Genomic DNA, 72,089 nt, shown 5'->3' with positions numbered 1-72,089 from the left:
AAAATATAAGAGCAAAGCAAATAACCAAAAAACAAAAGAAGCAGGACTTAGCTTAATTTTGCACGAACCGGACCAGGAGACAGGAGCAACCAGAAAGGATCTGATTACAACGATGCCAGGCACTGGACTAAGGATCCAGGAAGTTTATATAGCAACACCCCTGGACTAACGACCCAGGTGAGTGCCAAACTGAGGAAAGACAATCCCAGAGTCATATCACAAGTAACCACAAGAGGGAGCCAAAAAGTCTAATTCACAACAGTGGGGAACCCCAAGGACAGTGCGCTCTCTCGTGGGTGGAAGAAGCCCTGTCTCAAGCAGCCTCAAGGAGCCTCTTCCAGGCCCATTCATTCCTCAAAAAGGGTTCATCCCACTCCCTTCCTTCTGGGATCACACCCACTGAATACCAGTGATGTTGAGTCTCCATTTTGAGGAACGTGACCCTGGTTCCAGCCATCAGCTCTTGCAGCCTGTAAGACAAGTGTTCTATCTCTACTGCCCAATGGCTGAACGAGATGTGATGATGGGTCCCAAACTCTTCAATAGACCCCCTTCTCTGCAGACAGTCATAAGTAACGACCATCCCATGGAATGCCATCTCTCGGTACATTGCAGCTAGAGGGCCCGTTAACATTTCTCCAGACCAGGTCTTGGCTCACCTCCTCATCTCTTCCAACTAGCCTAGGCCCCGCAGTCTGCTCACCAGTTCCTGGATCCTGGCTCTCCCATGTGCAGTCCGCAAGTACCGCAGCGGTAAAGGATGCGGCCTGTGTTCAGGCCTTGGTCTTGGATATCGGCTGATCCTGGGCCACAGGTTCCTGACACTTCAGCTGTTGCGCCAGCTTCCTCTGGCTCCAGGCAGGCATGGCTGATATACAAACATGTATACTGGGATATGAGCACTCTGACTTGAAAACTAGCAAGCGTGTTATACAAACTATAATGTTGCACAAGCACCTCCATGCAGGTGAAGGTACCTTAAATAGTACTTGTCTCCCAACCAGACATTGAACCCAGAAAAATATGTAAACTTTTTCAATGTCATATATCACATAAATGTACCCCAGACCATAGAATCCTGTATGGGTGAGAAATTTAACCCAACAAAATTTGTAAACATTTTTTTTGAGTGTTATAGATCACAAAAATGGACCCAATACCACATAATACTGTATGGCTGAGAAATGTAACCCAGTAACATTTTTGAACACCTTTTCTTGAATGATAGATATCACAAAAATGTACCCCAGACTACGGAATACTCTATGGGTGACTAATTTAACACAAAAAAGAATTTCAACACTTTTTTGGAGAGTTACACAACACCAAAATGTACCACAAAGCACCTAATACTCGACGGATCACACAATATGTTCAATTTTTCCACACAAAAAGATGCTGCAGCTATATATGCACAGCCCCAATCCCTGTCTACAGACTGTATTCTGCCACTATCCCTGCTCCTACAACTCTCCCTTCCTAGACTAAATGCAGAATATATGTGATACAAGCAGCAAAGCAAATGATTAGACCTTAGAAGGGCTGTTAGTATGATGGTTTAGCTTCAGCATCAATATCAATAATATAGGTCTCTGATTTGTTAAACTGTGCACACATACGCCTGGCAAGCACTCTCTCCCTCCAACACGAACTGACACAGAGCTGTGCAATAGCATCAGTGTGCCGAGCTGAGCAGCACCTGTTCTTTTATAACCCCTGATTATGTCACACGGCCAGCCAATCACAGTAATGCCACAACCAAGATGGCTACCCTACAGTGACATTCAGGCAATCCACGCATGCTTTTTGGCTTTGTAACGCCAAACATGCGGGGTGAACATGTGAGTTTTAAATCGCATATCGCTCAATGATTGCTGAGTAACGAGCTTATCCGAGCACCCAGATACTCGAATGATATCCGAGTATCATCGAGCATGTTCGCTTGTCCTACTACTGAGACATTTTGGAGACCTTCATGCGGAAACGTCCTACTCCTGGGATCACAGTGTTGATTGGCATAATCTAAAGTAGCCAGACCACTCTTGCCTTCATTCTAGCTTTACCAAGAGCTCGGTGTTATATTGCTTTGGTGGTGGTATAACCAGTGGTACGGCTATTTCTCCAAAATATCTCAGCTTTTTTCAACACAACAGTGTCATGCCGCACATTGCTCGTGCTACTATGAGTAGCTAGTATGGTCTAAACGTGCTACCATGGCCTGCAGTGTCTCCGGACTTGTCTCCCTTTGAGCACATCTGGTACATCATTGGTCGACAATTACATAAGTAGCTACCAGCAGCGGATCTTGATGATTTATGTGCCCAAGTGCATTCAGCATGGCAGAAAATTCCTCAGAAAACCATTAATAACCTCATGGATAGCAGCCAATGAGAGTCAATCGATGCATTTCGGCGTGTGGCGATCATATTTGATAAATCGGAATGCTTTGAAAATGTAGTTTCCATTTTTTCATCATTTTTACATATCATCAACATTTCTATAAATTCTGTGATTTCCATAATTCCTCGACTTTTCCCTCCTGTGGCAATTTCAATGTACATAGGTGATATGGAAACAGTGGTGCTCCCCCACTGTGCTATTTCTATACCCACATAGTGATTGATGAGGGGTTCCTACACACACTATGGGTGGGCAGTAGAGTTGAACAAATATGTTCGGAATCGGTCACCAAATCTGAATATGTCATATTCATGTCATATTGGTACCCTATTCGTGTCGAATTTATGCTTGATGATCGATTCCGGACATATTCGGTCATTTCTACTCCCATTGACTACAATCATATTCGGCTGTGTTCGGTGAAAATTGCAAATACAATATTTGTCACTAGGGTTGAGCGACCTTAACTTTTATAGGATCGGGTCGGGTTTCACGAAACCCGACTTTCTCAAAAGTCTGGTCGAGTGAAATCGGCCGATCCTATAAAAAAGTCGGGGTCGGGGTCGGCCGAAACCCGAAACCCAATGCACTGCAATGGGATACTATGGTTCCCAGGGTCTGAAGGAGAGGAAACTCTCCTTCAGGCCCTGGGATCCATATTTAAGTGTAAAATAAAGAATTAAAATAAAAAATATTGATATACTCACCTGTCCGGCGGCCCCTGCAACTTACCGAGGGAACTGGCGGCCTGCTTTGGTTAAAATGAGCGCGTCCAGGGCCTTCCGTGACGTCACGGCTTTGTGATTGGTCGCGACGGCCCATGTGACTGCCACGCGACCAATCACAAGCCGCGGACGTCATTCTCAGGTCCTAAATTCCTAGAATTCTAAATTCTAGGAATTTAGGACCTGAGAATGACGTCCGCGGCTTGTGATTGGTCGCGTGGCTGTCACATGGGCCGTCGCGACCAATCACAAAGCCGTGATTAGAATTCTAGGAATTTAGGACCTGAGAATGACGTCCGCGGCTTGTGATTGGTCGCGTGGCGGTCACATGGGCCGTCGCGACCAATCACAAAGCCGTGACATCATCTTAAGGTCCTTCACGCGCTGATTCTTAGGAAGGAAGGCTGCGGGAAAGAAGCAGGGCGCGTCCGAGGGTGAGTATATTCCTATTAGGTATATACTCACCCTCGGCTTCTTTCCGGCAGCCTTCCTTCCTAAGAATCAGCGCATGAAGGACCTTAAGATGACGTCACGGCTTTGTGATTGGTCGCGACAAGCCGTGACGTCACCGCAGGCCATTCACGCGCTGATTCTTAGGAAGGAAGGCTGCCGGTTAGTACCAGGGCGCGTCAGTGGGTGAGTATATCAATATTTTTTATTTTGATTCTTTATTTTACACTTAAATATGGATTCCGATACTGATTCCCGATATCGCAAACATATCGGAACTCGGTATCGGAATTCCGATCCCAGATTCAGAAGATCGCCGACCTCATGGCCGACCCCACACAGGGGTCGGGTCGGGTTTCATGAAACCCGACTTTGCCAAAAGTCGGCGACTTCTGAAAATGGCCGACCCATTTCGCTCAACCCTATTTGTCACTGATAGTAATTGGAAACCACATTTTTAAAAATGTGATCAACTCTAGTGGGCAACTATCCATGGGAACGGGAAAACCTAATGTTCACATCCAGTGGGAATTCATTGGTTAGACCACCACTGATCAGACATGGCATATCCAAATAATATTGCTGATCAATGTCTGAAAAATGTTCTTTGTCATTTATATACTGTGGGCCATACACAAAATATAAGGAAAAGTTCATCAGCTGACCCTTGAATTGTCCACAGCAGGTGCAGTTATCCACGAAGGTGCATGGAATAGCACCAGGTCGAAACGCGTTAAGTTTTATTCTCAGGTGGGATTAGCTATCCCTTTCTATCTTGATCTCCAACAATATTTTTAAGAGGATTTGAATAAAGAAAAAGTTTTTTTATTATAATCAAGAAGATGTGCTGGATAACTATGGATTAATTATGTATGCCATACACAGTATGTTGGAAGCGGGAAGATTCCTCTTATAAATTGCTAGTGTAAAGACATGGAGAACAATATGAAACACAGATCACTATATGAATTGTACTGTTGAATCAACAACAGATTAGATAAGACTTTTATTAAAAAGACAGATCACAACATTGCTGGACCCATTTGTGTACATCATGTCAATATTATTTCATGTTGGTCTGTTGATTCGTCCATACAAAAAATATTTTGAAGCAGGTAAATCTAAAATAGGATTTCCAGTTAATAAGGAAGGAAACATGTACGCATTAATTATTTTATTACATAAGCCATAATGAGATACAGCAATATTTTTATTTAGATTTCTATTTTTTTTTAATCTTTGTAGGTAACTTTTGTTCCATAGTCTTTACACTGGTCAATCACATCAAATACAAGAGTGACATCTAGAGGAAAGAAGAAGATGCCACACTTTTTCCTTTATGCTTTGTAGAAGTTTGAGAATTTACTGTTTTCCTAAGGGGTTACGAACATGTTAGACACTTACCACCTATCCATAAGATAGGTAATAATAAATTACCGACTGCTGGGCATCCGATTGCTGAGACCCCTGGAAATTTATTTGACTTTCAGGTTCCATATCTCATCATCCACTACTGCTTCGAATGTGAGACTGCCATCACTTTATAGACAATTATCTCAGCTATCTCATATATCAATTTGACTTGAAACTATTTGGCATATGATTAGTTATGCAGATTCTTGTCATGTCACTGCATTGTTACGGTTTTGCTCCTGGTGGTGGAAAAATCTTTTTCTTCCTGTATACTACAAATTACCTGTTCTCACACACCGTAACGGCTCAGTGTGTAAATAGGTTGATACCTGAGTGAAAACTCACTGGTTCGAATCGAGGAGCAGACATGAAGACAGTTTCCCAAGTAAAGAGTAACAGCATCATCCAGCTCATCGATAGCGGTCTCTCTGCCAAGAAAATTGCTAAACTGCATCATGTGAGTGCCATGACAGGTGGAAAAATACTAAATGAAGTCCATCATCCATTCAAAAGGCAAGAGGTGGACATCCAGGCAAAATATCAGTCTCAACAAGTCGGCTTATCACATATATCAGTTCTGGCGCGACAAACACGGCAGTGGAGGCGGCTGCATCGTGGCTTCATAATAGTGAGATCACATACGTCCATACATGCATTGTACGACACACGTTACACAAATCTGAAATGGTGGCCCGAAAAAAGGATAAGAAGCATCAAATTCAATATCATAATAAGAAGCATTGGCTCAAGTTTGCAAAACCTAAGAAAAGTGGACAGTAGAAGATTGGAAACAGGTGATTTGGAGCGATGAGATGAAAGTCAATAGACTAGGCTCAGATGGGTGCAAATGGGTCTGGAAGAAACAAGGGAAAAGGGACTAACTGATCCTGAAATTGAAGGAACTGTCAAGTTCGGTGGAGGAAGCTTGATGATATGGGGTTGTTTTACAGCCAAGGGCATTGGGTACCTGATAAGGATCGATGATGGTCTCAATGCTGACCTATATGTGATTATTCTACAAGACGAGTTACTTTGTACACTTGAGTGCTATGGTTATGAAAAGGAAGACATAGTGTTCGATCAGGACAATGAGCCAAGCATACATAGAGATTTGCAAAGAAATGGTTGAATGACAATGATGCCTAGGTGCTGGATTGACCCCCACAGTCCCTAGACTTCAACCCAACTAAACACTTACGGGTAGAGTTGAAGAAAAAAACTGCATACATACCCAAGTGAGTTGACCAGTATGCACCAACTTTGGGAATGTGTAGAAAAGGCAAGGGATAATATTTTGGTGGAGACATGCTTGAATCTAATTAAGAGCATCTTCAGAAGTATTCAGGCAGTTAACCCCTTCGCAACATGCACCGTACTAGTATTGCGCATGTCGTGTCACCCCCTTTGATGTGGGCTCCGGCACTGAGCCCACATTTTTCTTGGCACATGACAGCTGCTTTGAACAGCAGACATGTACCCGCAACAGTTATGGGTGCAATCGCAAAACACCCTCAGCTGTTAACCCGTCCAAACTCTGACAGCGGCATTTAACGCACAGTTCCAGAAAGCACGCTGAAAATCCCACCCATCGGTGACCCTGTCACGTGATTACGGGTCACCGATGGGTCGTCATGACAACCAGAGGTCTTCAGCAGACCTCTACGGTTGTCACCTATGGTTGTCACTACTGGATTGCTATGATCGCCGCCCGACGCTCATAGCAAGTCAGCAATTCTGCTACATACACGTGATCTGATCATCGTCTGTATGTACCAGAGCCAATCGAGTTATGACAGTTTCTAGTCTCCCATGGAGAATATTGAAGCATGCCCAAACTAAAAATTAAACAAATGTTTTTAAAAATAATTTAAACATTTCAAAAATATAAAAGATCAAATCATGACCCTTTGGCCACTTTCAAAATAAAAAAAATAAAAAATCAAACATACACAAACTTGGTATCGCCGTGCTCAGAATTGCCCAATCTATCAATATAAAAAATGAATTAACCTAATCAGTAAATGGCTTCATGAGAAAAAAAGTCAAAACACCAGAATTACTTTTTTTTGGTTGCCGCAACATTGCATTAAAATGCAATAACGGCGATCAAAAGATTGCATCAGCTCGGCACGCAAAAAATAAGCCCTCTAAATGTATCATCTATCCCATAAATAGGTGAAAAATACATTTAAAAATGTAACTCTTTTAACCTCATCCCCTTTTTCTCAGTAATGGTTTAGTTTCTTATTGTTTATAATTATTCCACATTTTATCTAAATGAAAATTCTTCCAAGGCTCTGACATTCAGGTGAAATTATACAGTAATGAGTGCCCGGATTTGTTATAGCCAATCCGAAACAGCAGAGCTACAGTGTAAAACATGGGGATAGACAAGGTTACAATATAAGACACATTTCAGACTTCCTTAGGAATCAGGAAACAATGCAGCTAAGCTGGAGGCTGTAAAGTAATGCATCATATTACTTATTTACACCTCCAATTCCAACACTGTTTTCGATACAGTTGGTCACAGATTGGTGAATCTCTGACTGTCTTTGCTTCTGAGAGACTCTGCCTCTCTAACATGCTCTTTTTTTACAGCCATGTGTCTTACTTGAAAACGGACCCTCCAGTTTTTTTTTTAATCTTCCCCTTACTTTTGTAGCCTTTTATTAACCTGGTCCCAACTTTTGGAGATTGGTTGCTGCCATTCATTTTGAAAATAGACATTTTATTTGAAAAAATTTACTACCTTTCAATTTAAAAGAGATTTCCAAATCATTGCATTCCTGTTTCCTTTCCATTTGATACAGCGTCCCAACTGTTTGGGAATTTGGGGTTGTATGACAAAACCATTAGTGATACAATATTGCTGACATCAGTTACAATTTGCTGCTGTCATTCGTGTCATGCCAATAAACTGTATACGATGATGGGAAATACAAACTGCTCAGATTGGGCACTGCCTCCCTTTTTCCCAGGACATTTCTATTTGACTTTGATATTTTTGTGGGTTTCCTGTCCTTCCTGTAAAAGGTACAGCCGTGTGGTCACAAGGGAACCTTATTGCCGACATCAGTTGTTGTGACTGAAGACTATTGTTTCCTCTGTCTTTTCTCAGCCTCCTGTAAAAATCCATTTCCCTTTTTCTCATGAATAATGGGAATACGTGAGGTCTAAAATATCTTGCGTTAGTGACAAGTCCTACGCTGTGCCTTATTATAGATCATGCTGTATATCCGATATATCTCTGGCGAACCTCCTATGCCAACCATTGTCTGATGGCGCTGCCATTATAAATAGGATGCAGCATTAGATGTTGTAAATTTCTATTATAAAGGCACAGTGGAAGACATGTTCTATTTTCATTTATTATTTCATTTCTGCGCTACTGAGAAAAGCAAATGGCTTTTTGATTTCTACTGTACATTTCTATTTCTTTCCCTTTTTACTATCTTCTACAGGGGTGGTGAGTCGGTGACATCAGAAAAACATCCCCTTCGAACACCTTAGAGACCAGACCTAAGTTGGCCTTAAAGGGAACCTGTCACCATTGTTTTTGTATCCGAAAAAATGCCACCATCATTTTCTGCTGTTGCTATACTGTACACTTCACAAATTATTACTTTGCCTCCTGACTCCCCATGTTCACCTCAAATATACCATGTGAATTGGTCCCATTTCTATTAAAATGAGGCTGGTCCTCTTAGCGGTGTCTGTTCGTCCTCTCTGAAAGTAAAAGCCGTCCTCAGTCTCACGCCTGCGCAGTAGCATTGCTGGCTGCACACGCGCACTTTGCTCTGCCCTATTGCGAGCATGCGCATTGATGTCCTTTGCTCTGTCCACTTTGTGCATAAAGAGATTCTTTAGCGTTTTAACCTTTATTTGAATTTTGTTTATTAATCTCTTTTTGGCATATACAACTTTTTGATTACTTTTTATTCCTTTTATTACAAGATGGATGTATAAAAAGAGCAATTTTGGCATTGTTTTTGTATTTACTTTTGGTGTTCTTCATGTAGAATAAATAAAGATACAATTTTCTAGTATGGGTAATATGATTAAAGTGATACCCAATTTACAACGTTTTTGAAAAGCTAATAAACTAATATATTAAACACCTTCTTCTACACAGTATTCACTGTGGAAAATAAAATGCTAGGTGAAATGCCGAGAGACAGAGAAAATTCTATATTAAGGGTCACCAATCTAACCCAAGAAGAGGTGCGAAACCAGTTAAATGAGATTAAAATAGATAAAAATAGATAAACCTCAAGGTTTGGATGGCATACACCCACGAGTAGTGTTGAGTGATACCTTCCGATATGCAAAGGTATCGGTAACGGATTGGATCGGCCGATATCCAAAAAATATCGGATATCGCCGATACCGATACCCGATACCAATGCATATCAATGGGACACAAAATATCGGAATGGTTCCCAGGGTCTGAAGGAGAGGAAACTCTCCTTCAGGCCCTGGGATCCATATTCATGTATAAAATAAAGAATAAAAATAAAAAATATTGATATACTCACCCCTCCGACGGCCCCGGTTCTCACCGGTCCAAGCGTCTGCCTCCGTTCCTAAGAATGCAGAGTGAAGGACCTTCGATGACGTCACGGCTTGTGATTGGTCGCGTGAGCGCTCACGCGACCAATCACAAGCCGCGACGTCATCGAAGGTCCTTCACTCCCTGCATTCTTAGGAACGGAGGCACCGCTAAGAGCCAGGGTCCGCCGGAGGGGTGAGTATATCAATATTTTTTATTTTTATTATTTATTTTTTACATGAATATGGATCCCAGGGCCTGAAGGAGAGTCTCCTCTCCTCCAGACCCTGGGAACCATACGCACCGCACACTTCCGATTCCGATTTCCGATATCGCAAAAATATCGGAACTCGGTATCGGAATTCCGATACAGCAAATATCGGCCGATACCCGATATTTGCAGTATCGGAATGCTCAACACTACCCACGAGTACGAAGAGAACTTAGTAATGTAATAGACAAGCCATTATTTCTTGTATTTAGGGACTCTATAGCGACGGAGTCTGTTCCGCAGGACTGGCGCACAGCAAATGTGGTACCAGTATTCAAAAAGGCTCTAAAAGTGAACCTGGTAATTATAGACCAGTAAGTCTAACCTCTATTGTTGGTAAAATATTTGAAGGGTTTCTGAGGGATGTTATTCTGGATTATATCAAAGAGAATAACTGTTTAACTCCATATCAGCATGGGTTTATGAGAAATCGCTCCTGTCAAACAAATCTATTCAGCTTTTATGAAGAGCTAAGCTATAGACTGGATCAAGGTGAGTTGTTGGATGTGGTATATCTTGATTTTTCTGAAAGTGTTTGATACCGTGCCACACAAGAGGTTGGTACACAAAATGAGAACTCAGTGTGGAATGGGGCGAAAGGGGGGTGATTTCAACTTTTAAAAAATGTTTTTATTTTTTTCATATTTTAATTTTTTTATTTTTTTTTTTACTTTGCCATGCTCAATAGCCTCCATGGGAGTCTAGAAGCTGGCATAGCCACATCGGCTCTGCTACATAGGGGCGATGCTCAGATCGTCCCTATGTAGCAAAATTATTGCATTGCTATGAGCACCGACCACTGGGTGACGCTCATAGCAATCTGGCATCAACAATCATGGAGGTCTGCTGGAGCCCTCTGGTTGTTATGCCAACGCACCGATGACGCCCAATGACAAGACGGGGGTCAGCGGTGCGGATGGCAGGAAGCGCTTGTTAAATGCTGTTGTCAGAATTTGACAGCGGCATTTAACTAGTTAATAGGCACGGGCGGATCGCAATTTCACCAGCGCCTACTGTGGGCACATGTCAGCTGTTCAAAACAGCTGACATGTCCCGGCTTTGATGCAGGCTCACCGCCATAGCCCACATCAAAGCGGGGAGTCTGCCATCAGACATACTGTACTGTTCCGTCCGATGGCAGAAAGGTATTAAAAGAGAAGTGGATACACATGATGAGAGCATTATACTGCCTCTGTACAAATCTCTGGTTAGACCGCACATGGAGTACTGTGTACAGTTTGGGGCATCGGTGATCAGGTAGGATATAATGGAACTAGAGTGAGTACAAAGGAGGGCAACAAAAATAATAAAGGGGATGGGGGAACTACAATACCCAAAGAGATTAGAAAAATTAGGATTATTTAGTCTAGAAAAAAGACGACTGAGGAGTGATCTAATATACATGTATAATTATATAAGGGGACAATACAAATTTCTCTTCGAGGATCTGTTTATACCAAGGAAGATGACGGTCACAAGGGGGCATTCTCTGCGTCTGAAGGAGAGAAGGTTTTCCACCAACATAGAAGAGGATTCTTTACTGTTAGGGCAGTGAGAATCTGGAATTCCTTGCCTGAGGAGGTGGTGATGGCGAACTCAGTTGAGGGCTTCAAGAGAGGCCTGGATGTCTTCCTGGAGCCTAACAATATTGTATCTTATAGTTATTAGGTTCTTTAGAAGGACGTAGATCTGGGGATTTAATCTGACAGAATATAGGCTGAACTGGATGGACAAATGTCTTTTTTCGGCCTTGCTAACTATGTTATTATGTTACTACATTTGCACAAGAAAATCACTTGTTATAAAAATTGTTGTATTGTTTTTTTTGCTCATCGTATTCGGAGAGCCATAACATTTTTTGTTCACAAAACTGTGTGAGGGCTATTTTTTTGTAATATTTATTGGTAGCATTTTGCGGTTTACAGGGCAGAGTGAACAAAAAACAGTATACGTGGTGTCATTTTTTAGCTATTTGTTTTAGCAGGGTTCACTATAATAAATAGTATATTTTTGTTGTGCTGGTCACTATGGACTCGGTAATAGCAGATTACTAGATATTGTTTATTTTTACATTTATTTTATTTCTTATATTAACCCCTTCATGACCTTGGGATTTTTCGTTTTTCCGTTTTCGTTTTTCACTCCCCTCCTTCACAGAGCCATAACTTTTTTATTTTTCCGTCAATTTGGCCATGTGAGAGCTTATTTTTTGCGGGACGAGTTGTACTTTTGAACGACATCATTGGTTTTACCATGTCGTGTACTAGAAAACGGGAAAAAAATTCCAAGTGCAGTGAAATTGCAAAAAAAGTGCAATCCCACACTTGTTTTTTGCTTGCCTATTTTGCTAGGTTCACTAAATGCTAAAACTGACCTGCCATTATGATTCTCCAGGTCAGTACGAGTTCATAGACACCTCACATGTCTAGGTTATGTTTTACCTAAGTGGTGAAAAAAAATTCCAAACTTTGCAAAAAAAAAAAAAAATTGCGCCATTTTCCGATACTCGTAGCGTCTCCATTTTTTGTGATCTGGGGTCAGGTGAGGGCTTATTTTTTGCGTGCCGAGCTGGCGTTTTTAATTATAGCATTTTGGTGCAGATACGTTCTTTTGATCGCCCGTTATTGCATTTTAATGCAATGTCGCGGCGACCAAAAAAACGTATTTCTGGCGTTTCGATTTTTTTCTCATTACGCCATTTAGCAATCAGGTTAATGCTTTTTTTTTATTGATAGATCGGGCGATTCTGAACGCGGCGATACCAAATATGTTTAACCAATTTTCCAGAAACGTCATTGTGACCCCCATATGTCACAAAAAACCATAAACATCCTCCTTATAGATCATAGTTAATAGAAGAGAACAAAGGAGGCTTTCTCAAATATATAAAAGCGATAAATTTATTAGTTACAAAAAAACACTCATACAAAAGAGACCAATAAAATAGACATGATACAAAAACACATGAACACGTTATCTGTAAATACCCGTGTACAAGACACAAGAGTGTAAAGAAAGACACCAGGACTAATAAAGGAGCGTACCACATAAACCATTAGCTGTACATGTTCATAATGTGGACCGTAACTAAGGTGCTACCAGGCCAAAATATCCATGTGTAACTATGAATTAAATACTATGTCTATCACCCTCTGTGTGTCCTATGCCATATGGACACGAGTGGTGAAAGAGCTATAGACCATGCGTTATGTGCACCCTAAGGTCCTAGACACAAAAACCTTATGGACCCTGGAAACGCTAGTGGTCCTGAAAAAAATGGTTATCATATTGAGCACATGGAAGGCTGGTCTCACCTGGTATGCGGACGCTCCAGCACGCACCCCGACGCACGTTTCGCTACTTGTAAGTACTTGCTTTATCAAGGGGAATAGTGTGGATTGGGAATGGTTTTCAGGACCTTATATCGTCCTGACAACGGTCATGTGACCATCATGTGATGGTAACCACCCCCCGGCCGTGTTGGGCGGCGCACGCCCACATCACTGCAGTCATCTCCCCGCCCCAGCCCGGACCTGCCCAGCCACACATAGGAGCAGGCACCAATAGGTCCCGATCTCATGCGCAGATGGGCGCCGCCGGACGAGAGCGGGTGACCGACCCCAGCAACACAGTTAATGCGCACCACGGCCAGGGTGTATATAATAGATGACCATATACTAGATAAAAACTAAAAAATACATGTGTGGAACATAAATAAACGATGGAGGTTCTCCCATATAGCAGGGGGTCCAAACGTTTGCAAATATTCTCCCAATATGTTGGTATTGTCCAATCTTATGTTCCAAGTAACCATATAGATCTTTTGCTGCTTGTAGCATATGCGGGACTTAATCATATTGCAGTATTCACTGCTCACTATGGAGGACACCTGCATCATGTGGAACTAAAAAATGTATCCATATGTGGCACATGAGTATACGATGGAGGCTCTCCCATGCAACAGGGGGTCCAGACTTTTGCAATTGTTCTCCAAATATGATGGTATTGTCCAATCTTATGTTCCCAAGTGACCATATAGATCTTTTGCTGCTTGTAGCATATGCGGAACTTAATCATATTGCAATATTCACTGCTCACTATGGAAAAAACCTGCATCATGTGAAACAACAACAAAGAAAAAAATGTGATTAAAACCAGACACAAAAACACATACAAATAAAATACAGGATGGTAAAGGGGAAGAACAATAATATATTGAATGGGGAAATAATTCTACAAAAATGCAGCAAAATTCAGGGATTCATTTAGCCCAGCCGGTTTCATAGTTCCCAATGTTACAATCCATCGCAATTCACGTTGCGCTAACAGCTTTTTAACATCCCCCCCTCTAATGCCAGTGTGTATGACATCTATACCTCTTACAAGAAATTTTTTTGGATTGCAATTATGTACCATACGGAAGTGCCTCGGTATTGTTTTGAGGGATGACACGTCTTCTACTGTTGCCGCAGCCTCAATGTCACGCACGTGCTCTCTAATGCGTACTCTTAACTCCCTAGATGTTAACCCGATATATATAAGAGGGCAGCCACAAGTAGCGTAATAAATTACATTCTGTGTACTGCACGAGATATACTCCCCTATTTTGTACTCTTTATGATCCACTGATGCAAAAGATGACGTTTGGCATGTATTACTACATGCCAGACAGTGACCACATTTAAAAAATCCTTTTCTGGGTTGTGTGTTGCCAAAATAATTTTTAGTTGGGGCCACATAGTGGCTCCTAACTAATAGGTCTCCAAGATTTTTTGCACGTCGGGAAGTCATAAGAGGTCTGTCTGACAGAAAGGGTCTCAGGGAGGATTCCGCGCCAAGCACAGGCCAGTATCTAGTCAATATGTCTCTCATGCTGTCCCACTCATGGTTATATGTCGAAATGAAACGTATGTTGTCATCCTTTTTCTTATGCTTTTTTTGATACAACAAAGAGGTGCGGGACACTGACTTGGCCTTATTGTACCCGTGCTTAATGCACCTACGACTATAACCTCGCTGTTGGAACCGTTCTCTCAAGTCTGAAGCCTGCATTTCGAATCTCTGGTCTGTCGAGCAGATCCGCCGCATCCTCAGAAACTGTCCAACCGGGACGGCCCTTACTGTAGACTGGTTGTGCGCAGTCGTGGCGTGAATCAGTGAGTTGACAGACGTTTCTTTACGAAAGACATCAGTCTGGATGGTGGATGTGTGGTCCACCTCCAGGCAAATGTCCAGAAAGTCAATTTTGGTCCTGTTATATTTGTATGTCAACTTGATGTTATAATCATTTCTATTCAAATCCGCCATGAACTCCTCCAGCTGCTGCACTGTCCCCCGCCAAAACATCAAGACGTCATCAATATAGCGTAACCAGCACAGCACATGGTCCGCGGCCCCCGACCCGGCGTCACCAAAAACCAACCTCTCCCAGAAACCCAAAAAGAGGTTAGCGTACGCCGGGGCACAGGCCGCGCCCATGGCCGCGCCGCGCTTTTGTTGATAAAACTGATCTTTAAAGGTGAAGAAGTTGTGCGTGAGGACAAAGTGCAGCAGCTCAAGAATGAGCTCACACAGGGGGCCGTCCAAGTTGGAGGTCCCGAGGAAGAAGCGGACCGCCCGAATACCATCATCATGGTTGATGCAGGTATACAAGGTTTCTACATCGGCTGTTACTAGAATGATATCATGACCCACAAAGGCACCGTCAACCCTCGTGAGGACATCCGTCGTGTCCTTGACATAAGAAGGTAATGTCTCTACAATTGTTTTTAAATAATAATCAACAAATTTACAAATGGGGTCACAAAGACCACCTATTCCTGACACGATCGGACGTCCCGGAGGATTGACGGCGTCCTTGTGCACCTTTGGGAGTAAGTAAAAGGTAGGTATCTTTGGGAATTTGACACTGAGGCCCTCAAAAACTTTTTTGTCAATGACCCCCGAATCCAAAGCTCTCAGTAAGATTTTTTGGAGTCGTGCAGAGAAGGACACCACTGGATTATATCCTATTTTTGTATACACATCATTATTACGTAACTGTCGATAGGCCTCCCGTTCATATTTGGCCACTGGCCAGATCACAATATTCCCTCCCTTGTCAGCCGCTTTAAATACAACATCATCCATGGATTGTAACTGGCGGATGCTATCTCTCTCTGCATGGGTCAAATTGTCGTACCGGCGGTAAGTAGACAGTTTCTTCAAATCATTACTCACTAATTTAGTGAAAACATCTACCGCCGGGCAGAGTGACAAGGGAGGGAAACTTGTAGATCTGGGAAGAATATCTCTGGGGAACCTACCTTCTGTAGTTGGAATCTGTTCCTCCAATAATTCCTCCAAAATTCTTATGGTGTCTCTCTCTGCAGCACTCCAACCTTCCAGGTCATTACCACCTTTGCTGTGTAATTTTTTTAGAATAAGCTTCCGCGAAAATAATTGGAGATCTTTCAAAGCTGTAAAGTAATCATATTTGTTAGTGGGAGAGAATGAGAGGCCCCTACTCAACACCCGCAACTGTGTATGGGTCAATTGGTGGTCGGACAGATTGATTACCTGCAGACCCCCCTGAGACCCCTTCTCAGACTGTTTTGCCTCATTTCTTTTTTTGGTATTCTGCCGAGTATTAGCCTTGTGAAAAGAATCACTTGTGGAGGCCTTGTCATTTTCTACCTCCATACGATTTTTCTTTGTCTGTTGCATCTCTCCCCTATAAGATCGAGTGGAAGCCGACCTTGAGCGTGATTGGGATTCATTCCTATAATAGGAACGGGATCGTTCATTGGGATTCCTCCACTTATACATCTTATTTTGTTGTTTGTCTAGGACATCACGTTGGAATTTTTTCGCCTTAGTTTGCTGAATATCCTCTGCCCATTTTTGTGCTTCCTCTTGTATTTCAGAATTCAATTTTTTTAGAGCTTCCAATGACATCTCTTTTTTAATTGAGTTCTGTAATTCATCCATTTCTTTTTCTATATTGGACAGGGATTCAGTATTCATTTCTTTCAGTATCTCCATGAAACCGGCAGAACAATTATTAGCATGTTTTTCCCATTTTTCACGTATTTCTAAATTTTCTACTGGGAATGAGGGAAATATTTGAACTCTTAGTCCCCTAGGAATTAATTCCCTCTGTAAATATTTATCCAGAAAAGCGTGATTCCACCAAATTTTGGTTCTTTTTCTTGTGAGATCTTTAAATTTAGTAATCATCTCACTTAACCCCTTATCCTTCCCCTCACCACCTGTGCTGCTGGTGTCCTTAATTACGTCGTTCAATTGTGTGAGCCATGCTCCATCGCGGGCTCTAAAGTCCATATTAGTATACCTGGAATTGACTGTGAAAAACACAGAAAACAATATAATTAACCAATTTTCCAGAAGGAGCGTCCGCATACCAGGTGAGACCAGCCTTCCATGTGCTCAATATGATAACCATTTTTTTCAGGACCACTAGCGTTTCCAGGGTCCATAAGGTTTTTGTGTCTAGGACCTTAGGGTGCACATAACGCATGGTCTATAGCTCTTTCACCACTCGTGTCCATATGGCATAGGACACACAGAGTTAGTTACGGTCCACATTATGAACATGTACAGCTAATGGTTTATGTGGTACGCTCCTTTATTAGTCCTGGTGTCTTTCTTTACACTCTTGTGTCTTGTACACGGGTATTTACAGATAACGTGTTCATGTGTTCTTGTATCATGTCTATTTTATTGGTCTCTTTTGTATGAGTGTTTTTTTGTAACTAATAAATTTATCGCTTTTATATATTTGAGAAAGCCTCCTTTGTTCTCTTCTATTAACTATGATCTATAAGGAGGATGTTTATGGTTTTTTGTGACATATGGGGGTCACAATGACGTTTCTGGAAAATTGGTTAATTATATTGTTTTCTGTGTTTTTCACAGTCAATTCCAGGTATACTAATATGGACTTTAGAGCCCGCGATGGAGCATGGCTCACACAATTGAACGACGTAATTAAGGACACCAGCAGCACAGGTGGTGAGGGGAAGGATAAGGGGTTAAGTGAGATGATTACTAAATTTAAAGATCTCACAAGAAAAAGAACCAAAATTTGGTGGAATCACGCTTTTCTGGATAAATATTTACAGAGGGAATTAATTCCTAGGGGACTAAGAGTTCAAATATTTCCCTCATTCCCAGTAGAAAATTTAGAAATACGTGAAAAATGGGAAAAACATGCTAATAATTGTTCTGCCGGTTTCATGGAGATACTGAAAGAAATGAATACTGAATCCCTGTCCAATATAGAAAAAGAAATGGATGAATTACAGAACTCAATTAAAAAAGAGATGTCATTGGAAGCTCTAAAAAAATTGAATTCTGAAATACAAGAGGAAGCACAAAAATGGGCAGAGGATATTCAGCAAACTAAGGCGAAAAAATTCCAACGTGATGTCCTAGACAAACAACAAAATAAGATGTATAAGTGGAGGAATCCCAATGAACGATCCCGTTCCTATTATAGGAATGAATCCCAATCACGCTCAAGGTCGGCTTCCACTCGATCTTATAGGGGAGAGATGCAACAGACAAAGAAAAATCGTATGGAGGTAGAAAATGACAAGGCCTCCACAAGTGATTCTTTTCACAAGGCTAATACTCGGCAGAATACCAAAAAAAGAAATGAGGCAAAACAGTCTGAGAAGGGGTCTCAGGGGGGTCTGCAGGTAATCAATCTGTCCGACCACCAATTGACCCATACACAGTTGCGGGTGTTGAGTAGGGGCCTCTCATTCTCTCCCACTAACAAATATGATTACTTTACAGCTTTGAAAGATCTCCAATTATTTTCGCGGAAGCTTATTCTAAAAAAATTACACAGCAAAGGTGGTAATGACCTGGAAGGTTGGAGTGCTGCAGAGAGAGACACCATAAGAATTTTGGAGGAATTATTGGAGGAACAGATTCCAACTACAGAAGGTAGGTTCCCCAGAGATATTCTTCCCAGATCTACAAGTTTCCCTCCCTTGTCACTCTGCCCGGCGGTAGATGTTTTCACTAAATTAGTGAGTAATGATTTGAAGAAACTGTCTACTTACCGCCGGTACGACAATTTGACCCATGCAGAGAGAGATAGCATCCGCCAGTTACAATCCATGGATGATGTTGTATTTAAAGCGGCTGACAAGGGAGGGAATATTGTGATCTGGCCAGTGGCCAAATATGAACGGGAGGCCTATCGACAGTTACGTAATAATGATGTGTATACAAAAATAGGATATAATCCAGTGGTGTCCTTCTCTGCACGACTCCAAAAAATCTTACTGAGAGCTTTGGATTCGGGGGTCATTGACAAAAAAGTTTTTGAGGGCCTCAGTGTCAAATTCCCAAAGATACCTACCTTTTACTTACTCCCAAAGGTGCACAAGGACGCCGTCAATCCTCCGGGACGTCCGATCGTGTCAGGAATAGGTGGTCTTTGTGACCCCATTTGTAAATTTGTTGATTATTATTTAAAAACAATTGTAGAGACATTACCTTCTTATGTCAAGGACACGACGGATGTCCTCACGAGGGTTGACGGTGCCTTTGTGGGTCATGATATCATTCTAGTAACAGCCGATGTAGAAACCTTGTATACCTGCATCAACCATGATGATGGTATTCGGGCGGTCCGCTTCTTCCTCGGGACCTCCAACTTGGACGGCCCCCTGTGTGAGCTCATTCTTGAGCTGCTGCACTTTGTCCTCACGCACAACTTCTTCACCTTTAAAGATCAGTTTTATCAACAAAAGCGCGGCGCGGCCATGGGCGCGGCCTGTGCCCCGGCGTACGCTAACCTCTTTTTGGGTTTCTGGGAGAGGTTGGTTTTTGGTGACGCCGGGTCGGGGGCCGCGGACCATGTGCTGTGCTGGTTACGCTATATTGATGACGTCTTGATGTTTTGGCGGGGGACAGTGCAGCAGCTGGAGGAGTTCATGGCGGATTTGAATAGAAATGATTATAACATCAAGTTGACATACAAATATAACAGGACCAAAATTGACTTTCTGGACATTTGCCTGGAGGTGGACCACACATCCACCATCCAGACTGATGTCTTTCGTAAAGAAACGTCTGTCAACTCACTGATTCACGCCACGACTGCGCACAACCAGTCTACAGTAAGGGCCGTCCCGGTTGGACAGTTTCTGAGGATGCGGCGGATCTGCTCGACAGACCAGAGATTCGAAATGCAGGCTTCAGACTTGAGAGAACGGTTCCAACAGCGAGGTTATAGTCGTAGGTGCATTAAGCACGGGTACAATAAGGCCAAGTCAGTGTCCCGCACCTCTTTGTTGTATCAAAAAAAGCATAAGAAAAAGGATGACAACATACGTTTCATTTCGACATATAACCATGAGTGGGACAGTATGAGAGACATATTGACTAGATACTGGCCTGTGCTTGGCGCGGAATCCTCCCTGAGACCCTTTCTGTCAGACAGACCTCTTATGACTTCCCGACGTGCAAAAAATCTTGGAGACCTATTAGTTAGGAGCCACTATGTGGCCCCAACTAAAAATTATTTTGGCAACACACAACCCAGAAAAGGATTTTTTAAATGTGGTCACTGTCTGGCATGTAGTAATACATGCCAAACGTCATCTTTTGCGTCAGTGGATCATAAAGAGTACAAAATAGGGGAGTATATCTCGTGCAGTACACAGAATGTAATTTATTACGCTACTTGTGGCTGCCCTCTTATATATATCGGGTTAACATCTAGGGAGTTAAGAGTACGCATTAGAGAGCACGTGCGTGACATTGAGGCTGCGGCAACAGTAGAAGACGTGTCATCCCTCAAAACAATACCGAGGCACTTCCGTATGGTACATAATTGCAATCCAAAAAAATTTCTTGTAAGAGGTATAGATGTCATACACACTGGCATTAGAGGGGGGGATGTTAAAAAGCTGTTAGCGCAACGTGAATTGCGATGGATTGTAACATTGGGAACTATGAAACCGGCTGGGCTAAATGAATCCCTGAATTTTGCTGCATTTTTGTAGAATTATTTCCCCATTCAATATATTATTGTTCTTCCCCTTTACCATCCTGTATTTTATTTGTATGTGTTTTTGTGTCTGGTTTTAATCACATTTTTTTCTTTGTTGTTGTTTCACATGATGCAGGTTTTTTCCATAGTGAGCAGTGAATATTGCAATATGATTAAGTTCCGCATATGCTACAAGCAGCATAAGATCTATATGGTCACTTGGGAACATAAGATTGGACAATACCATCATATTTGGAGAACAATTGCAAAAGTCTGGACCCCCTGTTGCATGGGAGAGCCTCCATCGTATACTCATGTGCCACATATGGATACATTTTTTAGTTCCACATGATGCAGGTGTCCTCCATAGTGAGCAGTGAATACTGCAATATGATTAAGTCCCGCATATGCTACAAGCAGCAAAAGATCTATATGGTTACTTGGAACATAAGATTGGACAATACCAACATATTGGGAGAATATTTGCAAACGTTTGGACCCCCTGCTATATGGGAGAACCTCCATCGTTTATTTATGTTCCACACATGTATTTTTTAGTTTTTATCTAGTATATGGTCATCTATTATATACACCCTGGCCGTGGTGCGCATTAACTGTGTTGCTGGGGTCGGTCACCCGCTCTCGTCCGGCGGCGCCCATCTGCGCATGAGATCGGGACCTATTGGTGCCTGCTCCTATGTGTGGCTGGGCAGGCCCGGGCTGGGGCGGGGAGATGACTGCAGTGATGTGGGCGTGCGCCGCCCAACACGGCCGGGGGGTGGTTACCATCACATGATGGTCACATGACCGTTGTCAGGACGATATAAGGTCCTGAAAACCATTCCCAATCCACACTATTCCCCTTGATAAAGCAAGTACTTACAAGTAGCGAAACGTGCGTCGGGGTGCGTGCTGGAGCGTCCGCATACCAGGTGAGACCAGCCTTCCATGTGCTCAATATGATAACCATTTTTTTCAGGACCACTAGCGTTTCCAGGGTCCATAAGGTTTTTGTGTCTAGGACCTTAGGGTGCACATAACGCATGGTCTATAGCTCTTTCACCACTCGTGTCCATATGGCATAGGACACACAGAGGGTGATAGACATAGTATTTAATTCATAGTTACACATGGATATTTTGGCCTGGTAGCACCTTAGTTACGGTCCACATTATGAACATGTACAGCTAATGGTTTATGTGGTACGCTCCTTTATTAGTCCTGGTGTCTTTCTTTACACTCTTGTGTCTTGTACACGGGTATTTACAGATAACGTGTTCATGTGTTTTTGTATCATGTCTATTTTATTGGTCTCTTTTGTATGAGTGTTTTTTTGTAACTAATAAATTTATCGCTTTTATATATTTGAGAAAGCCTCCTTTGTTCTCTTCTATTAACTAGATACCAAATATGTGTAGGTTTGATTTTTTTTTATTGATTTATTTTGATTGGGGCGAAAGGGGGGTGATTTAAACTTTTATGTTTTTTTAATTTTTTTCACATTTTTAAAAACTTTTTTTTTTCACTTTTGCCATGCTTCTATAGCCTCCATGGGAGGCTAGAAGCAGGCACAGCCCGATCGGCTCTGCTACATAACAGCGATCATCAGATCGCTGTTATGTAGGAGAATTGCAGGTGTGCTGTGAGCGCCGACCACAGGGTGGCGCTCACAGCCACCGGCGATCAGTAACCATAGAGGTCTCAAGGACCTCTATGGTTACCATTCAGAAGCATCGCCGACCCCCGATCATGTGACGGGGGGTCGGCGATGACGTCATATCCGGCCGCACGGCCGGATGCGGTAGTTAAATGCCGCTGTCTGCGTTTGACAGCGGCATTTAACTAGTTAATAGGCGCGGGCAGATCGCGATTCTGCCAGCGCCTATTGCGGGCACATGTCAGCTGTTCAAAACAGCTGACATGTCCCGGCTTTGATGCGGGCTCACCGCGGAGCCCTGCATCAAAGCAGGGGAGCTGACCTCGGACGGTATAGTACGTCCGAGGTCAGTAAGGGGTTAAACAACTTGTTATTCTGAAAAATAGGATTGTTTTTGGTTCATTTTTTTAAACACTTTAACACTTTTTTTTGTTAGAAAGTGAGAAGGGTTAAAAGTTAATTAGCAATTTCTCAATTTTCCAACAAAATTTACACAATCAGTTTTTGTGAGGACCACATCACAGAAAATACCCAAAAAGTGACACCATCTTAAAAACTGCACCCCTCAAAGTGCTCAAAACCATATTCAATAAGTGTATTAACACTGCAGGCGCTTCATAGGAGCTAAAAAAAAATGTGGAAGGAAAAAATGAAACTTTTACGTTTTCCCTCAAAAATGTGGATTTAGCCTCAAATTTTTAACTTTCACAAGGGTAAAAGGAGAAAATGGAGACTTCAAAAAAATTCGATACAAAGTAGGGAAAAATTATAGACTGTGTAACATGTAATCCCCTTAAAAAATAACTTTTATTATTGCAAAAAGCTTTTAAAAATACCAATTCCCGGTGAAACAAAGCAAATAAAGGATCCAAAATGTGCACCTATCCTAGCATATATCCCTACGCTTTTCTACTGTCCCTTCCTGGCAGTGGAGGTTGGCACCCTGATAGATACGATTTTGGCGCCCCAACTCAACGGCGGCTGACCCCAGCTCACCCTATTGAATGACTAATAGGCTATAGGTGGGAAAACAATAAGCGTATAAAAGAAATGAAGTAAAGCATAAAGAAGAACAAGCTAAGGTGCACAAATGTACCCCCATGTATTGTCCTATGTCAGACAAAAGTTGTATATGTACTGCACATGAGCACTATTATAGGTATGTAACTAATTAGCTCAAAGCATCCCAACTGCTGATCACCAGATGTACATATGTCACCAACCTTATTTGGGGCTGCAAATGAATATATAGAGGACAATAATAACATGGGGAGGTAAAAATTACCTACTATTAAAAGTCTGGTTCATAAATCATATTAGACTGTACAGAGTAGCCTTAACAGGCCCTAGGCAGAGTACCAACCTACATATATTTAGATAGTTAGGAAAATTACAGTACAATAAGGACAAAGTTATATCCCCAAGCCATGCAGCTGAAATCAGTTGCTCAAAATATAGGTGCCTGATGATAATGAATATCAGCAATATACAGTCTAAATAACAATATCAGGTTTCAAGGACAGCAAAGAAAGGGTAATGGCCCCAGAAAAAGAAACTTAGCTTCCAAGTAATCGCAATTACTTGGAAGCTAAGTTTCTTTTTCTGGGGCCATTACCCTTTCTTTGCTGTCCTTGAAACCTGATATTGTTATTTAGACTGTATATTGCTGATATTCATTATCATCAGGCACCTATATTTTGAGCAACTGATTTCAGCTGCATGGCTTGGGGATATAACTTTGTCCTTATTGTACTGTAATTTTCCTAACTATCTAAATATATGTAGGTTGGTACTCTGCCTAGGGCCTGTTAAGGCTACTCTGTACAGTCTAATATGATTTATGAACCAGACTTTTAATAGTAGGTAATTTTTACCTCCCCATGTTATTATTGTCCTCTATATATTCATTTGCAGCCCCAAATAAGGTTGGTGACATATGTACATCTGGTGATCAGCAGTTGGGATGCTTTGAGCTAATTAGTTACATACCTATAATAGTGCTCATGTGCAGTACATATACAACTTTTGTCTGACATAGGACAATACATGGGGGTACATTTGTGCACCTTAGCTTGTTCTTCTTTATGCTTTACTTCATTTCTTTTATACGCTTATTGTTTTCCCACCTATAGCCTATTAGTCATTCAATAGGGTGAGCTGGGGTCAGCCGCCGTTGAGTGGGGGCGCCAAAATCGTATCTATCAGGGTGCCAACCTCTACTGCCAGGAAGGGACAGTAGAAAAGCGTAGGGATATATGCTAGGATAGGTGCACATTTTGGATCCTTTATTTGCTTTGTTTCACCGGGAATTGGTATTTTTAAAAGCTTTTTTGCAATAATAAAAGTTATTTTTTAAGGGGATTACATGTTACACATAAAAGGAGAAAATGGACCATTCCATTTGTTGTACAATTTCTCCTGAATACGCCGATACCTCATATGTGGGGGAAAACTACTGTTTGGGTGCACGTGAGGACTAGGAACGGAAGGAGCACCATTTGACTTTTGGAGTGCAAAATTGCCTGGAATCATTAGAGGACGCAATTTCTCCTGGGTACGCCGATACATGGAAAGCTACTTTTTGAGCGCATGGCAAGACTCGTAGGTGAAGGAGCGCCATTTGACATTTGGAGCAGAGAATTGGGAGGAAAAAATAACGGATGCCATGTTGCAGTTGAAGAGCCCCTGACATGCCTAAACAGTAGAAAACTCCACAGGCGATCCCATTTTGGAAACTACACCACTTGAGGAATTCATCCAGGGTTTTAGTGAGCAATTTTAACATTCAGGCAATTCACAGAATTATATAACATTGGGCTGAGTCAATTGAAAATTGGCAGTTTTTACACTAAGATGTTGCTTTAGCCCCAAGTTTTTAGTTTTCAAAATCAATAATGGAAGAAAGTGAATGGTACAATTTGTTGCGCAAATTCTCCAGAGTACGCTAATATCCCATATGTTGTCAACAACTACTTTTGAAGCACAGTGAAAAGCTCAGAAGGAAAGGAGTGCCATTCTGGAGTTTGCTGCATTGACAGAAGCCTCTTAGACCATGCTCTCAAGATGGTCAAACAGGCTTAACATAGCCTGGTGATACGGACCTTGAGTTGCAATGGCAATGATCGGACCCTCACAATGACGTCACATGCTCAGCCTTCTAAATGCTGAAATCGATATCGATTGTGGCATTTAGTGGGTTAAAATGCCCAGGGCAGTGTGGGCACCGCTACTGGCAGTGACAGCCTAGTATCAGCTTTAATTTAAGCCGAGCTACTGGCGGTGATGGCACGGGCACAGCTTCTGTGCCCTGCACAATCACCATGACGGGACCATATGACAAAAGTCAGGAATCCCTTCCCATCCATGGTGTATGTGTACGTCAAAGGTTGTGAAGGGATTAATTGTAAGTTTAATAGATTTTTTAGAAATATTATCAAGTATTATTATTATTGTAACTAGTAATCATCATCATATTTACTACAGAATAAATACTATAATGGATCTGTAATCTGAAAATGTAATATGTGTAACATACACACTGAGTTCTTTCTCCTAGAGAAACATTCTGGAAGTTTTAATGTTCCCAGTTTTTATAGGGCAAGACTTTTTTAGGAGACCACTTTAGGGTATGTGTCCACGTTCAGGTTTGCTTCAGGCTTTGGTCAGGATTTTATGCAGGTAAAATCCTGACCAAAAATGCACCTGAGGTCACTGGCAGGTCACCTGCGGTGTTCCTGCGTGTTTTGCTCATTGTAGCAACATGCTGCGTTCTGAAAAAACGCAACGCATGTGCGTTTTTGCGGGAAAAACGCATGCGTTTTTTAATGCACAGTGGAGACGGGATTTCATTAAATCCCCTCCACTATGCTGTAACATCTGGACGCTGCGTTTTTGACACTGCGGCTCTGCGCTGCATCAAAAACGCAGCGTTTCCTGAACGTGGACACATACCCTTACACAATCAAATAGGAAAGTCTTCTTGACACACTGGAACAGGGTTTGTCATTTTTTAAATTGTGTCATGTACTAAGGGTGTGTGCTATTGTAAACAGGTTGTGGGATGCAGTGACGGACAGGAGGCAGAGGAAGGGATAACAGGTTTAACCCCTTTCTGTCATTAGACGTACTATTCCGTCCATGTGGGGTGGGCCCTACTTCCCAAGGACGGAATAGTACGTCATGCCCTTTAATGCGACACTGCGACTTAAGTCGCAGTGATCGCATTAAAATTCCGACGCCATCTTACCTGGAGGAAGATGGTGTCGGCATCCTAAGGCCTGTCGCCGCCCCCCCGGCCTCCCGATCGCTGTGATTGGCTGCTCAATTCTGAGCAGCCAATCGCAGCCTTTCTCATTGTTTCAGCCAATCAATTTGGCTGAAACAGTGAGGTCCCAGGCTAGGATCGAGTACCGATGTACTCGATCCTAGGCCGGTGCCTGGCAACGCCAGGCATCGGCTAAAACCCCCCGGATTGGCGCGATCGACGATCACATCGATCGCGCCAATCGCAGGGCACAGCGGCGGTGTTACCGCGCTGTGCCCTGCCTGTACATGCGCGCTCTGCAGCTCCGGAGCCCCTGCCATGGCTCCGGATCCCCTTCCACTCTGATTGGCGCGATCGATGTGATCGTCGATCGCGCCAATCACATGTGATCGTCGATCGCGGCCTTTCTCTCACGCGCTCCACAGCCCCCTCTGCGCCAATCACATATGATCGTCGATCGCGCCCTGCCTCTCACGAGCTCCACAGCCCCCTCTGCCCTGGCTCCTGTTCCGGATCCTCCAGCTCTGATTGGCGCGATCGACGATCACATCGATCGTGCCAATCAGAGCTGGAGGACACAGCAGCGGTGTGATCGCGCTGTGCCCTGATGGTGACCTGCCGGTCACCTGCCGGTCACCTGCTGGTGACCTGCCGGTGACCTTCCTATGATCGGAGCTGTGAGCTCCGATCATAGGCCGGTGCCTAGCAACACCGGCGTCACCAGGGCCCTCTCTGATTGGTGGGATCGATGTGATCATCGATCCCACCAATCACAGGTCACAGCAGCGGTGTGACCGCTCTGTGACCTGTCTCACCTGCCCCTGACCTGTGTAACTGCTCTGAAGGAATCCTCACACTTGGTGAGGATTCCTTCAGAGCGGTCACGCTTGAGAGAGCCCCTCCTGTGCTGAGACTTGTGGTGCCACAGTAGCCTGTGACACCACAATTCTTGCGAAAGAAAGAAGAGAGAAGAAAGAAGAGAGAAGAAAGAAGAGAGACTACAAACCGTAAGTGTTGATACCCCGATCCCGGCCCGATCTCTCTTCATCCCCCCCTCCATCCCCCCTTGCCCCATCCCCCCCTCATCCCCCCTTGCCCCATCCCCCCCGCCCCACCTTGCGCCGTATCTGTGCCCAAATTTAGCAGCCGCCGAGCGTTGATTGGTGACGCAGTTCACCTATCAACACTCGTGCTCGCTTTTTTTCACCCCCTTAGCGCCGTCGAGCGTTGATTGGTGACGCAGTTCACCTATCAACACTCGTGCTCACTTTTTTTTACCCCATCCCCGTGCGCTCCCCCAGCCGCTGCGTCTAATCTCTGCCTTCCCTTTTTTTTTTCCCCCCATCCCCGTGCGCTCCCACAGCCACTGCGTCTAATCCGTGCCTTTCCTTTTTTTTTTCCCAGCCCCTTGCGCTCCCCCAGCTGCCGCGTCTAATCCGTGCCTTTTCTTTTTTTTTTTTTTCCCCAGCCCCTTGCGCTCCCCCAGCCGCTGCGTCTAATCCGTGCCTTTTCTTTTTTTTTTTTTCCCCATCCCCTTGCGCTCCCCAAGCCGCCGCGTCTAATCTCTGCCTTCCCTTTTCTTTTTTTTTTTTTCCCCATCCCCTTGCGCTCCCCAAGCCGCCGCGTCTAATCTCTGCCTTCCCTTTTCTTTTTTTTCCCCATCCCCTTGCGCTCCCCAAGCCGCCGCGTCTAATCTCTGCCTTCCTTTTCTTTTTTTTTTTTTTCCCCATCCCCTTGCGCTCCCCCAGCCGCTGCGTCTAATCCGTGCCTTCTTTTTTTTTTTTTTCCCCATCCCCTTGCGCTCCCCAAGCCGCCGCGTCTAATCTCTGCCTTCCCTTTTCTTTTTTTTTTTTTCCCCATCCCCTTGCGCTCCCCAAGCCGCCGCGTCTAATCTCTGCCTTCCCTTTTCTTTTTTTTTTTTTTCCCCATCCCCTTGCGCTCCCCCAGCCGCTGCGTCTAATCCGTGCCTTCTTTTTTTTTTTTTTCCCCATCCCCTTGCGCTCCCCCAGCCGCCGCGTCTAATCTCTGCCTTCCCTTTTCTTTTTTTTTTTTCCCCCATCCCCTTGCGCTCCCCCAGCCGCCGCGTCTAATCTCTGCCTTCCCTTTTCTTTTTTTTTTTTTTCCCCATCCCCTTGCGCTCCCCAAGCCGCCGCGTCTAATCTCTGCCTTCCCTTTTCTTTTTTTTTTTTCCCCATCCCCTTGCGCTCCCCAAGCCGCCGCGTCTAATCTCCGCCTTCCCTTTTGACATCCCCATTCGAACTCTGATAAGTGACACGGTTCACTTATCAGAGCTCTCGTGCCTGGCTTTTTTTCCACATCCCCGTTCGCACACCCAGCAGGCGCCGAAATTTGATAAGTGACGCGGTTCACTTATCAGAGCTAGGGCCTGCTGTTTTAGACTTTTCCTTTCACAGGTATTTTTTTCTCCCCATTTGCTTTTTTTTTTCCTTTAGCTTTTTCTTTTCAGAATAGTTTGCACCAAACACTATCCCCCCACACGTACACATAGTACCAATAAAGTACACAAAAGCACCATACTCACACAAAAAAATGTCCCGCTCGTCCCGTTCGTCCCAACAGCGCTATTCAGCGGAGGAGGCATATGCTTTCCTTGCCTCCGACACTGATAGCGAGGGAGAGGATCCCACTTTTCTTTATTTTTCTGATTCTTCCTCATCCTCTTCCTCATCCTCTTCCTCATCCTCTTCCTCATCCTCTTCCCCCTCCTCATCTTCCTCCTCCGGCCCTGCGGAACCGCCACGCAGACGCCGCAGGACAGAAGCAGTGCCCATCATTCATGAAGATGAAGATGAGGCAGGGCCCACTCCTGAAGATGAACCAGCGCGCCCCTCTTCGGACCCCGTATGGACCTCGCCCCCCGAAAATTACGAGCCACTGATTCCTGATTTTGTGGCAGAATCAGGAATCAGGTTTGACACCACCGGCCTCACAGAAATAGACTTTTTCAAAGTCTTTTTCTCTGAGGATTTTGTTAACCTCATGGTGGAGCAAACTAATTTGTACGCTCGTCAATTTTTGGAGCAAAACACTGGTTCATCATATTCTAACTGGTCTCCTGTAGACGCAGTTGAAATGATGCAGTTTTGGGGCCTGATGCTTCATATGGGGCTCCTGAAGAAGCCAGAAATTTGGCAATATTGGAGCGTTGATATTTTATACAACACTCCAGTGTTCCGAATGGTCATGGCCCGAACGCGTTTTGAGGTCATCCACAAATTCCTGCATTATTCCGATAATGCACAGTGTCCCGCACGAGATGACCCCAACTTTGACCGTCTGTTCAAAGTTCGTCCGGTCATCGAACACTTCAACAAAAAGTTTGGTGAAGTGTACGTGCCCAAAAGGGACATCTGCGTGGATGAGTCCTTGGTTCATTTTAAGGGGCGGCTCAGATTCCGTCAATACCTGCCCAGCAAGAGGGCCAGGTACGGAATCAAACTCTACAAGCTGTGTGAGAGTACCTCAGGGTACACCTACAGCTTTAGAGTCTACGAAGGGAAGGACACCAGGATTGAACCGCCTGAGTGTCCCCCTGTCATGGGCGTGAGTGGGAAAATAGTGTGGGATTTGGTGCACCCACTGTTGGATAAAGGTTATCACCTCTACACTGATAACTTTTATACCAGCGTCCCACTCTACAAATCCCTCTCTGCGCGAGGTACCGCAGCCTGCGGTACTGTCCGCAAAAATCAGAGAGGCCTCCCAAAGACGCTACTTGGGCAGATGCTCAGAAAAGGTGAGAGCAGAGCCCAATGTAGCGACCACCTGCTGGTGGTCAAGTACAAGGACAAGAGGGATGTCCTTCTCTTGACCACCATACACGGTGATGGCAGTGCCCTCAGCACTGTACGGGGTACCTCTACACAGGTCAGCAAACCTGACTGTGTACAGGGGTACAACAAAAACATGGGGGGCGTTGATCTCTCTGATCAACTCCTCCAACCGTACAGTGCTCTGAGAAAGGCCAAGGTGTGGTACAAAAAGCTGTCCGTGTACATCGTACAAATGGCAATGCTAAACGCTTTCCTGCTGTCACGATGTGCACGCCACACCGATACGTCGTACCTTCAGTTCCAGGAGGTAGTGGTTAAGGCCCTGATATTTGGCACGAGGGAAGGAGCGGGCCCCAGTACTTCCGGAACTGAAGGTGCTCGTATCGTACCAGGTCAGCATTTTCCGGGGGAGGTCCCGCAAACTGCAAAAAGAGGTAAGTCGCAAAAAAGGTGCCGAGTGTGTTACAAAAGGGGAATACGCAAGGACACCATTTATCAATGCGACACCTGCCCCGAAAAACCTGGCCTGTGTATGAAGGATTGCTTCAAATTGTACCACACCTCCATGCACTACTAATTTACTTTACAGGAAACAGTAGATTAGTTCCAAAAGGGGGCACATCTATGTAAGTTCATTGGGGGTCTAGTTTACAAAATGTCACTTGTGGGTTTTTTTTTTACTGTTTGGGCACATCAGGGGCTCTGCAAACGGAAGATGACGCCTGCAGACCATTCCATCAAAGTCTGCTTTCCAAAACGTCACCACATCCCTTCCGAAGCCCGACGTGTGCCCAAACAGTATTTTTTCCCACATGTGGGGTATCCGCTTTCTCAGGACAAATTGGACAACAACTTTTGGGGTCCAATTTCTCTTGTTACACTTGGGAAAATTAAAAATTGGGGACTAAATGTTCATTTTTGTAAGAAAAAATAGGATTTTTTATTTTCACGCCCGGGCATTATAAATTTAAGTGAAACACTTGGGGGTTCCAAATTCTCACCACACACCTAGATAAGTTCCCAATTAGGTCTAGTTTCCAAAATGGGGTCATTTGTGGGGGATTTCTACTGTTCAGGCACATCAGGGGCTCTGCAAACAGAACATGATGCCCGCAGACCATTCCATCAAAGTCTGCTTTTCAAAACGTCACTACTTCCCTTCCGAGCCCTGAAGTGTACCCAAACAGTATTTTTTCCCACATGTGGGGTATCAGCGTTCTCAGGACAAATTGGACAACAACTGTTGGGGTCCAATTTCTCCTGTTACACTTGGGAAAATTAAAAATTGGGGACTAAATGATCATTTTTGTGGGAAAAAATAGGATATTTTTTTTTTCACGCCTGGGCGTTATAAACTTTTGTGAAGCACTTGGGGGATAAAAGTGCTCACAACACACCTAGATAAGTTCCCAATTAGGTCTCGTTTCCAAAATGGGGTCACCTGCGGGGGATTTCTACTGTTCAGGCACATCAGGGGCTCTGCAAACGGAGCATGATGCCCGCAGACCATTCCATCAAAGTCTGCTTTTCAAAACGTCACTACTTCCCTTCCGAGCCCTGAAGTGTACCCAAATAGTAGTTTTCTCCCACATGTGGGGTATCAGCGTACTCAGGACAAATTGGACAACAACTTTTGGGTCCAATTTCTCTTGCTACCCTTGAGAAAATAAAAAATTGGGGACTAAACGATCATGTTTGTGGAAAAAATAGGATTTTTTTTTTTTCACGCCCGGGCGTTATAAACATTTGTGAAGCACTTGGGGGATAAAAGTGCTCACAACACATCTAGATAAGTTCCTTAGGGGGTCTAGTTTCCAAAATGGGGTCACTTGAGGGGGTTTTCCACTGTTTAGGCACATCAGGGGCTCGCCAAACGCGACATGGCGTCCGATCTCAATTCCAGCCAATTTTAGATTGAAAATGTCAAATGGTGCTCCTTTCCTTCTGAGCCCTGCCATGCGCCCAAACAGTGGTTTACCCCCACATATGGGGTATCAGCGTACTCAGGACAAATTGGACAACAACTTTTGGGGTCCAATTTCTCTTGCTACCCTTGAGAAAATAAAAAATTGGGGACTAAACGATCATGTTTGTGGAAAAAATAGGATTTTTTTTTTTCACGCCCGGGCGTTATAAACATTTGTGAAGCACTTGGGGGATAAAAGTGCTCACAACACATCTAGATAAGTTCCTTAGGGGGTCTAGTTTCCAAAATGGGGTCACTTGTTGGGGGTTTCCACTGTTTAGGCACATCAGGGGCTCGCCAAACGCGACATGGCGTCCGATCTCAATTCCAGCCAATTTTAGATTGAAAATGTCAAATGGTGCTCCTTTCCTTCTGAGCCCTGCCATGCGCCCAAACAGTGGTTTACCCCCACATATGGGGTATCAGCGTACTCAGGACAAATTGGACAACAACTTTTGGGGTCCAATTTCTCTTGCTACCCTTGAGAAAATAAAAAATTGGGGACTAAACGATCATGTTTGTGGAAAAAATAGGATTTTTTTTTTTCACGCCCGGGCGTTATAAACATTTGTGAAGCACTTGGGGGATAAAAGTGCTCACAACGCATCTAGATAAGTTCCTTAGGGGGTCTAGTTTCCAAAATGGGGTCACTTGAGGGGGTTTTCCACTGTTTAGGCACATCAGGGGCTCGCCAAACGCGACATGGTGTCCGATCTCAATTCCAGCCAATTTTAGATTGAAAATGTCAAATGGTGCTCCTTTCCTTCTGAGCCCTGCCATGCGCCCAAACAGTGGTTTACCCCCACATATGGGGTATCAGCGTACTCAGGACAAATTGGACAACAACTTTTGGGGTCCAATTTCTCTTGCTACCCTTGAGAAAATAAAAAATTGGGGACTAAACGATCATGTTTGTGGAAAAAATAGGATTTTTTTTTTTCACGCCCGGGCGTTATAAACATTTGTGAAGCACTTGGGGGATAAAAGTGCTCACAACACATCTAGATAAGTTCCTTAGGGGGTCTAGTTTCCAAAATGGGGTCACTTGTGGGGTTTTTCCACTGTTTAGGCACATCAGGGGCTCGCCAAACGCGACATGGCGTCCGATCTCAATTCCAGCCAATTTTAGATTGAAAATGTCAAATGGTGCTCCTTTCCTTCTGAGCCCTGCCATGCGCCCAAACAGTGGTTTACCCCCACATATGGGGTATCAGCGTACTCAAGACAAATTGGACAACAACTTTTGGGGTCCAATTTCTCTTGCTACCCTTGAGAAAATAAAAAATTGGGGACTAAACGATCATGTTTGTGGAAAAAATAGGATTTTTTTTTTTTCACGCCCGGGCGTTATAAACATTTGTGAAGCACTTGGGGGATAAAAGTGCTCACAACACATCTAGATAAGTTCCTTAGGGGGTGTAGTTTCCAAAATGGGGTCACTTGTGGGGGTTTTCCACTGTTTAGGCACATCAGGGGCTCGCCAAACACGACATGGCGTCCGATCTCAATTCCAGCCAATTTTAGATTGAAAATGTCAAATGGTGCTCCTTTCCTTCTGAGCCCTGCCATGCGCCCAAAAAGTGGTTTACCCCCATATATGGGGTATTAGCATACTCAGGACAAATTGGACAACAACTTTTGAGGTCCATTTTCTTTTTTTACCCTTGGGAAATTAAAAAAAATATTGCTGAAAAATCATTTTTGTGACTAAAAAGTTAAATGTTCATTTTTTCCTTCCATGTTGCTTCTGCTGCTGTGAAACACCTGAAGGGTTAATAAACTTCTTGAATGTGGTTTTGAGCACCTTGAGTGGTGCAGTTTTCAGAATGGTGTCACTTTTGGGTATTTTCTGCCATATAGACCCCTCAAAGTGACTTCAAATGTGAGGTGGTCCCTAAAAAAAATGCTTTTGTAAATTTTGTTGTAAAAATGAGAAATTGCTGGTCAACTTTTAACCCTTATAACTTCCTAGAAAAAAAAAAATTTGTTTCCAAAATTGTGCTGATGTAAAGTAGACATGTGGGAAATGTTATTTAGTAACTATTTTGTGTCACATAAATCTCTGGTTTAACAGAATAAAAATTAAAAATTTGAAAATTGTGAAATTTTCAAAATTTTCGCCAAATTTCCATTTTTTTCACAAATAATCGCAAGTTATATCGAATAAATTTTACCACTATCATGAAGTACAATATGTCACGAGAAAACAATGTCAGAATCGCCAAGATCCGTTGAAGCGTTTCGGAGTTATAACCTCATAAAGGGACAGTGGTCAGAAATGTAAAAATTGGCCCGGTCATTAACGTGCAAACCACCCTTGGGGGTGAAGGGGTTAATATCAGTGGAATACTCCAGGCAGGGAGGTAAAGGGTTAAACAGTGAATTAAACAGTATATATGGCAAAAGATACTGGGAGGTAAAGAATAACGGTTCTAGTAACGGCAGTGCCTGTGAAGCACTTGTGTCAGAAGTTCCTCAAACTGTAACTCCTGCTGGGATCTCAATAGCGCCGGCAACGGGCTGCTGGCGGCAGCGGTTGGTCTCTGGTACCTTCCACTGAGCCTAGTCAATATACTACAGTGGCTGAAAAGGGTACGGGCCACAGTCCTGTGCGAGCCCAATGTGGTTCTGCAAATATACTCTGGTTATGTCAGGGTCTCCCGTGAGCGGGAAAGTATGAGCTGGTCAGGTGGGTTACGCAAGTCTATCCAGTACTCGGTTCTCTCTTTGCGACACGTGCACTGTACTCACGGTCATGAAGCACACAGCACCTCGATCTCTGTCAGCTACTAGGCGCGCTGCACTCTTCTCTCTATGCTGCGCGCTGCCTGCTCCTGCCAAGACTGAAACGCCGATAACCACTGGCGCGCTGCTTCCATGGCGGGGCACTGCACCTGTTCTCTCTCTGGCAGCACGCTCACAGTACTCAATAGCCCGGAACGTTCCACACCTCAAACCTACACATTTGGTATCGCCGCGTTCAGAATCGCCCGATCTATCAATAAAAAAGAGGATTAACCTGATCACTAAACGGCATAGCGAGGAAAAAAAAAAAATCAAAACACCAGAATTGTTTTTTTGGTAGCCATGACATTGCATTAAATTGCAATAACTGGTGATCAATAGATCGCATCTGCTTAAAAATTGTATAATTAAAAAACCTCAGCTCAGCACACAAAAAATAAGCCCTCACCCAAACTGAGATCAAGAAAAATGGAGATGCTACGGGTCTCGGAAAATGGCACAATTTTTTTTTTTTTGCAAACTTTGGAACTTTTTTTCACCACTTAGACATGTTTGGTGTCTATGAACTCGTAATGACCTGGAGAATCATAATGGCAGGTCAGTTTTACCATTTAGTGAACCTAGCAAAAAAGCCAAACAAAAAACAAGTGTGGGATTGCACTTTTTTTGCAATTTCGCCGCACTTGGATTTTTTTCCCGTTTTCGAGTACATGACATGCTAAAACCAATGGTGTCGTTCAAAAGTACAACTCGTCCCACAAAAAATAAGCCATCACACGGCCATATTGACAAAAAAATAAAAAAGTTATGGCTCTGGGAAGAAGGGGAGCAAAAAACGAAAACGCGAAAACAAAAAAAGCTCCTGTCATGAAGGGGTTAACACACAGGACAGCCAGAGCCAGACTCACACAAGGTATTTACAATGAAGTAGCAAGAGTACATGCAAACCGCTGATGTTGCACCGAGGCAACAGATTAGAGATAGGTACTGGTTCAGACACTGCAGGTTTTAGGGATAGGTGCAGATTCAGACACATGGAATTTAGGAAAAGATGCACACTTAGACACAAACAGGTTCAGGGATTGGTCCTAAGTTAAGCAAGGATAGATACAGGTACAGGGTCATGGTTCAAGCCAGGGTATTCATCTCCCAGAGTGACAGAAACCGCAAATATCACATACAGATAGAGGTACAGATTCAGGGTTCAGGCCTGGGTATTCCACCCCAAGGTGGCAAGAACAGGAAAGTACCTGGCAACTCAGCAGTTGCACAAACACACTTAAAGAGAAGGTTGCTCAGGCACCTCCCAACAGGTGGAGGTGCCTTAATTATCAAGTGCCACTCAGCAATAGGTCAGGGACACATTAGGAATGAGCGCACTGTCTCTTTAAGAATAAGGAAGTGTACACGTGGGCACCTTAAGCATGCACAGCAAACGGAGAAACTGTAGCTCACTGCACACAGCAAGCAGAGGACAATGAGCTCATGGCAAGGTCTGGTGTAGTGAGTACATTGGTGGGAGATAGGAAGCCATGCAGGGATGCAGGCAGTGGTGTTACACATATGGGAACAGAACTAAGCTTATTCCTTAAATAAAGAAACAGAACCAAACTTACTATATACAGTGCCTTAAAAAAGTAACACTCTCCCCCACCTCATTGTAGATTGTAAGCTCTCACGAGCAGGGCTGTCTAATTTTGCTTTAATTATTGTATTGTTAACATTGTTACTTATGACTTGTGTTTTGAAACTGTTAAACTGTAAAGCGCTGCGGAATATGTTGGCACTATATAAATAAAGATTATTATTATTATCAACACATTAAACCCACAAACTTAAATGAGTAACTTAATTTTAGTGCAGTAATAACTCACAAACTGGCACTTCCCAATCAGATAATTACACAAGTACGGACTAACACTCAACCAGAAGCAGCAATAGTTGTAATAATTAATAGCATAATATAAAAAAAACTGTTATTTAATAAGACAAACAAGAGTGCCCTAACTAAGAGGGACACTGGGTCAAAATCAGTCATTCACACTAATAGTAATATGGGACTGCTATTAAAGCAGATAAACAACAAAGCTATAATAATAATAATATTTATTTTTATATAGCGCTAACATATTCCGCAGCGCTTTACAGTTTGCACACATTATCATCACAGTCCCCAATGGGGCTCACAATCTACATTCCCCATCAGTATGTCTTTGGAATGTGGGAGGAAACCGGAGAACCCGGAGGAAACCCACGCAAACACGGAGAGAACATACAAACTCTTTATGTCCCGTCTAGTGACAGTATATGGATGCTGGCACAACTGACCAGTATTATAAATGCCTTTTTACACAAACAATAGATGCACATAAATATAGTAGATAGATTTCAGTATATATTACCCGATTAGGCTACTTTCACACTAGCGTTTTTGGCTGCACGTCGCAATGCGTTGTTTAGGAGAAAAAACGCATCCTGCAAAGTTGTCTGCAGGATGCGTTTTTTCCCCATAGACTAACATTACCGACGCATTGCGACGTATTGCCACACGTCGCAACCGTCGTGCGACGGTTGCGTCGTGTTTTGGCGGACCGCCGCCACAAAAAAAGTTACATGTGTTGGTCCGTACTAGTCCGTGTAATTATCCACAAACTTAAATGTATTTTATATGGGATTTTATGTGATATACCAACACAAAGTAGTAAGTATTTTTGAGTGTAAAGGAAATTATACATGTTTTTAAAAATATTTTTAAAATATAAATCTGAAAATTGTGATGTGCATTTTTATTCACCTGTAGTCTGATACTTTGCATGACCACCTTTCACATCAATTACTACTACAAGTCTTTTGGGGTATGTCTGTACCAGCTTTGCACATCGAGAGGCTGACACTTATGCCCAATATTCTTTGTTAACTAGCTCTATCTCAGTGAGATTGGATGGAGAATGTCCTGCCACAAATTCTCAATGGGATTTAGGTCTGGACTTGGCCATTCAAACACATGAATATGCTTTGATCTAAACCATTCTATTATAGCTCTGGCAGTATGTTTAGGGTCAGCGTCCTGCTGGAAGGTGAACCCATGCCCAGTCTCAAATCTTTACAGCCTCTAACAAGTTTTCCTGTAGGATTGCTCTGTATTTAGCTCCATCCATCTTCACATCAACTCTGACCAGCTTCCCTGTCCCTGCTGAATGAAAACAACTCCATAGCATGATGCTAACACCACAATGTTTGACTGTGGGGATGGTGTTTTCAGGGGGATGTGCAGTGTTATTTTTCTGCCACACATAGCGTTTTGCATTTAGCCCCAAAAGTTCATCTGACCAGAGCAACTTTTTACACATGCTGTGTTCCCTACATGATATGTGGAAAAAGGTGCTTTTGCCAAAAAGAGACCAAATTAGAAGAATTTGGCCTAAATGCAAAACGCTATGTGTGGTGGAAAACCTGTTCAATGTGACTGTCCATGTGACAGTGGCATTTACTGGGGTGCGTCATTCTATGAGCCCATCAACGCTTCTGTGATGCAATCGCCAGGTGCCAATGGGTTTCAGTGACAACCGGAGATCTACTGAAGATGTGTGCCTGTCATGACAATACTCCTGTGAGAGCCAACCTTTAGATGACGTTCAAAAGAGACCATGATTTTCGCTTTACCCAGCAGCACTGTTATATATTTACTGTATGTAGTACATGCGATCAGATGATCACAGGTTTAAGTCCCTTAGGGGGACTAATAAATACAGTAGAAAGTGAAAAAAGTTGTACAAAATCTGAAAAAATGTAAAAAGAATAAAAATTTAAATCACCCACCTTTTCACCCATTAACCCCTTCATGACCTTTGATGTATATTTTACCTCAAAGGTAATGTCCCTGCATCCTTCCCCGCACTTGATAGATGATTTATTGAAGTCAGTAAAAAGTGTGCAAAAAAGTTCTTAAAATATGAAAAACAGACAAACGCTCAAAACACCCCCTTTTGCCCCATTGAAAATAAAACAAATTTAAAAAAATACACAATCTCTGCATTCAGAAGTGTCAAAACAGAAAGTTAATTAATCCAATCAGTAAATAGCGTATAAAGAAAAAAATCAAAATGCCAAAATTATGTCTTTTTGGCCGCTGTAATATTGCAATAAAATGCATTAAGAGGCTATAAAACCATTGTATCTACCCCAAAATTGTATCAATAAGAACGTCAGCTCAGGACGCAAAAAATAAGGCTTCACCCAGCTCCAGATCCTGAAAAATAAAAATGGCACAGGTCTCAGAAAATGGCAACATAAGCAAAATTTTCTTTTTCTTACAAATTTGTTTTTTTTTCACCATTTAAAGAAAAATCTATTCAATGTTTGGTGTTTGTGTACTTGTACTGGCCCGGGGAATCGTACTGCCATGTCGGTTTTACAACATAGTGAAAAAGATAAAAAATAAAAAAAACGATTGTGTAATTGCACTTTAAAGAAAAAAAAAAAAAAAAAAAGATGTCGCTGCACTTGGAATTTTTTTAGTAAAATCAATTATGTCATTCAAAAGTACAACTCATCATGCAAAAAAACAAGCTCTCATAAGGCTACATTGATGGAAAAACAAAAAAGTTATGGCTCTTGGAAGAAGGGGAAGAAAAAAACAAAAGCACAAAAAGGAAAAGGTCATGAATGGGTTAAAAAACAAAAAAACATATTTAGTATCACCACATCCATAAAAGTCCAATCTAAAAAAAAATAAAAAAAAATAATTAACCTAATCTGTTAGTGGTGTAATCAGAAAAAAATCTAAAACGTCAGAATGAAAGTTTTCGGACACAACAACAATGCAAAAATATCCAATAATAGCGAGCAAAACATTGTATCTACCCCAAGATGAAATAAAATAAAAATGTCAACTGAGTGCACAAAAAATAAGCCATCATACAGCTACATTGTCCAAAAATTGAAGATGTTTCGAAAACGGTGACAGGAGCAAAAAAATGTTTTCACAAATTTCCGATTTTTTTTTTTGACATAAAAAAAAAAAAAAAAAAAGGCATATTTGGTATCTCCGTAATTGTACTGACCTGGAGAATTACATTGCCAGGTATTTTTTTCCTGCTTTCCGGTACATCACATGATAAAAGAAATAGTGTCATTAAAAAGTACATCTAGTCCTGCAAGAATAAAACCCTCAAATAGCTATTTCGGCAAAAAAATAAATAGTTATTGCTCTTGGAAGCGAGAAAGAGGAAAAAGCGGAAATTTAAAAAATGGAAAATAGTCATGTCAGGAAGGGGTTAACCCCTTCATGACCGGAGCTTTTTTTGGTTTTGCGTTCTCGTTTTTCGCTCCCCTCCTTCCCAGAGCCATAACTTTTTATTTTTGGCCATGTTAGGGCTTATTTTTTGTGAGACGAGTTGTACTTTTGAACGACACCATTGGTTTTACCATGTCTTGTACTAGAAAACAAGAAAAAAATTCCAAGTGCGTTGAAATTGCAAAAAAAGTGCAGTACCACACTTGTTTTTTGTTTGGATTTTTTGCTAGGTCCACTAAATGCTAAAACTGACCTGACATTATGATTCTCCAGGTCATTACGAGTTCATAGACACCAAAAATGTCTAGGTTCTTTTTTATCTAAGTGGTGAAAAAAAAATTCCAAACTTTCCTAAAAAAAAAATAAGCTCAATATTTTGATACCTGTAGCATCTCTATTTTTCGTGGTCTGGGGTTGGGTGAGGGCTTATTTTTTACGTGCCGAGCTGGCGTTTTTAATGATACCATTTTGGTCCAAATACATTCTTTTGATCGCCCGTTATTCCGTTTTAATGCAATGTCGCAGCGACCAAAAAACGGAATTCTGGCGTTTCGACTTTTTTTTATTGCTAGGCCGTTTAGCGATCGGATTAACCTTTTTTTACTGATAGATCGGGCGATTCTAAACACGGTGATACCAAATATGTGTATGTTTGATTTTTTTTTAAACTGTTTTATTTTGAATGGGGCAAAAGGGGGGTGATTTATACTTCTATATTTTTTATTTTTTTTTTAACTTTTTTTTACTTTTGCCATGCTTCAATAGTCTCCATAGGAGACTAGAAGCTGGAACAACTTGATTGGCTCATCTACATAGAGGAGATGTTCAGATTGCCCCTATGTAGGTGAATTGCTGAGTTGCTCTGAGCGCCGACCACTGGGTGGCACTCATAGCAATCAGGCACTGACAACCATCTGGTTGTCATGCCGACGCACCGATGACCCCCGATCATGTGACGAGGTGACCGATGCGCGTATTTCTGGCCCGATGTTGCTGCCAGAGTTTGACAGCGGCATTTAACTAGTTAATTGCTGCGGGTGGATCGCGATTCCACCCACGGAACATGTCAGCTAACATGTCCCCAGAAAGATGTGGGCTCACCACCGGGGATACTGACATCGGCATACTAATATGTCCGATGTCAGTAAGGGGTTAAAGGGGTTGTCCACTACTTTCAATTAACCCCCCAATGCATCCCCCGGGCCCCTAATGAATTTTGTAAATACCTTATGTCGGCATTTTAGCCTGTGAGCGGCGCTATGCCGGCGGCTGAGTCCGGGTCATGTGACCCCCAGGCTGCAGCCGCCACTAATTTCCGCCAAAGTCACGTCAATTTCCAGAATCTGGAAATTGATGTGACGTCATCAGCAGGTGTGACCCAGCCTCCACAGACAGCGGTCACTCATCAAGAGTGACTGGGCTGTAGGCGGTGCTGGGGTCTGCATGCGGGGCTGTGCTGAGATCTGTGGGCGGGGCGGTCTGCTGGCTGTGCTGGGATGTGCGGCCGGTGCTGGGAACGCGGTGCGGTGTGGGGGGGGCTGTGGCCAGTGCTGGGATCTGTGTGCGGTGCGGTGGAGCGGTCTGCACGGTGGGTCTGCGGCCGGTGCTGGGATCTGCGTGCGGAGCGGTGCGGGGGGTTCTGCGTGGTGGGTCTGCGGCCGGTGCTGGTATCTGCGGTGCTGGGATCTGCTGGCGGGGTGGGGGGGTCTGTGCAGTGGGTCTACTTCGAGCGGAGGGGTCATCAGTGTGTGTGTGTCTCTGTGTGCAGGCATCGTCCGATGGGAGTACCATCGGGCTATGTCTGCTACAGTGACAGTGAGTGACACATTAGCCAATGATGGGACAGTAGTAGTCCCATCATCCGGCTAATGTGTTGAATGTAGAAAAAAACACATATACAGTACATACATACAACACATTACACACATACAGTACATACAACATACATATAGACATACAACATACATTACACACATACAGTACATACAAAATGCACCATACAACATGCACCATGCAACATACAACATGCAACATACATATAGACATACAACATACATACAACATGCATTACACACATACAGTACATACAACATACATATAGACATACAACATACAGTACATACAAAATACATTACACATACAGTACATACAACATGCACCATGCAACATACAGCATGCAACATACATACAGTACATACAACATACATAGACATACAACATACATATAGACATACAACATACATACATTACAGACATACAGTACATGCAACATGCACCATTCAACATACAACATGCACCATGCAACATGCAACATACAACATGCAACATACAACATGCACCATGCAATATACAACATGCACCCTGCAACATACAACATGCACCATGCAACATACACCATGCAACATATAACATGCAACATACAACATGCCACATACAGTACATACATACAGTACATACATATAGACATAGAGTACATACAACATAAATACTCACCATAACCTCGTCACCTTGATCCCCGAAGCCATTGTCACCTGTAAAAAATATTAAAATAATAAACAAACACTATACTCCCTGATCTGCAGATATCCAATTAAAACGAGTGTCCCACGATGATCTCCCGTGGAGAGCAGCAGCATGAGCTGATGCGACCACTCTCCAGGGGCTCCAGGAATACAATGACGGAAGGTATCCTTCCGCAATGTATTCCTCCGCCCCTGTGAGAAATAGTCACTAGTCTCACTTGTGGCACTGCTGTGTGGGAAAATTCTCACACAGCTTTGCCATAAAGTGAGAGCATCTGAACTCAGGTAACCTCTTCAGTGATGCACTGCAGGAGCCATTGTCTCCTGTCAGTGTGTCACTGAAGGTCTATAGAGCAGTGACATCACCCGATGTCACTGCTCTATAGGGGAGATCGTTGTGGGACATTCATTATTAATTGTACTACGGCGGAAAGTGAGTATACGGTTTATTATTTTAATTTTTTTGCAGGCGATCGAGTATGGTAAGTATGGTTAAATTAAGAATATTAAAATACTTTTTTCTGGCTGTGTCTTTATTTTTTTAAACCCTTTCACTACTATAGGATTAATAATGGACAGGCATCTTATTGACGCCTCTCCATTATTAACCGGGCTTAATGTCACCTTACATTAGCAAGGTGACATTATCCACTCCTGAGTAGCAGTGAGATATGGTGACATTATCCCCTTATTACCCCATATCTCACTGCTACTCAGGAGTGGGAAGAGAGGGGCTAAGTGCCGGAATTGGCACATCTTACAGATGCGCCATTTCTGCTTCGGCTGCGGGCTGGTATTTGTAGCCGGGGGGGGCAATATCCATGGCCCCTCTCTAGGCTATGAATATCAGCCCACAGCTGTGTACGTAGCCTTTCCAGCTATAAAATATAGGGGGTCCCCACATCATTTTTCGGGGGGGGGGAGGGTCCCCATATTTTAATAGCCAGGAAAAAGGCTACACAGACAGCTGCAGGCTGATATTCGTAGCCTGGGAGGGGCCATGGGTATTACCCCCTTCCCAGGCTACAAATATTGGCCCCTGGCCGTCGGCTTTCCCCCTCTGGTGCAGAAAATTGTGAGGGAGCCCACGCCATTTTTTTTTTCATTGTTTTTAACTGAAACATTGTTCATTAACCCCTTTCTGCCAGCTGACGGAATAGTATGTCAGCTGGCAGTATCCCCCACTTTGAAGTGGGCTCCGGCGGTGAGCCCACTTCAAAGCCGCAACATGTCAGCTGTTTTCAATAAAAAAAAGAATTAACCTGATCGCTAAACGGCGCAGCGAGAAAAAAAATCAAAAGCCAAAATTATGGTTTTTTGGTGGCCGCGACATTGCATTGAACAGGCGATCAAAAGAACGTATCTGCACAAAAGTGGTATCATTAAAAACGGCAGTTCGGCACTCAAAAAATTAGCCCTCACCCAACCTGATATCTCAGAAAATATAGACGCTACGGGTATCGGAAAATGGCGCAAATATTTTATTTTTTTTAGCAAATGTTTGGAATTTTTTTCACCACTTAGATAAAAAATAACCTAGATATGTTTGGTGTCTATGAACTCATAATGACCTGGAGAATCATAATGGCAGGTCAGTTTTAGGGTATGCGGTGCAGAAACGCTGCAGATCCGCAAGTGATTTACAGTACAATGTAAATCAATGGTAAAAAAAATGCTGTGCTAATGGTGCTGAAAATTCCGTGTGGAAACGCTGCGGATTAAAAGAAGTAGCATGTTACTTCTTTTTTGCGGATCTGCAGCGTTTTTGTACCCATTCCATTATAGAAATCCGCAGGGGTAAAAAAACGCAGTAAATCCGCAAAAAATCAGCACAAAAACGCGTCAAATCCGCACCTGCGTTTTCTGCCAAGAGATGCAGAATCCGCACCAGAAATTCCTAAGCTTAATCCGCAACGTGTGCACATAGCCTTAGGCTGTGTGCACACGTTGCAGATTTGGGTGCAGAATTTTCTGCACAAAATCTGCATCTCCTGGCAGAAAAAGCAGCTGCATTTTTTGTGTTTTTGTTGCGCGCTTTTGATGCGTTTTTTGTTGCAGTTTTTGGTGCGTTTTTTGTGCATTTTTGGTGCGGTTTTTATGCATTTTTTAATGCGTTTTTGTATGCGCTTTTGAAAGCTAAATAAAGATGTATTAATGAACAAAAAAAAAGATTTGTGATGTCATTATTGTCCAACCTCCTCTTTTACATTTGTCCAACCCACACTCCATTACACACACAGATAGACAGATAGATGATAGATGAGATGGATAGATAGATCTACGTATAGATAGATCTATAGATGCATACATCTATCTATTCATATATCTATCTATAGATATATCTGGATAGATATATCTATGGATAGATGTATGGATAGTGTAGGGTGCGTGTCCACTGCCCGGATTACATCTGGATTAGCTGCAGATTGTATGCTGCGTACAACCGCAGCGTTAAATCCGCAGCGTCCAGATGTTATAGCGTAGTGGAAGGGATTTTATGAAATCCCATCTCCGCTATGCGTGCGAACACGCATCCGGCGGCCCTGTGTTTACGGACATGCGGCGCGTCTTTACATACATAGGGTCCTATGTATGGGGTCCGGAGATTCCGGATGTGTGCAATGAACACATCCGGAATCGCCGAGCAGAAGGGGCCGGCACTTTGGGCGGAGCGAGTTTTCCGCTCCGTCCAATGCGCTGGCAATCCGGCCCGTGGACACATACCCTATAGATATATGGATAGATATACAGTATCTATAGATATATCTATAGGTAGATTAGCCATAGATATATAATAGCAAGGCCGATGTTTTTTAATGAATGTTTAATTTAAAAAAAAAATGGGAAAAAATGGTGTGGGTTCCCGCGCAATTTTCTGCGCCAGAGGGGGAAAGCCGATGGCCGGGGGCCAATATTTGTAGCCTGGGAAAGGCGTAATACCCATAGCTAGGGTTGAGCGAAACGGGTCGATCATTTTCAAAAGTCGCCGACTTTTGGCTAAGTCGGCGTCTCATGAAACCCGATCCGACCCCTGTGCTTGTCGGCCATGCGGTACGCGACTTTCGCGCCAAAGTCGCGTTTCAATGACGCGAAAAGCGCCATTTCTCAGCCAATGAAGGTGAACGCAGAGTGTGGGCAGCGTGATGACATAGATCCTGGTCCCCACCATCTTAGAGAAGGGCATTGCAGTGATTGGCTTGCTGTCTGCGGCGTCACAGGGGCTATAAAGGGGCGTTCCCGCCGACCGCCATCTTACTGCTGCTGATCTGAGCTTAGGGACAGGTTGCTGCCGCTTCATCAGAAGCAGGGAGAGCGTTAGGCAGGGTCCACTAACCACCAAACCGCTTGTGCTGCAGCGATTTCCACTGTCCAACACCACCTTCGGTGTGCAGGGACTGTGGAAGCTATTTTTTTTTTTTTTTCCCCTCAGCGCTGTAGCTCATTGGGCTGCCCTAGAAGGCTCCGTGATAGCTGTATTGCTGTGTGTACGCCACTGTGGAAACCAACTGCTTTTTTCAAAGCACATATCCTCTTGTTCCTTCCTTTCTGCACAGCTATCTTTTCTGTTTTTCCACACTTTTTATTTAATTTGTGCATCAGTCCACTCCTATTGCTGCCTGCCATACCTGGCTTACATTACTGCAGGGAGATAGTAATTGTAGGACAGTTTTTTTTTTTTTTTTTTTTTTTTTTTTTGTGGGAGATTAAGATTGGCATTTCTGCTACAGTGCCATCCCTGTGTGTGCCATCTCTCACTGAGTGGGCCATAGAAAGCCTATTTATTTTTTCCGTGATTTGTGTTCTAAAATCTACCTCAACACAAAAACAGTACATCAATCAGTGGGAGAAAAATATTGGCCTCAGTCAGGGCTTGTGTGCCACTGCTGTGTGTGCTATCTCTCATTCAGTGGGCTATAGCAAGCCTATTTTTTTTTTTTTTTTTTTAATATTATTTGGTTTCTAATTCTCCCTGAAAAAAAAAAAAAAAACCTAAAAAAACAGTGGGAGAATAATATTGCCCTTTCAGCTTGTGTGCCAGTCTTGACTCCTGGGTGTGCCACCTCTCTCCCTCTCATTCAGTGGGCCATAGAAAGCCTTGTTTTTTTGTTTTTTTTTTAATATTATTTGGTTTCTAAAGTCTCCCTGAAAATAAAAAAAAAAAACATAAAAAAACAGTGGGAGAGTAATATTGCCATTTCAGCTTGTGTGCCAGTCTTGACTCCTGGGTGTGCCACCTCTCTCTCTAATTGTGGGCCATAGAAAGCCTATTTATTTTTTGGTTTTTTTAATATTATTTGGTTTCTAAAGTCTCCCTGAAAATAAAAAAAAAAAATACATAAAAAAACAGTGGGAGAGTAATATTGCCCTTTCAGCTTGTGTGCCAGTCTTGACTCCTGGGTGTGCCACCTCTCTCCCTTTCATTCAGTGGGCCATAGAAAGCCTATTTATTTTTTGGTTTTTTTAATATTATTTGGTTTCTAAAGTCTCCCTGAAAATAAAAAAAAAAAATACATAAAAAAACAGTGGGAGAGTAATATTGCCATTTCAGCTTGTGTGCCAGTCTTGACTCCTGGGTGTGCCACCTCTCTCCCTCTCATTCAGTGGGCCATAGAAAGCCTTGTTTTTTTGTTTTTTTTTTAATATTATTTGGTTTCTAAAGTCTCCCTGAAAATAAAAAAAAAAAACATAAAAAAACAGTGGGAGAGTAATATTGCCATTTCAGCTTGTGTGCCAGTCTTGACTCCTGGGTGTGCCACCTCTCTCTCTAATTGTGGGCCATAGAAAGCCTATTTATTTTTTGGTTTTTTTAATATTATTTGGTTTCTAAAGTCTCCCTGAAAATAAAAAAAAAAAATACATAAAAAAACAGTGGGAGAGTAATATTGCCCTTTCAGCTTGTGTGCCAGTCTTGACTCCTGGGTGTGCCACCTCTCTCCCTTTCATTCAGTGGGCCATAGAAAGCCTATTTATTTTTTGGTTTTTTTAATATTATTTGGTTTCTAAAGTCTCCCTGAAAATAAAAAAAAAATACATAAAAAAACAGTGGGAGAGTAATATTGCCATTTCAGCTTGTGTGCCAGTCTTGACTCCTGGGTGTGCCACCTCTCTCTCTAATTGTGGGCCATAGAAAGCCTTTTTATTTTTTTCCTTCATTTGTGTTTTAAAATCAACCTCAACACAAAAACACTACATCAATCAGTGGGAGAAAAATATTGGCCTCAGTCAGGGCTTGTGTGCCACTCCTGTGCGTGCCATCTCTCATTCAGTGGGCCATAGAAAGCCTTGTTTTTTTGTTTTTTTTTTAAATATTATTTGGTTTCTAAAGTCTCACAGAGAAAAAAAAAAAAATAAATTAGGTGGGAGATTAATATTGACATTAGTGCTTGAGTGACAGTCCTGCGTGTGTGTCATCTCTGTGATTTGGTGTCACAGAAAACAGAGTGTGTAACATTGTGCCTGATTTTCCTTGTGGTCTCACCAACCTGTTAAGGGATATTGAAATCATACTGAAGTTATAGCTCACCGTGTAAGTTGTTTGACAGCAACAAATAAAGTTAGTTTGGTTACGATTTTTAAACAATGAGGAAGTCTGGTGCAAGAGGTCGTCGTGGGCGTTCATTGTCAGCTGGTAATGATGGCAGTGGTAGTGGAGCATCAGGTGGTCGTGGGGATAAAAATATTCCACCTAAGTCTGGAGCTGTGGAGCCAGTTTCGTCGTCAGGCTACACAAGGCCTCGAACGCTCTCTTTTCTGGGAGTAGGAAAACCGCTTTTAAAGGCTGAGCAGCAACAGCAAGTTTTGGCTTACATTGCAGACTCAGCCTCTAGCTCTTTTGCCTCCTCTTCCGAAACTGGTAAATGTAAAAGCAGCGCGTCGCTTGTGGATGTTCACGGTCAGGGACAAGTCGCTTCCTTGTCCTCCTCAGCAAAAACTACAACAAGAGAGAAGGATGCAGCAGGCGACACAACGGGTCACTCCATGGAGCTCTTTACACATACCGTCCCTGGCTTAGAAAGTGAAACATTTAACAGGCCATGCCCATTACAAGTAGATTCTGACATGGAGTGCACTGATGCACAGCCACAGCCAGAGTACTATGCTGCTCCTTTGACTCAGACCACCACATTGCCCTCTCAGGGTACAGATCCACAATCAGACCCTGATGAGACTATGTTGCCCCGCCACGAACGCTATACCACCGACCGACACAGTGACACAGACGAAGTTGCACACGAGCTCGAAGAGGAGGTAATAGATGACCCAGTTATTGACCCCGATTGGCAGCCATTGGGGGAACAGGGTGCAGGCGGCAGTAGTTCAGAAGCGGAGGTGGAGGAGGGGCCGCAGCAGGCATCAACATCGCAACAGGTTCCATCTGCCGGGCCCGTATCTGGCCCAAAACGCGTGTCAAAGCCAAAACCTGTTGGAGGACAGCGTGGCCATCCGGTTAAAGCTCAGTCTGCAATCCCTGAAAAGGGATCCGAGTCTAGGAAGAGTGCAGTCTGGCATTTTTTTAAACAACATCCAACTGATCAGCGCAAAGTCATCTGTCAAAAATGTTCAACTAGCTTAAGCAGAGGTCAGAATCTGAAAAGTCTAAATACTAGTTGCATGCATAGACACTTAACCACCATGCATTTTCAAGCCTGGACTAACTACCAAACGTCCCTTAAGGTTGTAGCACCCTCGGCCAATGAAGCTAGTCAGCAACGCAACATCCCTTCCGTCACTGTAAGGCCACCATTTTCCGCACCACCGGCAGTATCTGTGCAGGTTTCTTTGCCAGCCAAAAGCAGTCAGGGTCAGGGAATCACCAGTTTAGTAGGAGGAAATATTGCATCTAGGGCACCGGCGGAAACAATACCGTCTCCAACCGTCTCTCAGTCTGCCATGTACACCGGCACACCCGAAAGTTCCACGATCTCCTGCTCTCCAGTCCAGCTCACCCTACATGAGACTCTGGTTAGAAAAAGGAAGTACTTATCCTCGCATCCGCGTACACAGGGTTTTAACGCCCACATAGCTAGACTAATCTCGTTAGAGATGATGCCCTACCGTTTAGTTGAAAGCGAAGCTTTTAAAGCCCTGATGGAGTACGCTGAACCACGATACGAGCTACCTAGTCGACACTTTTTTTCCAGAAAAGCCATCCCAGCCCTGCACCAGCATGTTAAACAGCGCATCGTCCATGCACTTAGGCAATCTGTGAGTACAAAGGTGCACCTGACTACAGATGCATGGACCAGTAGGCATGGCCAGGGACGTTATGTGTCCATCACGGCACACTGGGTGAATGTGGTGGATGCAGGGTCCACAGGCGACATCAATTTAGGGACAGTTGTGCCTAGCCCACGGTCTAGGAAACAGTTGGCTGTAGGCGTTCGCACCCCCTCCTCCTCCTCCTCGTCCTCCTGCAGAAGCTACAGCTCTTCCACAGAACGCAGTCGGCCAACCACTCCATCGGCAGATGACACTGTTGCACACCAGTTGTCCCATTATGGGCCAGCTACTGCCAAGCGTCAGCAGGCTGTATTGGCTATGAAGTGTTTGGGCGACAACAGACACACCGCGGAAGTTCTGTCCGAGTTCTTGCAACAAGAAACGCAGTCGTGGCTGGGCACAGTAGATCTTGAGGCAGGCAAGGTAGTGAGTGATAACGGAAGGAATTTCATGGCTGCCATCTCCCTTTCCCAACTGAAACACATTCCTTGCCTGGCTCACACCTTAAACCTGGTGGTGCAGTGCTTATTGAAAACTTATCCTGGGTTCTCCGACCTGCTCCTCAAAGTGCGTGCACTTTGCTCACATATCCGACGTTCGCCTGTACACGCCAGCCGTATGCAGACCTATCAGCGGTCTTTGAACCTTCCCCAGCATCGCCTAATCATAGACGTTGCAACAAGGTGGAACTCAACACTGCACATGCTTCAGAGACTGTGCGAACAGAGGCGTGCTGTTATTTATTTGTGGGAGGATACACGGGCAGGCAGTAGGATGGCAGACATGGAGTTGTCAGGTGTGCAGTGGTCGAAGATACAAGACATGTGTCAAGTCCTTCAGTGTTTTGAGGAATGCACACGGCTGGTTAGTGCAGACAACGCCATAATAAGCATGAGCATCCCCCTAATGCGTCTGCTGATGCAAAGTTTGACGCACATAAAGGAGCAGGCGTCTGCACCAGAGGAAGAGGGAAGCCTTGATGACAGTCAGCCATTGTCTGGTCAGGGCAGTGTACAGGACGAGGTAGCGGGCGAAGAGGAGGTGGAGGACGAGGAGGATGATGGGGATGAGTATATTTTTAATGCGGAAACTTTCACGGGGGCACAGGAAATTGGTTGCGTGTCACGGCCGGGTTCTGGTTTTTTGAGGGACACAAGTGACGTAGATTTGCCTGCAACTGCCCCTCAACCAATCACAACCGGAGATTTGACAACTGGAACTTTGGCCCACATGGCGGATTATGCCTTACGTATCCTAAAAAGGGACACACGCATTACGAAAATGATGAACGATGACGATTACTGGTTGGCCTGCCTCCTTGATCCACGCTATAAAGGCAAATTGCAAAATATTATGCCACATGAGAACTTGGAACTAATATTAGCAACCAAACAATCAACTCTTGTTGACCGTTTGCTTCAGGCATTCCCAGCACACAGCGCACGTGATCGTTCTCACACAAGCTCCAGGGGGCAGCAGACTAGGAGTGTTAGGGGTGCACACATCAGAAGTGGCGTTGGACAGAGGGGTTTTCTGACCAGGTTGTGGAGTGATTTTGCTATGACCGCAGACAGGACAGGTACTGCTGCATCAATTGAAAGTGACAGGAGACAACATTTGTCCAGTATGGTTACTAACTATTTTTCATCCCTTATCGATGTTCTCCCTCAACCGTCATTCCCATTTGATTACTGGGCCTCCAAATTAGACACCTGGCCAGAATTGGCAGAATATGCATTGCAGGAGCTTGCTTGCCCGGCAGCAAGTGTCCTATCAGAAAGAGTATTCAGTGCTGCAGGTTCAATATTAACCGAAAAAAGGACTCGTCTGGCTACCCAAAATGTTGACGATCTAACATTCATTAAAATGAACCACAACTGGATTTCGAAATCTTTTGCCCCACCTTGCCCGGCCGACACCTAGCTTTCCTATGAAAAGCTCTTGCCTGTGAATTACTTTTCTAATGTCTAATTTGCTGCAGCTGATTGTACAGCATACGACATGTTTACACCTCCCTAAATGGCAAAACTCCCCACACGGGGCCGTGGTATCGCGACTTGGCGCAAGCACCCGTGAGACTGCTGTTTGTCTGAAGAGGTGGGTGTGCTCGCTTTTGGTTGACGGCATTGCTACTGGGTCCCTCATAGTACAATGTAGTGTCTCTGGCGGTGGTGGTGCGCACCCAACGTCAGACACACCGTTGTAACATGAGGGGCCCTGGGGCGGTCCCGCCGGCCTCAAGAGAGTTCCCCCCTACCCCAGCTCAAAATGTGCTCTACCACGTGCAAAATTATGTCGCACAGCTCCACCAATCTTTAGTCTATTCGCTGACATCATTCAATGTCTGGCACTGACAATACAAATTTGTAGACATCTATGATGCAACTTAAAGTAGTCTGTGTCTGTGTCCTATATTGGCACCATTAAATAGTTACTGCCAAATTACAATGTCAGAAACTCAGTAGATGAGCCCACCCCTGTACCTAAGTATGCCACCTTTTTTTTTTGTTTTGGTTGTTTTGCGAGACATTAACATCTATTTATATTTTGGGAGTACTGGGACAGACACTCCTTGCACTACTCCTCCACTCACCACCAAGCTGCCTGTGTATCCATGTAACCGCTGTAAAACTGCCATGAGCCTATTGTTTGTTATTTTAGGCCTTTGATAGCCTGTCTGCGGTCCCTACTTTAAATACTCCTCCACTGACCACCAAGCTGCCTGCCCGTGTATCCATGTAACCGCTGTGAAACTGCCATGAGCCTATTGTTTGTTATGTTAGGCCTTTGATAGCCTGTCTGCGGTCCCTACTTTAAATACTCCTCCACTGACCAGACCACTGCTGCCCGTGTACCCCTGGAACCAATTATAAAGTGCCTACAGCCAGCCCATTTTCTTATGTTAGGCCTTTGAAGCCTGTCTGCGGTCCCTACTTTAAATACTCCTCCACTGACCAGACCACTGCTGCCCGTGTACCCCTGGAACCAATTATAAAGTGCCTACAGCCAGCCCATTTTCTTATGTTAGGCCTTTGAAGCCTGTCTGCGGTCCCTACTTTAAATACTCCTCCACTGACCAGACCACTGCTGCCCGTGTACCCCTGGAACCAATTATAAAGTGCCTACAGCCAGCCCATTTTCTTATGTTAGGCCTTTGATAGCCTGTCTGCGGTCCCTACTTTAAATACTCCTCCACTCACCACCAAGCTGCCTGCCCGTGTATCCATGTAACCGCTGTGAAACTGCCATCATGAGCCTATTGTTTGTTATGTTAGGCCTTTGATAGCCTGTCTGCGGTCCCTACTTTAAATACTCCTCCACTGACCAGACCACTGCTGCCCGTGTACCCCTGGAACCAATTATAAAGTGCCTACAGCCAGCCCATTTTCTTATGTTAGGCCTTTGAAGCCTGTCTGCGGTCCCTACTTTAAATACTCCTCCACTCACCACCACCAAGCTGCCTGCCCGTGTATCCATGTAACCGCTGTGAAACTGCCATGAGCCTATTGTTTGTTATTTTAGGCCTTTGATAGCCTGTGTGCGGTCCCTACTTTAAATACTCCTCCACTCACCACCAAGCTGCCTGCCCGTGTATCCATGTAACCGCTGTGAAACTGCCATGAGCCTATTGTTTGTTATGTTAGGCCTTTGATAGCCTGTCTGCGGTCCCTACTTTAAATACTCCTCCACTGACCAGACCACTGCTGCCCGTGTACCCCTGGAACCAATTATAAAGTGCCTACAGCCAGCCCATTTTCTTATGTTAGGCCTTTGAAGCCTGTCTGCGGTCCCTACTTTAAATACTCCTCCACTGACCAGACCACTGCTGCCCGTGTACCCCTGGAACCAATTATAAAGTGCCTACAGCCAGCCCATTTTCTTATGTTAGGCCTTTGAAGCCTGTCTGCGGTCCCTACTTTAAATACTCCTCCACTGACCAGACCACTGCTGCCCGTGTACCCCTGGAACCAATTATAAAGTGCCTACAGCCAGCCCATTTTCTTATGTTAGGCCTTTGATAGCCTGTCTGCGGTCCCTACTTTAAATACTCCTCCACTCACCACCAAGCTGCCTGCCCGTGTATCCATGTAACCGCTGTGAAACTGCCATCATGAGCCTATTGTTTGTTATGTTAGGCCTTTGATAGCCTGTCTGCGGTCCCTACTTTAAATACTCCTCCACTGACCAGACCACTGCTGCCCGTGTACCCCTGGAACCAATTATAAAGTGCCTACAGCCAGCCCATTTTCTTATGTTAGGCCTTTGAAGCCTGTCTGCGGTCCCTACTTTAAATACTCCTCCACTCACCACCACCAAGCTGCCTGCCCGTGTATCCATGTAACCGCTGTGAAACTGCCATGAGCCTATTGTTTGTTATTTTAGGCCTTTGATAGCCTGTGTGCGGTCCCTACTTTAAATACTCCTCCACTCACCACCAAGCTGCCTGCCCGTGTATCCATGTAACCGCTGTGAAACTGCCATGAGCCTATTGTTTGTTATTTTAGGCCTTTGATAGCCTGTGTGCGGTCCCTACTTTAAATACTCCTCCACTCACCACCAAGCTGCCTGCCCGTGTATCCATGTAACCGCTGTGAAACTGCCATGAGCCTATTGTTTGTTATGTTAGGCCTTTGATAGCCTGTCTGCGGTCCCTACTTTAAATACTCCTCCACTGACCAGACCACTGCTGCCCGTGTACCCCTGGAACCAATTATAAAGTGCCTACAGCCAGCCCATTTTCTTATGTTAGGCCTTTGAAGCCTGTCTGCGGTCCCTACTTTAAATACTCCTCCACTGACCAGACCACTGCTGCCCGTGTACCCCTGGAACCAATTATAAAGTGCCTACAGCCAGCCCATTTTCTTATGTTAGGCCTTTGAAGCCTGTCTGCGGTCCCTACTTTAAATACTCCTCCACTGACCAGACCACTGCTGCCCGTGTACCCCTGGAACCAATTATAAAGTGCCTACAGCCAGCCCATTTTCTTATGTTAGGCCTTTGAAGCCTGTCTGCGGTCCCTACTTTAAATACTCCTCCACTCACCACCACCAAGCTGCCTGCCCGTCTATCCATGTAACCGCTGTAAAACTGCAATGAGCCTATTGTTTGTTATTTTAGGCCTTTGATAGCCTGTCTGCGGCCCCTACTTGCAATACTCCTCCACTGACCACAATGCTGCCTGGAGTGCCTGCCTGTGTATCCATGTAACCGATGTAAAACTGCCATGACTGCCTACTGTTTGTTATTTTAGGCCTTTGATAGCCTGTCTGCAGCCCCTACTTGCAATACTCCTCCACTGACCACACCAATGCTGCCCGTGTACCCCTGGAACCTATTTAAAAGTTCATAGAGCCTAGTTATATATTTTATTTACTATTAATAAGGCCATGATGGACTACGCTGTACCACGCTACAAGCTAACCAGTCGACACTTCTTTTGCGAGAAAAGCCATCCCAACCCTCCACCAGCATGTAGAAGACCGCATTGTCCATGCACTCTGGCAATCTGTGAGTACAAAGGTGCACCTGACAACAGACGCATGGACCTGTAGGCATGGCCACGGAAGATTACGTGTCCATTACGGCGCAATGGGTTAATGTGGTGGATGCATGGTCCACAGGGGACAGCCTACTAAGTCTGTCTGCAGTCCCTAATTCAAATTGTGCTCCACTGTCTAAATCGGAACTTCCACCTTCTGGCTTTCGGCCTATAGTATCAGAAATTAAACTGCATTTGGCCTTCAACTTTGGTTAGGGCCTACTAACGGCTTCTGCCCCTCCCTGGTGTTGCCCTCAACTAAATAAAGCTGAGCTTCAACCTTCTGCTCCAAATTACCATTTTGAAAAATGCAATAGGCTTTTCAGGCCTACTAAAGGAGTCTGTCTGTGTGCCCCTCCCTGGTGTTGTCCTCAACTAAATAAAGCTGAGCTTCAACCTTCCGGCTCTCATTATGTGGTTTTAAAAAAAAAAAAGGTGGTTAGGGCCTACTAACGGCTTCTGCCCCTCCCTGGTGTTGTCCTCAACTAAATAAAGCTGAGCTTCAACCTTCCGGCTCTCATTATGTGGTTTTAAAAAAAAAAAAGGTGGTTAGGGCCTACTAACGGCTTCTGCCCCTCCCTGGTGTTGTCCTCAACTAAATAAAGCTGAGCTTCAACCTTCCGGCTCTCATTATGTGGTTTTAAAAAAAAAAAAGGTGGTTAGGGCCTACTAACGGCTTCTGCCCCTCCCTGGTGTTGTCCTCAACTAAATAAAGCTGAGCTTCAACCTTCCGGCTCTCATTATGTGGTTTTAAAAAAAAAAAAGGTGGTTAGGGCCTACTAACGGCTTCTGCCCCTCCCTGGTGTTGTCCTCAACTAAATAAAGCTGAGCTTCAACCTTCCGGCTCTCATTATGTGGTTTTAAAAAAAAAAAAGGTGGTTAGGGCCTACTAACGGCTTCTGCCCCTCCCTGGTGTTGTCCTCAACTAAATAAAGCTGAGCTTCAACCTTCCGGCTCTCATTATGTGGTTTTAAAAAAAAAAAAGGTGGTTAGGGCCTACTAACGGCTTCTGCCCCTCCCTGGTGTTGTCCTCAACTAAATAAAGCTGAGCTTCAACCTTCCGGCTCTCATTATGTGGTTTTAAAAAAAAAAATGGTGGTTAGGGCCTACTAACGGCTTCTGCCCCTCCCTGGTGTTGTCCTCAACTAAATAAAGCTGAGCTTCAACCTTCCGGCTCTCATTATGTGGTTTTAAAAAAAAAAAAGGTGGTTAGGGCCTACTAACGGCTTCTGCCCCTCCCTGGTGTTGTCCTCAACTAAATAAAGCTGAGCTTCAACCTTCCGGCTCTCATTATGTGGTTTTAAAAAAAAAAATGGTGGTTAGGGCCTACTAACGGCTTCTGCCCCTCCCTGGTGTTGTCCTCAACTAAATAAAGCTGAGCTTCAACCTTCCGGCTCTCATTATGTGGTTTTAAAAAAAAAAAGGTGGTTAGGGCCTACTAACGGCTTCTGCCCCTCCCTGGTGTTGTCCTCAACTAAATAAAGCTGAGCTTCAACCTTCCGGCTCTCATTATGTGGTTTTAAAAAAAAAAAATGGTGGTTAGGGCCTACTAACGGCTTCTGCCCCTCCCTGGTGTTGTCCTCAACTAAATAAAGCTGAGCTTCAACCTTCCGGCTCTCATTAAGTGGTTTTAAAAAAAAAATGGTGGTTAGGGCCTACTAACGGCTTCTGCCCCTCCCTGGTGTTGCCCTCAACTAAATAAAGCTGAGCTTCAACCTTCTGCTCCAAATTACCATTTTAAAAAATGCAATAGGCTTTTCCGGCCTACTAAAGGTGTCTGCCCCTCCCTGGTGTTGTCCTCAACTGAACAAAGCTGAGCTTCCACATTCTGGCTTTCGCCCTATACTATCAGATATTAAACTGCATTTGGCCTACTAGTGTGGTTAGGCCCTTGAAACAGTGTCTGCTGCTCTTGGGTTTGCTACTCCACTGAACAAAGCAATGCCGCCTGTTTAGTCCTGTTACCAATTTTGAACTGCATGTAGCCTACTTTATTCTTTGGCCCTATATCTGTTTCCTCCTCATCCTGCCCATTGCCCAGCCACTGCTAAATGAGTCTGCTGGTACATTGACCGAGACCACTACATTCCCCTTGTACTCTACACAGCCAGAATCTGTCCCTGCTGAAAGTAAGGTTCCCCTTCCCGCATGTTATACCACCTTACACAGGGACAAAGAGGAAGGTGCAGATGAAAGTGCAGGTTCCTTCATCAGGTGGGGGGGCATACTCGTTGGCGACGTCACTGGCACAGGGCCCCTCAGAGTACGCAAAAGTGTCGCTGCTGGTGGGAGGCGCCCCCGCCATGCAAACACACCGCCGTACTTTGAGGGGCCCTGTGCCAGTGGCAATGCGAACGAGTGGGCCCCCCCCCTGCTTGCTCAGGATCACAGCACTTGCAACTTTTAAATAATTACCTTTCCCTGCAACACCGCCGTGACGTAGTCCGCATTTCCTGGGCCCACGAAAAACTTGAGCCGGCCCTACTCCCCCCACAACTTTTGCCAAATGACCCCCAATTCCCTATGCCCAACTATTATTATAAAGTTAATTAAGATTGACAAGCTTCAGAAACAAGAATGGATGTTTTTGGCATTAAAATGGGCACTGTAGGTGTTTTCCTGGCCTCCACTCACTGCCGACTATGCTTCCCCATTGACTTGCATTGGGTTTCGTGTTTCGGTCGATCCCCGACTTTTAGCGATAATCGGCCGACTGCACTCGACTCGACTCTGGACAAAATCGGGTTTCCCAAAACCCTACTCGATCTTAAAAAAATGAAAGTCGCTCAACCCTACCCATAGCCCCTCCCAGGCTATGAATATCAGTCTGCAGCTGTCTGCATAGCCTTTACTGGCTATTAAAATAGGGGGACCCCCCAAAGAAAATGACATAGGGTCTCCCTATATTTTGCAGCCAGAAAGGCTATGCAGACAGCTGCGGGCTGATATTAATAGCCTAGAGAGGGGCCATGGATATTGCCCCCCCCCGGCTACAAATACCAGCCCCCTGCCACCCCAGAAATGGCGCATCTGTAAGATGAGCCAATTCCGGCACTTAGCCCCTCTCTTCCCACTCCCGAGTAGCGGTGGGATATGGGGTAATGTCACCTTGCTATTGTAAGGTGACATAAAGCCCGGTTAATAATGGAGAGGCATCAATAAGACGCCTATCCATTACTAATCCTGTAGTAGTGAAAGGGTTAAAAAAAAATAAAGACACAGCCAGAAAAAAGTATTTTAATATTCTTAATTTAACCATACTTACCATACTCGATCGCCCGCAAAAAAATTAAACTAATAAACCAACCGTATACTACCTGTCCGCCGTAGTCCAATTAATAACGAGTGTCCCACGACGACCTCCCCTATAGAACAGTGACATCGGGTGATGTCACTGCTCTATAGGCCTCCAGTGACAAACTGACAGGAGAGAATGGCTCCTGCAGTTCATCACTGAAGAGGTTACCTGAGTTCAGGGTTTCACTTTTTGGCAATGCTGCGTGGGAATTTTCCCACACAGCAGTGCCACAAGTGAGACTTGGGACTATTTCTCACAGGGGCGGAGGAATACATTGCGGAAGGATACCTTCCATCATATCATTGTATTCCTGGAGTCCCTGGAGAGAGGTCGCATCAGCTGATGCTGCTGCTCTCCACAGGAGATCGCCGCGGGACACTTGTTTTAATTGGATATCTGCGGATCAGGGAGTATAGTGTTTGTTTATTATTTTAATATTTTTTACAGGTGACAATGGCTTCGGGGATCAGGGTGACGAGGTGATGGTGAGTATGTACTCTGTTGTATATACTGTATGTCTATTTGTATGTTGTATGTCTGTACTGTATGTATGTACTGTATGTATGTACTGTATGTGGCATGTTGCATGGTGTATGTTGCATGCTGTATGTTGCATGGTGCATGTTGTATGTTGCATGTTTCATAGTGCATGTTGCATGGTGCATGTTGTATGTTGCATGGTGCATGTTGTATGTTGTATGTTGCATGGTGCATGTTGTATGTTGTATGTTGCATGGTGCATGTTGTATGTTGCATGGTGCATGTTGTATGTTGTACGTTGCATGGTGTATGTTGCATGTTGTATGTTGCATGTTGTATGTTGCATGGTGTATGCTGCATGTCGTATGTTGCATGGTGCATGTTGTATGTTGTATGTACTGTACATGATATGTGGTTTTATTTTTTTACATTCAACACATTAGCCGGATGATGTCCCATCATCCGGCTAATGTGTCAATCACTGTCACTGTAGCAGGCATAGCCCGATGGGACTTGTAGTCCCATCAGATGATGCCTGCACACACACACACCCAAAGACCCCCGCACACACCCGGACAGCCCCGCACACATCCGCACAGCACAGCCCAGCACACAACCGAACAGTCCCGCACACACCCGTAGAGCCACGCTCACACACGAACAGCCCCGCACACACCCGAACAGTCCCGTACACACCCGAACAGCCCCGCACACACCCAAACAGTCCCGCACACACCCAAACAGCCCCACACACACATTATGGCTCTGGAAAGAAGGGGAGCGATAAACGAAAACTAAAAAACAAAAAAAGCTCCAGGGGTGAAGGGGTTGAGAAACATGGATATGTACATATCTATGGAAATAGATATAGATAGATATATCTCTGTATCTATCCATCCATCCCATATCTATCTATTTATCTGTCTATCTTCCTATATGTGTGTAATGGAGTGTGGGTTGGACAAATGTAAAAGAGGAGGTTGGACAAAAATGGCATCACAAATCTTTTTGAAGATAGAGAAGGGAGAGGAGGGAGGGGTTTGGGTGTGTTTTGGAGTGGGTGTGCTAGGTTCGGGATTAGAGGCCTGTGCAATGCATCATGGAACTTGTAGTATTAGAGCACAGTAAGTCAGGAGAAAGGAAGTTGTCGATTAACCCCATGAGAGCTGGATCCAGCACTGAGGATGTGCTGCTACAGAATGATAAAAGGTAATATTGCTAAAATAAACACAGTGGATGTTTTGAGTGGCACATAATAGCAAGATTTATGAAAAAAAAGTTATAGTAGTGGACAACTTCTTTAAGGATGGAAAAGATTCTGAAATGATTTTTCTTAATATACTTTTTACATGACAAAACATTTTTACGGGATGTTTAGATTGTTTATATCTATTGTAGATATAGAAGCAAACCCAAACTTACTACATAGATACGGGGAACAGAACCGAGCTAACTGCACAGATACTGGAAATGAACCAAGCTTACTGCATAGATAATGGTACAGAACTGAGCTTATTGCATAGATATACGAGAACCGGATGCCAGAAAGAAAAGTCTGTGTCCTGGATATTGCATATTATCCTCACAGTTTTGCTTCATTCATCAAACAGCACGTCGGTGTTGACAAAAACTGAACTCTATACAAAAGTTACACAATGAGGCCTTTTTGCACACCACCTATTTACATAACATTTGGAAACGTTATTTTCTCCCAAAAAAGAGATTCTGTTGTACTGTTTAGATACAGTCAGTACCCAACTGATCGTTGTATGCAAACCGTAACAGAGCGGTTATGAGACTAGCGTACGCTACATAAGGTAACAACTTCTCACATTACAGTCAGTGTGATTTCCTATAAATATCCTGAACAACCCCTTTAATGTATATGTTAGTCAATCAGAAGAATAATAGTACAGGTAGTACAGACATGGTTACGTTCCTCCATCTTTATGTCAGGTGTCTTTTTTAGAAGTCAAGTATATGCTGTCATTTACTACAATTATATACACAAATGTAATCCAAGCACAAACTCAAAGACAAGCACAGCTGTGCTATATCTGACCACTACTGTATATGGCTCAGCATAGCGGTGCCTCCAGTATCCCATTTCTGTTTTTCCAAATGTATATGCTTGGCTAATGGGAATAGCGCCTAAGTAATGTGGGCTTACACTGATAAGGTTAGATGGCCGATGATCAGCTACTTGTTTACGGATGGGCAGTCGTTGAGAAGCCTGATTAAATAGGCTGACCACACTTTCAGTGCGTAGATGGTTCGGTACATATACTTAGCAATCATTCTTGGCTGTACACGTCCTGTTAATGTATTACGAAGTGCTGCTGACAACCATGATTTTTAATCAAGTTTAAGGATCATTTCACCCTACAAAGAAACGAAGGTGGACATTTCAGCAAGACAATGATCCCTCACACACAGCCAACGAAACACTCATTCGGTTTTAGAGAAGGAAAATAAAGTTAGAATGACCCAGCCAATCACCTGACCCGAATCCAACAGAAATTTTATGGAAAGAACTAAAGCTCAAAGTTCATGGAAGGAGCCCACGGGACCTTCAGCATTTGAAGAAAGGGCCAAAATCACACCTGATCAATGCATACGGTGAGTTTCTCCATAGAGGAGGCGTCTTGAAGCTGTTCTCACCAACAAAGACGTTTGTATTAAGTATTACATTTTAGTAAGTGCGTTCAATACTTTTTTCCAGTGTCATCTCACAATATTACCCATAATTTAATTTGTAGACATTTATGGCAATGAGTATGCTTTTGGCCAAATAGAGCACTCAACACTCAATTCATTTTGGCATCTTTCTTTCTGGCAACTTTCGGGGCCACCCCACAGGAATAACTGTAGAAGCAGCACACAGAACTCCAAAAAGTCAGACTCTGGCCCATTTATTAGCTTAGTAAATCTGCCCCACTGCTTACATATCAAACTCCATGGCTCCTCAGCTCCCTCTACTGGGGCAACTACGGGGAGTAGAAAGTGAATGTATGTTACTGGGGTTACGATACTATCAGAAGAAATGGAGAGACGAATGCTACCAAGATATCAATTACCAAATGGCACACAATTTTAGAATGGAAGTGTTAATTTCACATTTTCACCCACCGCTCTGGCTGATATACATCTGCTATGGCTAGTATTTACAGAGCAGTCAACATTTTATTGAAAGGTATTAAGAGATTACTGAAGAAAATAATATTTTGCTGATTTATTCAGTTCCGCAGGGCACTATAGTCAGGTTATAAGAATAGCAGATACTTATCCTGTAAAAACATCCATGGAAACACTGCCATCTGGTGGCCATGCTGGGCAATCTCATAAATTCCCAAAGAAACACTCAAAGGCCAGTCTGACACGTCCAGATATTTCCGGTGCCGGAAGAAACGGTCCCAGAGCTATCCGTGTGTGCATGTAGGCCATCCGTGTGCTATCCGTGTTTATCATCCGTGTGCTGTCTGTGTATTGATGTCTGTGCATCATGTGCGGTACGTGTTTACACGCACCCATTGACTTTAATGAGTCCGTATGATCCGTGCGCTCCCACGAACACTGACATGTCTCCGTGTTTTGCATACGGACACACGGTCTGTGAAAACACGCTGACATCTGCAGAGACACACTTATTTTAATGTGTCTTCGTGTGTCAGTGTCTCCGATACGTGAGGAAACTGTCACCACACGTACCGGAGACACTGACGTGTGAAACCGGCCTTATTGGGTACAAAGGTACTATGTTTCTGTATCCAAAAATTGTTGTGCCAGTTATACAGATGCCGTCTAACCGAAGAAAACCTGGCTGTCATGTTATCCTTAGTAATGGCCTGAATCTGTGATACTACAACAAGATATGTGCACAAAGCAAGTTTTAGATGAACCAACATTGTTTTTGCTTCAGGAAGCCGACGGCGGTTTTCTCGGAAGGGCCGACTGGATACAGCTGTGTATCCACCAGACTTCTGCACAACACAACTGATGGTCCCAACCCCATTTATAAGGCAAGAAATCCCACTTATTAAACCTGACAGGGCACACCTGTGAAGTGAAAATCATTCCCGGTGACTACCTCTGGAAGCTTATCAAGAGAATGCCAAGAGTGTGCAAAGCAGTCATCAAAGCAAAAGGTGGCTACTTTGAAGAACCTAGAATATAAGACATAATTTTAGTTGTTTCACACTTTTTTGTTAAGTATATAATTCCACATGTGTTGATTCATAGTTTTGATGCCTTCAGTGTGAATGTACAATTTTCATAGTCATGAAAATACAGAAAAATCTTCAAATGAGAAGGTGTGTCCAAACTTTTGGTCTGCACTGTAGATCGGTTAGGAAGGCTGACCCTACCGACAGATGTCCGTTAATCCTTTCACCCCCTAAGCCTGTTTTCACCTTCATGATTTATTGGTAATAACTCTGGATCGCTTCAATGGATCCTACTGATTCTTAGACTGTTTTCTCGTTACATATTGTACTTCATGATTGTGGTAAAATTTGTTCAGTATGACTTGTGTTTATTTGTGAAAATATTGGAAATTTTTAAATTCTTATGCTCTTAAACCAGAGAATTTTCACACAAAATAGTTAGTAAACATTTACCACGTCTCCTTTACATCTGCAATCATTTTTTAAACAATTTTTTCATTAGGAAATTAAAAGGGTTAAAAGTAGATCAGCAATATATAGCATATTTACAACAAAATTTACAAAACCATTCAAGTAGTTTATTAACCCGTCAGGTGCTTCACAGGAATTTTTGGAATGTGGAAGGAAAAAAAAACCTTTTTTTTCACAAAAATTTTACTTTAGCCCCAAACTTTTAATTTTCACAAGGGTAACAGGAAAAAATGCACAGTACAATTTGTGGATGAAAAGTACCATTTAGGAGCACAGCAAGGTTCGGAAGGGAAGGTGCAACTTATGAAATGTAAAATTTACTGGAATCATTAGTGGACGCCATGTCGTGTTTGGAGAGCCCCCAATGTCCTTAAAGAGTGGAAACCACTGGCCAGTGACCCTATTTTGGAAACTAGACCCCTAAAGGAATTTAGCCATGTGGTGACCACCTTGAACCCAAAGGTGCTTCACAGAATTTTGCAATGTCAATCTGTGAAAAAGGAAAAAAATAATTTATTTCTCCCAAAAATATTTTTAGCCCCCAATTTTTTCATAGCAGGAGAAAATGGACCCCAAAATGTGTTGTGGAATTTCATATGTTGTCAAAAAACTACTTGACTTGTGAGGCACAGTGCCAAGCTCGGGATGGAAGGAGTACCATATTGGAGTTCAGATTTTTCTGGAATGGTATGAGGGTGCCATATTGCACTGGCAGAACCCACCATAAGTGACCTCATTTTACAAACTACAACCTCCAATGAATTCATCTAGGGGTGCAGTGGTCATATTGATACCACAGGTGTGTCACCGAATTTTATTCCACTGGGCACTGATAAAAAAAAAATAATTACATTTTTCCCTCGTCCATAATTGGTGAGATCAAACCAGTTTTTTATCCTTGAGCACAATTAGTAAAGGTTATGTTTTAATTATATTGGGCTATACTCTTCTAGCTGATACCGACTCCACATACGGCAATCAGACTAGTTCCCTGGATCAACGCCCTATCAAGGAATCTAGGGTATATACCCTGTAACATTATACTTTTCAAGAAAGGCATCCAGTCCCCTCTTAAATTTAAGTACTGAATCACTCATTACAACATCATACGGCAGAGAGTTCCATAGTCTCACTGCTCTTACAGTAAAGAACCCGCGTCTGTTATTATGCTTAAACCTTCTTTCCTCCAGACGTAGAGGATGCCCCCTTGTCCCTGTCTCAGGTCTATGATTAAAAAGATCATCAGAAAGGTCTTTGTACTGTCCCCACATATAATTATACATTAAAATAAGATCACCCCTTAGCCTTCGTTTTTCCAAACTAAATAGCCCCAAGTGTAATAATCTACCTTGGCATTGCAGACCCCCCAGTCCTCTAATAACCTTGGTAGCTCTTCTCTACACCTGGTCTAGTTCAGCTATGTCTTTCTATTCTAAGTGTGGTCGAACTAGTATTTGTATACTTGTATAAAGGTAAAATTATGTTCTCCTCATGAGCATCTATGCCTCTTTTAATGCATCCCATTATTTTATTTGCCTTTGTAGCAGCTGCCTGACACTGGCCACTGAATATGAGTTTGTCATCCATCCATACACCCAGGTCTTTTTCATTGATGGTTTTGCCCAGAGTTTTAGAATTAAGCACATGGTTATACATCATATTACTTCTACCCAAGTGCATGACCTTACATTTATCCCCATTAAAGCTCATTTGCCATTTATCAGACCAAACTTCTAGTTTATATAAATCATCCTGTAATATAAAAGTGTCCTCCTCTGTATTGATTGCCCTGCAGAGTTTAGTGTCATCTGCAAATATTGAAATTCTACTCTGAATGCCCCCTACAAGGTCATTAATAAATGTGGTACCCCACTGCTAACCGCGACCCAGTCCGAGTGTGCTCCATTAATAACCACCCTTTGCTTCCTATCGCTGAGGCAGCTCTTAACCCACTTACATATATTTTCCCCTATCCCCATTGTTCTCATTTTATGTATCAACCTTTTGTGTGGCACCGTGAACCGTGGCACGGTGGCAGGTGAAGAATTTGTTCTATTTATTTTATTTTTTATGCCGTTCGTGCGGTGTAAATGATTAGACAACTTTATTCTTCTGGTCAGTGTGATTACAGCGATACCAGATTTATTTTTTTTATGTCAGGCTGCTGTCACACACTAAAGAACGCTTTTTTTGTGCGTTTTTTCGCAACCCATGACAGCACCACGAGAGAGGGAATCTGCCCTTCAAGGATAGGAAACCTTCAAGATAAAAAGGTCTGCTCCTCTCTCCGCATCAGTTTGTTTAGAGCACGAGAGGAAACTCCCAGGTTAGTGTACACACACAAATCATATACCCGTATTTTTATTCATTCTTGACCACCAATACCCAAAAGGAGTGTATGAACAAAATGAAGATCCACCGAACCAAAAGAGTGACTAGATAGGGAGGGGGTACCCTCATGGGTTACGAAAAAACACATCACCGGTAAGTAATATCTGTGTTTTTCAGTCACCCATAACGGCACCATGAGAGAATTTCACAGACTTATTTTCTTAGGGAGGGACCACAGCCTGTAGAACCCTTCTCCCGCATGTGAGGTCAGAGGAGGCAAACAGATCCAGTCTATAGTGTTTAAAGGTGGATGGAGAGGACCATGTGGTCGCCTTACAAATCTGGTTGATGGAGATATCTGCTTTCTCTGCCCAGGTTGTCGCCACGGCTCTTGTAGAATGGGCTTTTAGACCTTCAGGAATGGCCCTACCTGCACTGACGTAAGCTAGTTTGATAGACTCCATAACCATTCTTGCAATGGTTCTTTTAGATACTATAAGGCTATGTTCACACGATCCTTTTTTCGCTGCGGATCCGCAGCGGATTTGCAGCTGCGGATCCGCAGACGTTTTCCATGCAGGGTACAGTACAATGTTACCCTATGGAAAACGAAATCCGCTGTGCCCACTATCCTTTTTTCGGCGTGAAAATCAGCGCGGATTTTCAGCGGGAAAAAAAGAAGTACCATGTCAATTCTTTCTGCGGATTCCGCAGCGGGTTTCCACCTGCACCAATAGGAAAATGCAGCTGGAAACCCGCAGTGGAATCCGCAGTAGAAAAAGGACTGAAAACCACAGTGAAAACCACCGCAGGTTTTGCACTGCGGTTTTCACAAATCAGGACCTGAAAAATCTGCAGCGAAAAAAGGATCGTGTGAACAAGCCCTAAGGGACGTCTTTAATGAGATTACCTTCTCCGAGACGGAGAGCAACAGTTCAAAGGAGCTCTGTCAACGCAGTTAATACAAAATTTAGATCCCATGGAGGGGTTCTACAAGACGGGACCGAACTGGCTCTACCACAGGCCTTAATGAATCTAGAAATCCATCTATTACCTGCCAGGTCACATTTTTATAGAGCCTCTAGGGCCGAGACTTGCACCTTAAGGGTGCTAACAGAAAGGTCAAGTTCTAGCCCATTCTGGAGGAGCTCTAGTATAGATGTTAAAGGGACTTCTACCCCTCGCTCTGTCCCTGAAAAGGATAGGAACTTCTTCCAGGTCCTCCCATAGAACCTAGTGGTCACCGGCTTCCTGCTACTAAGCAGGGTAGTTTAATTTAGCCGAAAACATTTTTTTCTCTAAAACTGACCTCTCAAATTCCAGACTGTTAAATGCAGCCCGGACATCTGAGGATGTAGAAAAGGCCCCTGGGATAGAAGATCCTGGTCCTCCGGAAGGATCCATGGATCTGATATGGACATCGTCCTTAGCCAGTAAAACCAAGGCCTCTTCGGCCAAAATGGGGCCATCGGGATAATTCTGTGTCTTCCCTGATCTTTCTCAAGACTGACAGGATGAGGCACACCGGGGGAAAGGCATAGAGTAGTCCAGAGGTCCATTCCATCCTGAAAGCATCCACCATGAGGGGTTGTCTACTGGATTCAGAGAACAGAATTTCCAGACCTTCCTGTTGTCCCTTGAAGCAAAAAGATATATCTGGGGCAGACCCCACAAGTCCACAATCTGATTGAACACTGTCCTTTTCAGAGACCATTCTCCGACTTAGCCGATTGCGGCTTAGGAAATCTGGCTTGACATTCTCTGCTCCTCTGATATGCAGGCCGATAATGAGATGTTTTTCTGCCAGTAAAAATACCCGCTCTGCCACCATTAGCAAACGGAAACGAGTATCCCCCCTGGTGATTTATATAGGCCACAGTAGTAAGGTTGTTGGAGAGTACCCTTACAAGCTGGTCCTGCAGAAAAGGAAAAAGTCTGTTTAACGCTCTCTCAAACGTGAGGAGAGTAACCTCTCCATTTGCAACCAGGCCCCTCAGAGGAAATTGATCACTGTCTCTGGCAGGATTAGCTCTTCTGAGGGACATTCTTTGACTTCCTGCGATTGAGGAGATAAGGTTTTTGATGATCCTTTCCTTCTCCTCTGGGAGGCGGCATTCCTATCTCACCGAGTCTATCACCAGACCCAGAAAGACCTGTGACGTTACTGGTTCTGGCCTGCATTTTTTCAGGTTCAGATGCCACCCCAGCACCTCTAAAGTATCTCTGACCATATTGTCGAGTTCCTGGCACTGGAGAAAGGAATCCCCCACGATCAGAAAATCGTCCAGATACAGTATGACCGATATGTTTTTATGAGATGTGCTGTCAACTCCAAAATTAGCTTAGTAAATTTCCGGGGGCTATCGCTAGCCCAAATGGGAGAGCCCTGCACTGGAAGTGCCTGATTTGTGACTGTATTTGTAGCACAACTCTGAGGAACCTTCCATCTTCTTTGTGAATCGGTACATGATAATAGGCATCCTAGATGTCCAGGACTGACATATAACAGCCTGGAAAGAGAACCTTTACTGCTGTCCTCACCAACTCCATCTTGAATGAAGAGACTACTAAGAACTTGTTTAATGCCTTTGGATTTATAATGGTCCTTAAAGATGCGTCCATTTTTTCAATCAGAAATAGGGGGGAGTAGAACCCCTTTCTTTCCTCCAGGGGAATTTCTTCCAATACGTGCTTCTCTTTTAGAGATAGGACCTCGTTTTCCAGCAATAGTTGTTTGTGCGAAGATGGTTGCACAGTCTCCATATATCGCTCGCAAGGTGGAGTGTGGAATTTTAATTATAGGCCTGATCCTATGTGAAAGATCCAGGCTGAAGAAATTCTTTCCCAGGCTGAGAGGAAGAGGGAAAGCCTGTATCCCACCTGAGAAACCGAGTCATGGGGGTCTTTTTGGTCTCCTGGGAGGGTTTTCTGAAGAAACCTCTCCCCCACTTTAGGCCGCCTCTCTGGTTTGTCCTGGTCCCCGAGAGGTTTCTTGTGGGAATAGCGAGCCTTACGAAAGGACTGCTGAAAGGATGCTCTAGGGAAACCTTTCTTCCTATCCCCTGCTTTCTCGAGAATCTCATCGAGGGCTGGTCCCAACAGGAATTTCCTTTTGCAGGGGAGAGAACAAAGCTTAATCTTTGCCTGCCTGTCCCCTGGCCAAATTTTAGCCAGATCGCCCTGCAACCTGCATTGGACAGCTCAGCCGATCTGGCTGCCTATCTCGCTGTGTCTTCTGAAGCATCTGCTAAGAATACTGCTGCTCCCTTGATGGTTTGGTTTGACGCCAGGATGGTCTCCCTCGGTACTTGCTGCTCTAACTGGTCTTCCAAGTTGTCCAGCCAGACCTTCAAGGATCTGGCCGTGCACGTGGCTGTGATGGCTTGTCTCAGGGCCCCTGCTGAGGAATCCCAATCCGCCTTAAGGAAGCTGTCAATTTTCCTGCCCAATGGCTCCTTTAACGAACCCAAATTTTCAAACGGCAGGGAAAATCTCCTTGAAATCTTGGATACTGCCACGTCCAGTTTTGGGGCTTTATCCCAAGAGGAGGATGCTTCCTCTTCAAATGGGTACTTCTTTTTAAAGAAAGTCAAACTTTGTCCCTTCCTATCTGGCCTTTCCCATTCCCTTTTAATGAGATTCTGTAACTGCTCATTTACCAGGAAAGTTCTAAGTTTTTCTGCCCAAGGCCTCCAAACATGAAGTCCTGAGCTGACTTCTTAGTTTTCTGGACCACCAGACCCGTTGTGGATCGTATGGCCTTTACCAGCGTATCCGTTCCCTCTATGGGGAAGCAGTGATGATACTCCATGCTGCTGATGAAACGGTCTGGTCAAACGTCCACGGGTCTTCTGCCTCTGAACCTGTAGACTCCTCGGGTGTTGAAGGGGATAGTCTGGATCTTCTCCCTTACCACCCCTATCTAGTGCACTATCAGTTTTGATATTAGCGGCGATTGTGAGCATACAGCTCCTGTGCACACAAAATCAACATGACATACCCAGTACTTCCAAGGTCAGGAAGTAGTCACCAACCAGGATGAACTGGGCAGGTCCATGTAGGGGCTAAAGAGGTTTTCCAGGCTCAGCCCATCAATGACCCAGTTCTCAGGGAGGTCATCAATATCAGATTGGTTGGGGTCCAACATCCGGTATCTCCACTGATGAGCCAATATCTCCAATGATGAAAAGGACAGTTCCATAACACTGTGCAGGAACCACTCTCTGGTACCGCAGCTCAGCTCTATTTACTTCAACAAGAGCTTAGGCATGAATGCCATGAGCGGCCGCGGACATTATAAGCAAACTTTTGTATGAAATATTTTTTTATTCCTAAACACCCCCCAGAAAATAGATATTAGACCTACCAGTAATTATGTTTCCAGGAGTCCATCCTGACAGCACCATGGAGGTTGTCCTCCTCCTCCTTACAGGGACAGGAAATACACGAGGCTAAAAGGCCCCTCCCCACTCACCTCTCTCAGACTGTCAGGATGGACTCCTGGAAACATAATTACCAGTAGGTCTAATACCTATTTTCCTAGACATCCCTCCTGACAGCACCATGGAGAATACCAAAGTACCTCCTCAGGGTGTGTCCACTGCCTGGAGAACCTTTCTCCCGAAGGCAGGCTGTTGACTAGATAATACATTCAACTTATAATGTTTGCAAAACGTATCTAGCCTGGCCCAGGCTGCTGCCCTACAAATTTGCTCGACTGAAGCCCCTTCCCTCTCAGCCCAGGAGGTAGAGACTGCTCTCGAGTGGGCTCTTAATCCTTCGGGGGGAATAATCCCTTCTGAATGCCTGGTAAGCTAGGGAGATTGCTGAAGTGATCCATCTTGAGATGGTGGTTTTTGAGGCTTTTTTCCCCTTATCTTTTCCCCCAAATAAAATAAACAAGTTAGGATCCTGCCTCCAACTACAAGTGGCCTCTAGGTAATCGATGACCGCCTGCCTAACATCCAACAAATGAAAAGCCTGCTCTTTCTGATTTGACGGGTTTTCACAAAAGGAAGGCAAGATAATCTCCTGGTTTAAATTCTGAGAGGACACTACCTTTGGTAAAAAGGCAAGATCCAATTTTAGGATTATGCGATCCTCCCATATACAAAGATACAGATCTTGAGTGGATAGGGCCTGAATTTCTCCTACCCTCTTTGCAGTAGCAATAGCCACTAAAAATGCCGTTTTTACCGTGATGGTCCGATATGAGATGGACATCATCTCCCTGGGTACATAAGGATCTTTACAAACGGGCTTTTAGGACCAGATTCAGATCTCAAGGGAGTGGCCAAGGAATAGTCTAAGAATGTACTTAATGCCGATATCTGGACTTTAGGGGTGCTTGATTTGAGACCTTTATTAAAACCCACCAGCAGGAAATCTAAAACCCTTGGAAAATTGGGCCTGCTGGAAACATCGGACCTGCCACCTTCCAAACAGAATCTTTCCAGATTTTATTGTATATTGCATATGTGAATGGCTTTCTGCTAGCTTGAGTCGTGGTATTAACCT

This window comes from Ranitomeya variabilis, chromosome 1 (assembly GCF_051348905.1).
Source record: "Ranitomeya variabilis isolate aRanVar5 chromosome 1, aRanVar5.hap1, whole genome shotgun sequence".
In the NCBI taxonomy this organism is placed as follows: Eukaryota; Metazoa; Chordata; class Amphibia; order Anura; family Dendrobatidae; genus Ranitomeya; species Ranitomeya variabilis.
Note: the sequence above shows the minus strand (reverse complement) of the source record.